Source organism: Mustela lutreola, chromosome X (assembly GCF_030435805.1).
Source record: "Mustela lutreola isolate mMusLut2 chromosome X, mMusLut2.pri, whole genome shotgun sequence".
Lineage (NCBI taxonomy): Eukaryota > Metazoa > Chordata > Mammalia > Carnivora > Mustelidae > Mustela > Mustela lutreola.
In genome coordinates, this window is record NC_081308.1 from 21,554,267 (window position 1) to 21,626,355 (window position 72,089).

At 38.7% G+C, this 72,089-nt stretch overlaps 3 protein-coding genes and 1 non-coding gene across 4 annotated transcripts; all 4 read left to right on the plus strand.

The window, feature by feature from the left end:
• The first annotated feature begins 9,225 nt into the window (after positions 1–9,225).
• LOC131822283 (U6 spliceosomal RNA) lies at positions 9,226–9,328 on the plus strand. Its single transcript, XR_009350163.1, has one exon. It is a non-coding gene; the product is annotated as a U6 spliceosomal RNA (small nuclear RNA).
• A 2,659-nt stretch (positions 9,329–11,987) lies between these two features.
• On the plus strand, positions 11,988–14,462 carry LOC131821631 (melanoma-associated antigen B17-like). The gene is made up of 2 exons (XM_059157852.1): positions 11,988–12,066; positions 12,686–14,462. Exon 2 carries the CDS (start codon positions 12,723–12,725, stop codon positions 13,716–13,718), a length of 996 nt encoding a protein of 331 aa, XP_059013835.1. The 5' UTR covers positions 11,988–12,066; positions 12,686–12,722; the 3' UTR covers positions 13,719–14,462.
• Positions 14,463–17,392: 2,930 nt separating this feature from the next.
• On the plus strand, positions 17,393–19,541 carry LOC131821628 (melanoma-associated antigen B5-like). Its single transcript, XM_059157850.1, has 2 exons — positions 17,393–17,527; positions 18,187–19,541. Exon 2 carries the CDS (start codon positions 18,397–18,399, stop codon positions 19,420–19,422), a length of 1,026 nt encoding a protein of 341 aa, XP_059013833.1. The 5' UTR covers positions 17,393–17,527; positions 18,187–18,396; the 3' UTR covers positions 19,423–19,541.
• A 3,005-nt stretch (positions 19,542–22,546) lies between these two features.
• Positions 22,547–26,026, plus strand: LOC131821627 (melanoma-associated antigen B5-like). The gene is made up of 2 exons (XM_059157849.1): positions 22,547–22,628; positions 24,756–26,026. The coding sequence occupies exon 2, from the start codon at positions 24,807–24,809 to the stop codon at positions 25,887–25,889; it is 1,083 nt and encodes a 360-aa protein (XP_059013832.1). The 5' UTR covers positions 22,547–22,628; positions 24,756–24,806; the 3' UTR covers positions 25,890–26,026.
• Positions 26,027–72,089: the final 46,063 nt, after the last annotated feature.

Sequence of the window (72,089 nt, forward strand, 5' to 3'; positions counted from 1 at the left end):
CAAGTAAAAATAATTGCTATGCCAAAGAGGAGAGAGAAAGGAATCATAAAGTGCTCAATTATAGCCAGAGAAGGGAGCAAAAGGGTGAAAGATAAAAAAGAATCAAAGAACAAGAGCGGCAAATAACAGGGACAAAATGTAATGGTAAGTATAAATCCAACTATAGCAAGAATTACTTTAAAAGTCAGTGGTTTGAATACACTACTTGAAAGAATACAAAATCTCAGAGGGGATAAAAAAACAAGACCATATAATACACTGTCTACAAGAAATCCACCTTAAATGTAAAGACACCGATAGATTAAAGAACCCAAAGAGATGGAAAAAGACATACCGCTCTAATACAAATGAAAGGAAAGCTGGACTAGCCGGTTTTCTTTCAGACAAAGCAGAATTCAGATCAAAGAAAATTATCAGAGAGAACGTGAGGTATTACATAATCACAAAGGGGTCAATTCTCCAAGATAGATTACTGTTTTTAATGGGTATGCACCAAAAAACACAGTGTCGACACACATGAGGGAAACACGGATGAGACAAATACACAATTATAATGAAAAAGACTTCAGCACACCTCTCTAAATTATTGACAAATTAGCCAGAAAATTATTAATGGTATAATTAAACTGGATAGCACCATCAGTGAAGAAGGTCAACATGACATTTTTAGAAAACATAATGACAGGAGAAAACACATTTTTTTTCCAAGTTCACATAGAACATACATCAAGAAGAACCACATTCTGTGCCATAAAACACCGTCTGATTTAAAGAACAGAAAACATACACGCATACTCTAGGGCCACAGTGGAATTCAACTAGAAATAAACAGAAAAAATAGCATAAAGATTTCAAATACGTGGAGATTAAACAACATACTTCTACATAAGAAGACGTTTATTACTACATTGCATTTGGAAATTATAAATTAAAAGAAAGATATACCACTACACCCCTGTTGGGATGGCTCAAATCTAAAACTCCGACAAACCCAAACACTGGAAAGGATGCAGAGCAATGGGACCTCTCAGTGCTGGTGGGAAGGCAAAATATATAGCCACGTGGAAAACCATTTTAACAGAACCTTACAGAAGTAAACCTACTCCTACAACCCAGAAAATGTACTCTTTAGTGTGTACTCACATGAGCTGAAACATTATGTTCAGACAAAAACCTGTACACAGAAGTTTACAGCAGCATTATTTATAAATGCCAAAGAATGAATGCAACCAAGATCTCCTTCAACAGCTGAGTAGAGAAACTGTGGTACATCCAGACAATGGAACATAATTCAATTATATAAAAAATGAAGTTTCAAGCTATGAAAAGACCTGGAAGAACACTAAATGCGTACTGCTAATTTAAAGCAGCATATATGAAAAGATTATATACCCTCTCTTTTTTTTTAAACTGTTCCTCATTTTCTTTTTAAATTTAATTTTATTTTTTCAGTGTTCCAAGATTCACTGTTTATGCCTCACACCCAGTGCTCCATGCAATCCGTGCCCTCCATAATACCCACCACCAGGCTCACCCATCCCCCTACTTCCTTCCCCTCCGAAACTCTCAGTTTGTTTCTCAAAGTCCACAGTCTCTCAAGGTTCCTCTACCCCTCCCGGTTTCCCCCAATTCACTTTCTGATGGAGGCATAATACTCCATAGTGTATATGGACCACATCTTCCTTATCCATTCATCCACTGAAGGGCATCTTGGTTCTTTCCACAGTTTGGCAATTGTGGACATTACTGCTCTGAACATTGGGGTACAGATGGCCCTTCTTTTCACTACATCTGTATCTTTGGGGTAAATACTCAGTAGGGCAATTGCAGGGTCATAGGGTAGCTCTATTTGTAATTTCTTAAGGAATCTCCACACTGTTTTCCAAAGTGGCTGCACCAACTTGCATTACATTTGCTCTTATTTTAAATATGTGCCATTCTGGAAAAATGTAAAACTCCAGAGACAGGAGAAAAGATTAGGAATTCAGGGGGATGGAGGGAGGGTGCCTCCATGGAGCACAGGGGATTTTTCATGCAGCAGAACCACTTTCTGTAATACTATAATGATAGATACATGTCATTATACATTAGTCGAAACCCATTGAATGTACAATGCAAAGAATGAACCCTAATGTATGCTATCTACTTTAGTTACTAATAATATACTAATAAGCCAATATTGGCTTATTAGTTGTAACGAACACAATAAATGAATGCAAGATAAGATGTAAATAATAGCAGAAACTGTGTGTAAGGGGATGAAAGGGTGTATGGGAACTCACTGTACTTTCTGCCCAATTTTTCTATAGATCTGAAAGAGCATAAAAAAATAAAGTTTCTGAATAAATAAATAACCCCTTAGAGCTATATATTTAGAGTAGTTTTTGTTTTCCTGAATTATCTGAATGTTGCAGTTGGCCAATTATTTTTATTGACTTTCTCAGGTGAAACCTCACTTTCTCTTCTGGGAAAAAAAAAAAGGCAACTCTCTTACTAGTGGTTAAGTTTGCTCAAATTTCTTCTATCATTAATAAGTAAAATGAAAACAAAGCAAAATACCCCCATGAACTCTGGAACTTGAAACCTCCTCTAAACAACTCTATTTCGGTCTAGTACTTCTATGCATAAACACACACACAGATGTTCAAAAAATCATAAAAGCATTGAGAGATACACTCAACTTGTAAAAACTGAGCACCACACATTCTATTGCTCAAACAGCCCAAGGGGGTACGTACAGGGATATTTACTACATTAATCAGATTTATTACAAACATGTTTAAAACATCCAAACAATTCAAGAAGCTAGAGAAAGAACAGCGTATTAAAGACAAAGAAGCAAAGGAAGGAAACAATACAGATGAATGCAAAAGTGGTCAATTAAAAGACAGTAGAGCCAGCTAAAAAAAGCCCGTTCTTTAAAAGGATTTATATCACAATTTTTATAAGTATTATAAGCACAAATGAAAGAAGCACTTATACATGATAATAGGTAAATAAAACTGGACAAAATTTAGGTGGAGTAGACACGACAATGATAAAATAACACTGTAGGTATTACCAATATCTCAAGATGAGTGATGGGCAATGAAGAAGTTTTACCTAACAAAGAATTTCAGATACAAAACTCAGGAATTGGGCGCCTGGGTGGCTCAGTGGGTTGGGCCGCTGCCTTTGGCTCAGGTCGTGATCTCGGGGTCCTGGGATTGAGTCCCGCATCGGGCTCTCTGCTCGGCAGGGAGCCTGCTTCCTCCTCTCTCTCTCTGCCTACCTCTCTGCCTACTTGTGATCTCTCTCTGTCAAATAAAGAAATAAAATCTTTAAAAAAAAAAAACCAAAAAACTCAGGAATTTTGGAATTAGAAAATGACCATCCTGCTGCCTCTAATGGACTCAATGGATAAAGATGACTGCCAACATTACCACAAAGGAGGGCGCCTGGGTGGCTCAGTGGGTTAAGCTGCTGCCTTCGGCTCAGGTCATGATCTCAGGGTCCTGGGATCGAGTCCCGCATCAGGTTCTCTGCTCAGCAGGGAGCCTGCTTCCTCCTCTCTCTCTCTCTCTGCCTGCCTCTCTGCCTACTTGTGATCTCTCTCTGTCAAATAAACAAATAAAAAATCTTAAAAAAGAAAAATTACCACAAAGGAGACAACAGACATCATGAACATCCTAATAGAAGAGCACATTTTTACCCCTGTTGTGCATTTGCAAACACCTAAACCTTAATAGGAACAGGATTCTACCCATGAAAATTGAGGATTGCTATTGACTAAAATCACGTAACTGAATTCATCATTCTAGTCTCCATACTCTTGTATACATTTGAGAATTTTTATAATACAAGGGCTCTATTTAAATATCCTGCCTTTTTTTTTTTTTTTTTTTTTTTTTTTTTTTAAAGATTTTTATTTATTCTTCAGAGAGAGAGGGAGAGAGAGCGAGCACAGGCAGACAGAATGGCAGGCAGAGGCTGAGGGAGAAGCAGGCTCCCTGCTGAGCAAGGAGCCCGATGTGGGACTCGATCCCAGGACGCTGGGATCATGACCTGAGCTGAAGGCAGCTGCTTAACCAACTGAGCCACCCAGGCGTCCCATATCCTGCCTTTAATATGAAATGTGATGTGGGGAGCCTGGGTGGCATGGTCAGTTAAGTGTCTGACTCTCGGTTTCGACTCAGGTCATTATCTCAGTGTCATGAGACTGAGCCCCGCATTGGGCTCCCCACTCAGTGCGGAGTCTGCTTGAAATTCTCTTTCCGGGGCACCTGGGTGGCTCAGTGGGTTAAAGCCTCTGCCTTCGGCTCAGGTCATGATCCCAGGGTCCTGGCATGGAGACCCACATCAGGCTCTCTGCTAGGCAGGGAGCCTGCTTCCTCCTCTCTCTCTGCCTGCCTCTCTGCCTACTTGTGATCTCTGTCTGTCAAATAAATAAATAAAAACTTAAAAAAAAAGAGAGATTCTCTTTCCCTCTCTCTCTTGCCCCTCTTTCTTATGTTCTCTCTCTTTCTCTCTCTCAAAATATACAAATAAATCTTGAAAAAAAAAAGTTATGTATAGGCAGATCTCATTTTATGGGAATTCTCAGATCATTATATTTTCTACTAAATGAAGGTTTGTGGCAACTCTGTGTAAAGCAAGACTATCAGTGACATTTTTTGTGTAAAGCAAGACTATCAGTGACATTTTTTTAATGCAATTTCCTCACTCAGTATTTCTTTTTTTTTTTTTTTTAAGATTTTATTTATTTGACACAGAGAAAGAGCAAGAGCACAAGAAGGCAGAGAGGCAGGCAGAGAGAGAGGGGGAAGCAGGCTCCCTGCTGAGCAGAGAGCCTGATGTGGGTCTCCATGCCAGGACCCTGAGATCATGACCTGAGCGGAAGGCAGAGGCTTAACCCACTGAGCCACCCAGGTGCCCCCTCACTTTGTATTTCTGTTATATTTTGATAATTCTCCCAATATTTCAAATTTTTCATTATTATTATATGTGTTATGGTTATATATGATCAATGATCTCTGCTATAACTACTGCAATTGTTTTGAAGTGCCAAGAATCACACCCAGAAGATGGCAAACTTAATCAATGCTTAGGTGTGCTCTGACTCTCCCACTGACCAGTCGTTCCCACTATGTCTCCCTTTCCTCTAGCTCGCCTATTCTGAAACACAACAATATTGAAATTAGGCCAATTAGTAATCTCACACTGGCTTCTTCGTGTTTAAGTGAAGGGAAGATTTCCATGTCCTTCCCTTTAAATTGAAAGCTCGCAATTATTAAGCATAGTGAGAAAAACACGTCAAAAGCCAAGACAGGCTGAAAGCTGAGGTTCTTGCACCAAACAGTCAAATAGTAAATGCAAAGGAAAAGTCCTTGAAGAAAATTAAAAGTACTACTACAATGAGCACACAAATGTGAGACATGGATAAAGTTTCAGTGGTCTGGGTAGAAGATCAAACCTGTCAGAATATACATCCCTAAGCCAAAACCTAATCCAGAGCAAGGCGCTAAATCTCTTAAATTCTGTGAAGTCTGAGAGAGGTGAGGAGGTCCACAAGAGAAAATCTGAACCTATCAGAACTTGCCTCATGAGGTTTAAGGCAAGTAATGCTAATGTAGAAGCTGCAGTAAGTTATTCCATAGATCTAGCTAAGATAGTTCGTGAAGGTGGCTATACTACACATACATTTTCAGCGTAGATGAAACATCCTTCTATTGGAAGAAGATGCCATCTACGCTTTTGTCGCTAGAGAGAGGAACTCAAAGCGTGGTTTCAAAGCTTAACTCTCTTCTTAGGGACTAATGCAGCTGGTTGAAACCAAAGCCCATTTCCCATTCCAAAAATCCTAGGACCCTCAAGAATTATGCTGAATGTATTCTGCCTGTGCTCTGTAAATGGAAAAACAAAGCCCGGGTGAGAGGACACCTGTTTATAACATAATTTACTAAACATTTTAAGCCCACTGTTGAGACCTACTGCTCAGAAAAAAGGTTCCTTTCCAAATATTATTGCTCAGTGACAGTGCACCTGGACCCCTGAGAGCTTTGATGGAGATGGACAATGAGATAAACATTGTTTTCATGCCTGCTAACATCCATTCTGCATTCTGTGGATAAAGGAGTTAATTTCAAATTTTAAGTCTCTGATTTAAGAAATACATGTCATAAGGCTATAACTATCATAGCTAATGGATCCTCTGATGGATCTAGGCAATGCCAACTGAAAACCTTCTGGAAGGAATTTGCCATTCTAGATGCAATTAGGGACATTTAAGATTCATGAAAAATAAAAATATCAATAATAATGGGGGTCTGGAAAAAGTTATTCCAATCTTCATGGATGACTTTGAGGGTTTCAAGATTTCAGGTAGAGGAAGCAATTGCAGATGTGGTAAAAACAGAAGAGGACTAGAATTAAGTGGAGCCTAAAGATACGACTGAATTGCTGTGATCTCATGATAAAGATTGAATGGATGAGGCTTTGCTTCCTAAAGCTGAGCAAATAAAGTGGACTCATGAGATGAAATCTACTGCTGGTGAAGATATTATCAGTGTCAATGCTACAAAGAAACTGTGTGAGAGAGTCAACTGATGTGGCAAACTTCGTTGTTGTCTTATTTTAAGATATTGCCATAGCCACCACAAACTTTAGAAGCCACAAGCCTGATCAGTCAGCAGTCATCAACATAGAGGCAAGACCTTCCATCAACAAAAAGATTATGACTTGCTGAAAGCCCAGATCATGGGTAGCAATTGTTAGTAATAAGGTACTTTATTATTACAGTATGTACTTTTTAATATTTTTTAAAGATTTATTTGAGAGAGAAAGTGCGTGCATACAGGGAAGGGGGCAGAAAGTCTTAAGTAGGCTCCATGCCCAGCACAAAGCCTGACGTGGGGCTCAAAATCAAACCTCTGAGATTGCAACCTGAGCAGAAACCAAGAGTCTGGTGCCCAACAAACTGAGTCACCCTGGTGCCCCGTATTACTATATGCACTTTTTTTTTTTTTCCCATTTCAGTTACTTATATGACAGAGAGAGAAATCACAAGTAGGCAGAAAGGCAGGCAGAGCGGCAGGCAGAGGGGGAGAGGGAAGCAGGATCCCTGCTGAGCAGAGAGCCTGATGAAGGGCTTGATCCTGGGACCCTGAGATCATGACCTGAGCCAAAGGCAGAGGCTTAACCCTCTGAGCCACCCAGGTGTATTGCACAGTGAAAAAATGACAATACAGTGTAAACATAACTTTTTTTTTTAAGATTTTTATTCATTTATTTGAGAGAGAGACAGTGAGAGAGAGCATGAGCAAGGAGAAAGTCAGAGGGAGAAGCAGAATCCCCGTGGAGCTGGGAGCCCGATGCGGGACTCGATCCCGGGACTCCGGGATCATGACCTGAGCCGAAGTCAGTCATCCAACCAACTGAGTCACCCAGGGATGAACTGGGAAAACAAGAAATTCAATGGACTCTCCTTGCCACAATATTTGCTTTATTCTAGCAATCTGGAACCAAAACCACACTATCTCCAAGGTATGCCTCTATACCACAGCTCATCATGTATCTCTCAGCTCAATGTCTCACCATAAAAAAGAAGCCAGTCAATTAATTTATCTAATAGGTATTCACTGAGCGCCGATCAAACTCAGGTTTTCTCCAGAAATTATTAAAAACCAATTTCCCCATTTTCCTCACTTCTAGTATAACTCGTATTCTTTGAAAGGTTTTTTTGTGTTTATGTCACTATCTTTGATGACTATTTAAAACTCACTCACCTTTGAGTATTTACTACAACTTCTTAAGTCCTAGAAGTTATAATTTCAATATGGAAATTGCCATCTTCTCACTTTATTTTTAAATGTACTTGTAGTATCCTTCATTCAAATTACATAAAAGTGACACATATTTTATACTCATACATCACAAATAAAAATGAGTTTAATGCATTTATAGCTGAAAAGCATTTAGAAATTTCACTTAGTTAATATATCCCACATAAACAGAACTGTATGAGCATGGGGTTTTCACTAAGCTATTTTTAAATTAAGGTATGCACAGTGTATTTTTTTTTTACACATAATGCTTTTGTACAAGTAATAGACTATAATACAGTGCGAATATAACTTTTAGATGCATTGGGAACCAAAAAATTCATGTGACGTGCTTTAATGCAATATGTACTAGCTTTATTATGGTAGTATGGAACTGAACCTGCAATATCTTTGAGATATGCCTGCAAAATGGCACATTTTTTCAAAATACTGTGAAATTAAATAAAGGAAAACTCACCTACAATGGAGGCAGAAGGCCAGAAAAAGGAGCTCTCATAATTTACCACTTGTCTTCAACTGTAGACAAGTAGAAAAGTATTCCCAATAGGACGAAGCTCATAATACTTCACTACAAGAGCAGGAGGAAAAGAAGATTTTTTTCCTTGCCCAGGAACAGCCTAACCAGTGAGAGACTCTCACAACTTAGCCAATGAAAAGCCATTTCAAACTCCAAGTTTACTCCAGTGGACTTTAAAAGAGCTCCCCCAACTCTTCCTTCCAGCTATAAAAGACTATTCCTCTCCATTGTTCTTGGACTTCACTATGATTGTGCCTAGTCTCCAAGTCCCAAACTGAAATTCTCTGCTATTTCCAGATAAACCCATCTTACTGGTAAAATAACTGGATGCTTAGTTTTAAGGTTAAAGTAATATAAATAAGGAACTAAGCCCACAGAGAGACAGAAATCTTCAATCAACAAAATTAGAAATTGAAACAGCAGTTTAACCCAGGCAACATCAAAAGACTCCAGGGCCATCCAGGCCTTTGGGCTTCTTACACAAAATGATAAAGGAAAAAGTAATCACCACCTCATGTAAACTTTTTTAAATTATACAAAAACTCAGGAGTATTCAACCATTAAAAAATAGGCTACCTCTTTTTGATACAAAGACCAGGTGAGAATTCCTCAATAAAATAACACTAAAGCCAAGCTCACTTCATAGAGAAAAATATCCTAAATAAATTCATAATATTTCCAATATAGCAGTGAATTAACATTAGAAAATGCATTCCAAATGGAAATCACTATCATAGCAAAAAAAAAAAAAAAAAAAAAAAAAAAAAGAGGGAAAAAGGATGGGACTGTGTGCAAGGGTAAAGAAAAAGCTTTTGACAAAATAAATAAATAACACTTGCTGATGATAATAAGTTTTGGCAAGCTTGCATTACAAAAGAATTTCCATGCTTGCTTTGGCACCAAATACAGTAACATTGGAACAATACAGAGAAGACTAGCATGGCCCCTGTGCAAGGATGACATGCAAATTTGTTAAGCATTCCATATTGGAAAAAAAAATAAAAAGAGAGAAAGAAAGAAAGATTGATTTCCATTTTCTAAAATCTATAATGAATATACTAAACAGGAACTACTGCAAATACATCTAATAGGTTTGACAAGAAAACAAAGACATATGATATCAAATCCACTGACTACAACTGGATGAAAATACATACACAGTACACAACTATTAGGCAAAACTATGAATACCAAAGTAAATAAAAGGAAGGAATAATGAAAAGAAAGAGGTAAAAATGGTGGCAACATGATATCTTAATTAAAAAGTTCCAAGTAATTGGTACAGAAATTATTAAGACACATAAACAACTTCAGAAAGATGTTGTATAAAAAAATCAACACAGCAAATTAAGGAATCTGATAAAACAAAATCACTAACAAATTAAAACATGTAATGGAAAATATATTACTGAAAACAATAATATCCAATATATACTTAATACAAAACCAAAAAGACATCTACAGTTTCTTTAGGAGATAACTACAAAAACATACTGATAGGCTAACACAAATCAAAACCACAATAAGATACCACCTTACATCAGTCAGAATGGATAAAATTAACAACACAGGAAACAACAGGTAGTGGTGAGGATGCAGAGAGAGGAGAACCCTCTTACACTGTTGGTGGGAATGCAAACAGATGCAAACACGCTGGAAAATAGTATGGCAGTTCCTCAAAGAGTTAAAAATAGAACTACCCTATAACCTGACCCTTATCCAAAGGATACAAGAATATTGATTTGAAGGGCCAGCAACATCCACAATAGCCAAAATATGGAAAGAGCCCAGATGTCCACCAACAGACAAATGGGTAAAGAAGTGGTGATATATATATATATGTATACATATACATATATATATATATATATACACACACAGTGGAATATTATTCAGGCATCAGAATGAAATCTTGCCACTTGCAATGACGTGACTGGAACTAGAGTGCATTATGCTAAGTGAAATATGTTAGAGAAACACAAATACCATATGATTTCACTCATATGTGGAATTCAAGAAACAAAACAGATGAACATAGGGGAAGGGAAGAAAAAATAAAAGAAGATGAAAATAGAGAGCGAGACAAACCATGAGAGGATCTTAATACAGGACGCAAACTGATGGTTGCTGGAGGGGAGGAAGGTGGGTAGGGGAATGGGCATTAAGAAGGTCACATGACATGGGGCACCTGGGTGGCTCAGTGGGTTAAGCCGCTGCCTTCCGCTCAGGTCATGATCTCAGGGTCCTGGGATCGAGTCCCGCATCGGGCACTCTGCTCAGCGGGGAGCCTGCTTCCTCCTCTCTCTCTCTCTGCCTGCCTCTATGCCTGCTTGTGATCTCTCTCTGCCGAATAAATAAATAAAATCTTTAAAAAAAAAAAAAAGTCACATGATGGAATGAGCACTGGGTGTTATATGCAACTGATGAATCACTAAACTCTACCTCTGACACTAATAATATATTGTACGTTAAACTGAATTTAAATGAAAAAAAATTTAAAAACTCACTGAAAGGGACACCTGGGTGCTACAGTCGGTTAAGCATCTGTCTTCGGCTCAGGTCAGGATCCCAGGATCTTGGGATCGAGGCCTTCATCGGGCTCCCTGCTCAGAGAGAAGACTGCTTCTCCCTCTCCCACTCGCCCTGCTTGTGTTCCTTCTCTTGCTGTGTCTCTGTCAAATAAATAAATAAAATCTTAAAAAAAAGTATGGGTTGTTTGTAGCAGTGTGACTCCGCAAGCTGTGCTAATAACCAATTGAAAATTTGCCATTGAAAGTGGACTGGGCTTTGTTAACATCTCAATAGAACAAAAGGTACAAGGTACAAACTAAAAGAGACTAGCAAGTATCACAATAATTATACACAAGGATGGAAATTCATTCCAGAACCTTGGAGCAATGAGAATGATGTCAACTAAAAGAAGCCCCAGGAAGGTGGTCAGGTTAAGGAGCACCCCACTTTCCCATGGGATTTCTAAGGGCCTTGATGGGGGTATGGGGAGGTATGAAGTGAGAAAAGGAAGGAACTCCAGACCTGCTAACTATCTGCAAGTTCCCTGAATGAAACCTGAAGGGCTCATCCACCCAGAAAAGGGATCCCACGGGATTCTTACCCTATGACAGCCACGTCTGGGAAGCCTCAGGCAGGAGCTGTGTGATGAGGTGTACCTTGAATTCCTATCAGAAGGCTCACAGATTTGAAGTCTTCACTGTGAAGAGTTGGCCTTAGGTCAGCTGATTGGAGGAGCCAAGGACCTTTTAGGAATGTAGTGAGACACTGAGCGAGTAATGAGGTATGCACCCCCCACATAAGTGGGGCCCAAGAGTCCCACATGTGGAGGGCTCCAACAACGCAGCTATGCTTAGGCACCCAAATACTTCCTAATGGAGGTAGGGAACAGAATGAGACCCTTCCTTGGTCTGAGAACAACAGGCTGAGAAGAGTCAGTGAAAGCCCCTGTGTGAGCACTGTAAGACTCCTCCCCCTACAATGCAGCACACCACACACTACCTCCATCACTTCTTACTCCGCCCACAGAGCCCCGCCCACAGAGCCCCACCCACAGAGCCCCGCCCACAGAGCCCCACCCACAGAGCCCCGCCCCCACCTCCCAGGGTCCTCCTCCGGGACCCAGACCCACATGACCGGAAGTGGACCTCCTGGCCCTCGAGAACTTCCTCCGGACCACGCCGTGGGTAGTGAGGCCTTGCCGGAAAGCTCCTGCCTAGGGTGAGCCCGAACTGGGGACCTGTATACTGTTAGGGGTCGAGGTGCGAGGAGTCCTGGGTTACAACTTTGGGGATACACCTTCGACAACCCCCCAGCCCCAAATCCCCCGGAAAGAGAGGCCCAATAGGCCCTGTCCCGCTCCGCCCCTGCTCTCGGGGCTCGGAGGCCCCAACATGGCGGTTAAGCCCCAGGTCCCTTCGCTTATCTCGCGGTGTCTGGGGGATTGCAGGCCTTGTCCCGGGACTGCCAGACTCTGGCTCAGCTCAGCACAGGCAGAGACCCTAAGGCCTACTGGCGAGAAAGAGACGGCCTTTTAGACGACTGAGGGGAATCCATACCCCAGAACAGAGGCCACGCGGAATCCCCAGTCCTGGCCTTGGCCTAAGAGGGTCCGGGCTGGTCAGGAACACTGCGGTCACCCTGGTAACGCCCAGGCAGGGCTGGCTGGCTGGGGCCCAAGGCTCACACCACCTTCCTCCTCAGGGCCCAGGCTGACCAGGGTAACGGGAGCCCTGTGGGGTCCTAGAGCAGTGCCCTGAGGGACCCTGCAGGGGCGGCCATGGGCAAAGTCAGGGTGGGATCTCTCCGCTGAAGGGGCCCCCCCATCCCTCCTCTCCAGGTGCCCTCGCTGCCTGCCAACCCTGACCAGTGTCGCCATGCCTCGGCGCCAGAAAAACAAGGCCCGTGTCCGGGAGAAACGCCACCAGGGCCGCGGTGAGGCTCAGGGTGTCGGGGGTGCTCCTGCTGCTGTAGTGGCAGCAGCAGAGGAGGAGCCCCCCCGCGCTCCCCCGGGCTCCCCAGAGGAGGCGGGTCCATCTTCACCATCCGAAGGTGGACCCGCCCCTGGGTCTCCTGGCGCAGGGTCCCCAGGCCTGCCAGGCAGCCAGGGCGCCGAGAACCCGGCCGCGGCCGCGGCCGCGGCTGCGGTCCCGGCCGCCCCTCTGGCCATTCGCAAAACACCCCTGATCCGCAAGGCTAGCATGCTGGTGCAGTTCCTGCTGGAGAAGCACAGCTCCGGGGAGCCCCTGATGCGCGCGGCGCTGCTGAAGATCATCGGCAGGAAATACCGCGAGCACTTCCCCGAGATCTTCAGGCTCACCTCCCAGCGCATGGAGCTGGTCTTCGGCCTGGAGGTCCGGGAGGCCGACGACCGCGGCCAGTCCTACACGCTGGTCAGCAAGCTGGCCCAACCGGGCGAGGGCACCCTGGGCGGCGGCAGCAAGGGGCTGCCCAAGTCCGGCCTCCTGATGGCGCTCCTGGGCGTGATCTTCATGAAGGGCAACCGCGCCAGCGAGGAGGAGGTCTGGGAGTTCCTCAACGTGCTGGGCGTGCAGGAGGGCAAGAGGCACCTGGTCTTCGGTGAGCCGCGCAAGCTCATCACCCGAGACCTGGTGCGCCAGGGCTACCTGGAGTACCGCCCCGTGCCCTCCAGCGACCCTCTGCGCCACGAGTTCCTGTGGGGCCCGAAGGCCCGCGCGGAGACCAGCAAGATGCAGGTGCTGCAGGTCCTGGCCAAGATCAACGACACGGTGCCCAGCTCTTACCCCCAGCTGTACGAGGAGGCTCTGCTAGACGAGGAGGAGCGCGTGGGGGCCAGACCCCAGGCCAGGGGGGCTGCCACGAAGGGGGCCCGTAGCAGGCGCCGCGTCTAGTCAGGCAGTCGGGGCGGCTGCTTTTCCCTGGGGTGGAAGAGGGCACCTTTCCAGTAGTGCAGAGCCCTAGGGATCGGAGGGAAAAAAAGCATAGATGTTCCTCCTGTTTGTTCTAAACTGTTAGCTTCTATAAGCATATATAGTTATACTTATTTAGGTGTTCTCAATTTTTTTTTCTTATAATAGTTCATTTAGCTCTAGAATATAAACTTAAGAATGGCATGGATCTCATTTATTGCTGTCTCACAAGGGAGAGTTATAGGTTTGGTATATGAAAAAGAAAGTCACAAACCATCTATACTATATGTATGATCCAAAAGCAGATAACAAGGGCATTGCTTTTTTTTTTTTTTCCTGTTGCACATAAGTAATCTGTAGGTCTATTTTTTCTTTAAGTGTTCAAATGTTCATTTTAATTGAATATTTTGCATCTGAATCTAAGTTTATTAATGCCATGGATAACACATGTATTACTATTCAGGTTTAAAAGTAAGATTTTTGTTTTTGTAAACAAGCTGAAAAACCTATAGTATTTTCTTTCTGCTACAGAGCAAGGTAACATGTTACTGGAATTGGGTTTTTCATGGGAATGTGAAAGAACATCATAAGAAAATACTTGGGATCAAAAATTGGTGACACATAAGTAACCATTCTCTTTGTCTTTACTTTTAAAGTTAAATAATATATACCTGGATATGCATAGCTAATTCAAAAAGTGTGAGAAATTAAATCAAATAAATTAAACTTCTGGCTCATTCCCTTTTTTCCTCTAGCATTAATTGATTACTTGCTCTTTGGAAAACTCCCTAAAAGCACCAGGATGGTTAAGAAAAATAAGACCGGCCCATGGCACATAGAATTGTAGACTTTAGGGGCACCTGGGTGGCTCAGTGGGTTAAGCCTCTGCCTTCGGCTTAGGTCATGATCTCAGGGTCCTGGAATCGAGCCCAGGGTCGGGCTCTCTGCTAGGCGGGGAGCCTGCTTCCCATTCTCTCTGTGCCTGCCTCTCTGCCTACCTGTGATCTCTCTCTCTCTCTCAAATAAATTTAAAAAAGAAAAAAAAAGAATTGTAGACTTTAGCAGTAGTCAGCATATAATGAGGAAGGTAGGATACATTCTAAGAAATAAATAAATGACAAGTAAAAAAAGAGGTGCACAAGGGGGGGGTCCTAGATGAGAACAGTATGGTGTAAATTACCTGATCAAGGCTGTGCTGGCCTGGGTAAAGTGCCAGTCCCTTGAGAGGAAGGTCTTTCTAAGCCAAGGTGTGCAGTGGGCTGGATGTGGCTGTGGGAACACCTGGCAGGACGGGACCAGGTCCTCAGTCAGTGACTAGGCCTAGAATGGAAAAGATTTTCACAGTTACTTTGGGATTGTGACAAAACCACTGACAGTCCCTGGCTGGGGCCTGAATGGAAGGGGTCCTGTATGCTTGCTCCAGTGCAGGTAAGCCAGTGCACAAATGTGTTCTAGGCATAGAGTGTCCAGAGGGTTTCTAAGTAATCAGAGTAATACTCCATTGAAGTGAGATTCCAGAAGCCCCTGGACTTTACCACTTATCACGGGGTAAGTAAAAGCTCTTACTCCATTAAAAGGGCATTTTAACTAAGTTTTTTTTAGTATAATTTGTCAAACCCTTAAGGGAGGGGCCAAATTTTAGTGGCGATAAAATGAATGAAAATAGGGGGTGGTTTGGATGGAAATGGACCCAGGAGGGAAGTTGTTGATCCTCGGCACAAATAGCAACTTATAGTTGCATCCACCTGGAGAAGACAACCCCAAACCCATATTAAAGAATAGATGTTTTGATGGGCAAATACTATTGAGTTTTATTTGTCCAGGAGCATTTTGTGGATTTAGATTTCTATATTGTTTAGAGTTGCATATTCTCTAATTCAAGCTGGAAATAAAATTCTGTGAGGAAACAATGTCACCATCTGGGGTCAAAATCATCTTAGTAATAACTGCCATTCATTAAAAGTACCAAACTTAGGGGCGCCTAGGTGACTGACTGTTGGCTAAGCGGCTGACTTCAGCTCAGGTTATGATCTCAGGGCCTTGGAATGAAGCCCTGAGTCCGGCTTCACACTCAGTGGGGAGTCTGCTTTTCCCTCTCCTTCTCCCTCTGACCTTCCCCCTGCTCATAATCTCTCTTTCAAATAAATAAAATCCTAAAAATAAATAAATAAAAATACTGAACTTTGCCCAACACTGTGCCAGGTGGGCAACACTGAGGTGGGTTAAACACATCCAATGTAGGTCTGTTGTCCTACCTGATAAACATTGGACTCACTTTTCAGCTGAAGAACTTAGAATATTCTCAAATTTAAGGCGGGAAAGTAACTCTGCTGGCCTAGACCCTGGCTCTGGATTCCTCTAGAGTCCACATTGCCACTCCTCCCAGGGTGAGGCACACCTGTGTCGCTTATTTCATTTTTTTTAGCTCAGTATTCAAAATGTATTTTAGGGGTTAAAAAGCACAACTTCATACCCAAAATACAGTTCTGGAATACACAGCCCAAGGAACAAGCAATAAAAATAGCAAAATCAGGGTGCAGTATGAATAAAGAAAGAGACAGTATTCAGTGACAATTACATTATCAACAAAGGAAATGTCAGTAAACCTCAAAAGATCAGGGACTCACAGTATCATGTGGCTGAGCCCCTTCATTGTGGAAAGTAAATGTTTTAGAAGTGAAATTATGGAAGGGGCTGAGACTGTGATGCGAAGAAGAGAGCAGCTTGCTTTCTGTGAGAGCACACCACCAACCGTGGGCCCCTACCTCTCCCAGCTTCTTCATCTCACATCACCCTGGGAATCAACCCATTCACTGCTAGCTTTGCAGTAGGGAGACTAAGCAAGTGTTTGGAAGGATGAGGTATTTCCCAGGAAGCCTTTCAAAGAAGAGACAGAGGTCAATACGAAAATTCTGAAGAATGAGGACTAAGGAGGCAAACACCCCACAATAACTAGAATCACGGGAAGACTGGCGGGTGACCCCCTTGGCAGAACCGCCAAGATAAGCATTCCCTCACTCATTTTGGAGTCCTCAGGGCCAAGAGAGCTTTGGTCCACATGGGTGATCTTAGGCTGAAAGAAAGTGGAAACCCAGGGCCTGCTAGGAGTCAAGGTAAGGATCCTAAGAGAAGACTAGCGGCAAACCCCCACCTGGGTCAGAGAGGGACCCCATGAAGCCTGAATCCTGATATCACACCTGGAAAGGAACAGGCAGGAGTAACTTGTGCAGGCCCTGTGTTTCCACTTTCTTTCAGCCTAAGATCACCCATGTAAACCAAAGCTCTTGTGGCCCTGAGAAACCCTAAACAAGTGAGGGCATGCTTATCTTGGCAGCTCTGCCTTGGCCTCCTGGGTCTGAGAGGGGTCTCTGGCCTGTCTACCTATGATGCTAGTTACTATGGGGCTCCCATGGTTTAAGGTAAGAGACCTCAGGCAAGCAAAGGAAGGAGTCTCAGGTCCTACCAGTAATGAAAAGGAGGATTCTGAGTGAGAACTTAGGGAACCCTTTTCCCTGAGACCTGAGAGAATCACATAGAACCCTGCCTTTGCTAGAAGCCCTTGAATACCTGAGCATTGTTGACATAATGTGACATATTCACTTCCTCCTATGGTGTCATAAGGGGATGGGAGACTTAGTCTAAGGGGGTGTGGCTTAAGCAGCAACAGTGGAAAGATTTCATAGGCCAAAGTGAATACCCTGAGGACTCAAGGAGTCACACGCCCCTAACAGTAGGAGAACTTGAAAGCATTAGTTTCTTACAAGTGTCCAGCTTCAGGACACCAAAGACAGGTATGACCAGATAAAGAGATCCTCACTTTCTTCTAGGGGTCATAGGGTGGTAAAGACCTTGATATGAGGGGCAGGTCTAAGAGTAAGGGAGGGAGGAACTCCAGGCCATGAAAAGGGTCAGGGATCAATGCAAGGACCAAGGGAGTACCCACCACTGAACAGAGAGAGTGACCAAGAATCTGGCTGCACGCCTGGCTTCAGCCCTAAGAACTAGTGCCAGGTTATCAAGTCAAAAATCCCCCAACACTTATTTCTATCAGATTTACAAGGACTGAAATCCTTAGTTTGAAGGTACAGTTACCATTCAATGAAAGGGGTGGAGTTGCCAGGCCCTACACAGATCCAAAGTAAGGACCCTTAATGAGGATTGAGGACCACAAAGAGGCCAGGATAGAAAATTCCCCACTGAACATTCCCACCTAGACAGGAATTATAAGCTGGAGACCACTTTTACTTCCTTATTGTGGGTGCCAGGGATGCTTGTAATGTCAGCCTCAGGAGAAAAGAGGAAAAAACCCCATGACCTGCCACTAGTTGGATGCGTGTCTTCCGTAAGAGACTCCTAAACTACAAGACCGGCAGCCCCTCCTGTCACCCCAGCATGCCTGAGGCAGGTCTGACAGGAAGCAGCATAAACCTCACTCTACTTTCCTTCACAGGTTTCCCAACGGACTGGCTGATTTGGGAACGGGAGCCCTGTGGGTTTTTAGAGAAGTGCCCTCGAGGAAAACCACAAATGTAACCACCAGCCAAGGTGGTGTATTCATGCTGAAGGTGGGCACATCCCGTTAAACTGTCTTCCTTCAGTGGGCCCTCATTGCCTGCTCTCCCACTCACACTCCTGACCACTGTCTGTGATCATACTCATTATGCCTCGGAGTCAGAAGAGTAAGCACCGCACTCGTGAGAAACGCCACCAGTCTCACAGTAACTCCCAGAATCACAAGGGAGCTCAGGCCCCTGTAGCAATGGAAGAGGCCCCCACCTCCTCTTCTCCTGTTTTGGAGGGTAATGCCCAAAATCTATCAGCTACAGAGTCAACTAGCACTTCCCAGGAGTCTTGGGGTGGCCCATCTACCACCATTACCTCTTCAGATATTTCTGGTACAAGATCTGATGAGCGTGAGGACAGACAAGATAAGGAGCACCTATGTTTCCCTAAGGTCTCATTTTCTACTAAGAGCTCATGCATTGATATTCTAACTATGAAGGTGGGTTTGCTGGAACAGTTTCTTCTGTACAAATATAAAATGAAACAGCCCATTGTGAAGGAAGACATGATGAAGGTTATTGGCCAAAATTACAAAAACCAATATCCTGAGATCCTTAAGAGAGCCTCTGAACGCATTGAGGTTGTCTTTGCAGTTGAATTGAAAGAAGTTGATTCAACCAGACACTCCTATGACCTGGTCAGCAAAGTGAAACTCCCTAACAATGGGAGGGTGCGTGCTGGCAGGGGGTTACCCAAGACCGGTCTCCTGATGACAGTCCTGGGTGTGATCTTCATGAAGGGCAACTGTGCTGCTGAGGAAGACATCTGGAAATTCCTGGGTATGATGCGAGTATTTGCTGGGAGGAAGCATTTCATCTATGGTGAGCCCAGAAAGCTCATTACCAAAGACTTGGTGAGACTACAGTACCTGGAGTACCGCCAAGTACTGAACAGTGAACCTCCACGCTACGAGTTCCTGTGGGGTCCAAAAGCTCAAGCTGAAACCAGCAAGATGAAAGTCCTGGAATATTTGGCCAAGGTCAATGATACAGTTCCCAATGTCTTCTCATTAAGATATGAAGAAGCTTTGAGAGATGAAGAAGCAAGAGCCCGAGCCAGACCTACCACAACAGCCAGTGTGCATTACAGGGGCACATCCAGCAGTTTCTCCCACTCCTATTAAAATCTGAGGTTTCAAAAAAAATCATCTAAATAAGAAATTATGACATCATCGTAGGGGTTTTCAGGGAAATGTGGAAGAATCCCACAGTAAATTTACTGTGATAAAGGAATATAAAAAATGATAAAACATCAACTTTGGTGCTCTTTATGCCTTCAGTCTTTTGTTTCATAAAATTAAAGGATCTACACTTCAATATCCTTAGTTTCATAAAGAATTTAGGGGACATTACTTCACAACAAGTCAGACCTCATATTCTCTTATTCCCCAAATGTCTACTAGTGACCTGCTTTCTGGAAGGTGCAATGCTAGGAATGGGAATGCGAACATAAAGACCTAGCCTTTCCCACAGAACTTTAGAAACTAGTAGCTATGATGGTAAGAAAGATACTGAGATACCCTCTGTGTCTTATGAAGTTAAAAAAAAGAAAAACAGGATGAGAAGGGAGGTGTCCTAGGGCAGATGAGTGTGTATATTCCCTGAAACAAGGCAGTTTAAGTTTGGGGATCTTGCAGGTCAATCTATGTGATATAATTTAAAATTAATCTACATGATGGACTAGACTGAGGGTATGGGAATGGTGATCAGAGGCTATACCGTAAGATGATGCATCTCAGAGATGAGAGGAAAAAAAAAATCTCTAAACGGAAAACTACACTGTGCTGTAAGGTCTGAAATTAAGGTTCAATATTATGGGTTTCTTGACATTTAGTGAAACCAACAGGGCCTCAAATTGCCTAAATGAAAGCTCCCCTCCAGACTGTACACTTGAAGATAAGATCCACTATCAAACAACCATCTTCATCAAGGGGACAAGGGGCATACCTTGCTTATTCCTAAGTAGCAGATCTCTGTTCCCTTCCAGCTTGCAGAATTATTCAAAGAAGCTGATTACATGGTACCATGGGAAATAAGGTTACCTCAACCTCTTGACACCAAACATTGCCTCCCACAGATGTACTCATTCATTGTATACTTCAGTGACCCTCACATTTTACTATGTAGCACATTGTGCCCTTCTCCCCTAGCCAAGTGAATACACATGATTAATAACCAGTTGTCTGTCTCATCTCTGCAGTGTCGGGTGGTGCATGTTTGAAGTCCACATAACCATAGAGTGGAAGTTCCTTCCTCACCTCATGGGGTAAAAAGGAGGCCATTAAAACAAACTCTGATAAATTACTTTGGCATTGTAGATAATCCAAAAAGAAATGTCTACCTGGGGCAGTGTATTAACCTGTTAGGAAAGCCCTAAGACAATAACACACGCTGGGTGGTTTAAAATCAAATTTATTTTCTCATAGTTCTGAAGGCTGAAGTCCAATGTCAAGGAGCTGGCAAGATTGGTTTCCTCTAAGGCTCCTCTCCTTGGTTCCCATATGGCCACCCACTTTATTTGGTTGTCCTTTTGTGTGTAAGAATCTCTGATGTCTCTTTTGGGCCCTAGTCTTTTTTTAAATAAGGACACTAATCAGAGTGGGTTATGGCCCAACCTAATGGCCTAATTTTAATTTTACCATCTCTTTTATGACTTCATTTCCAACTATAGTCACATTCTGAGGTATGCGGCCAGTGGGGGGGGGGGGTGTCATGGCATCAACATACACTTTTTGGAGACACAATTCAGCTCCAAAAGAAAAACAAGAATCAAAGGTATCTTTGTTACTATCTCAATAAAGAAGAATATACTGCACAAATAGGTGTTCTAAATACAATGACTCCAGGGTGTTTCAAGAGAAAAGGATGAACTCCCTTGAGGTGACACCCCCAGAAGGCACTGTATTGACATTTATTTGCTTTGAACTGGTGAAGTCAGAGTCCACTGTATTAAAAGAGCATTTTAATTAGATTATCTTGGTTATATTTTTGCAAATTCTAAGAGAAGGTTAGATTTGGTGGGGAGGAAACAAAGGAAAATAGAGGTGATTTGAATGGAAGGACAATTGGGAAGAATGTAAAGAGTAGGCCCCTGACAAAATGCAAGGAGTTTTAAGTTGTATCCAGGTGGGGAAAGAAAAGCCACACACCAAAATTCAATAATAAACACTCTAATAGGGAAGAGATACTTAATTTTACTTGCTAAAAGTGAATTTTTGGATGATTTGATGTTCTTTTGTCTTTTGCCAGTCATCTTGAAAGATGCTTTATAAACAGTACCTACATTCCTACAGTCTTTCAATATAGTTTACCAAACTCAGCTGGCACATGAAGAACTGCAAATATTCTCATATCCACAAGGTGTTAAGTGTCAGAACTAGATTATACCACTAGTGTGAATTCATCCAGGGCATACAGTGGGTTACCACTCCCATCCTGAAGCAGACCTTATGAAACTTTATTCACTTTTCTTGTCACTACTTCGAAATATACCTCAGGGGGGAAAAAAGGAATATATGGCCAGAGCAGTAAGAATACCAAAATAAATGAGAAGTACAAATAATGAAAGGAAGGATATAATATCTCCAAACAATGCATAGTGTTGCTTAACTTCAAAAAATGGCAGTCTCATGAAACTGTCTGGCTTAGCCTGGTTCCTATGGCAAGCATTTTAGAACAGAAGCTACCTAAGAGTACAAGTTTGGGTAGTAGAGAGAAGGAATGGATCAGTGTAGTTTTTCACTCTGATATTTTGCTGCCCAAGCTAAGTCTCTTAATTGTTTTTCACCTTCCCCATCTCCTATCAGTCTTGGGACACAGACTCATCCTCTTTAAGATTTGCAAGAAGGTGATCACTTAAAAGTTTGCAGGGATGTGGCATTGCTCTGAAAGCCTTTCATTAAAGAGACCGGAGCCAACATGAGGACTGTATGAACAAAGGCGGACGAAAGCAACATGCAGTCAGGTAGGCAGTCATACAGTGACCTCCCCTCCCCTGCTCTTACTTACATCTACGCTGTCAGACTGATGTCTCTGTAAGTAAGGTATCAAGGATGTGAGGGCCATGTAAGGGTGGTGTTGGAGAGAAGGGCCAGGGTCCTAGATGACTGTAACTGACAATCCTGTATGACACTAAGGGTGTTCTCCACCCCAGAACAGAGGGGGCACCAGAGATCCCGCCCCCTGCTGCCAGCCTTGAAAGACCATGTCGTTGGTGACAGGAAGAACAGCCTCCACTTCCTCTTGGGGCGCCTAAGGAAGGTACGAGACTTTGCAGTCGGCGGCCGCCTTAGGGCAGACAAGGGAGGAATCCTCCCGAACCAAGCACAAGGTGAGGAGCCTGATTAAGGAATAAGAGAACCCCCTCACCCCTCAACGGGCCTCCTTCCGAGGCCCCGCCGCCACCGCCACTTTTGGTCCTAGCCGCCCCCCCCCCCCACCCCGCCTACCCGTCACGCCTGCGCCTCCTTATCCCCCCCCCCCCCCCCCGCACGAGTGCGCACACGTGGCAGAGCGGTCAAGTCAGGCTGAGGTTGATTTTTCAAAGGTTGCAAGGTGAGGGCTTTGGTGGGAGGCACTAGTTCAGTAGAGGGAGGAGAAGACCCTAACAAGAATCAAGGTTAGGAAACTTAGGTAGAAATTCTGACCAGAGCCATGCTAGCGGCTCCCGGGGAAAATAAGCATGGCGGTCGGTCAGGTGGGCCTGAGTTTTCCCTCCATATTTGAAGGACCAGAACACTGAAGGTATTGATCTCAGGGGAAGTGTACCATGCCCTGAAGGAAATCAAGGATGTGGAAATCCGAGTTAGGACTGCAGGGACCAATAATTCTAGAACAATAAGGTGGCATAGAACTCACTGCGGCCATCAATCCTGGGGAGCCCCGGGGCAGGGCTGTTGGGCTTCTTGGGGATGAAAGAGCCTTGGTCTGAGGGCCAGGGCCCTAAGTTAGCAAATGAAAGTATTCAGCTGGGAATCAGGGCAAGGACTCTGTGAGAACTAAAGGAATCTGTCCTGATGACATATTGACTGACATTCATTTTTTTCCTATGGTGTCACGTGAGAGTTGTGGGGGAGGAGAGTGTGTGCTGGCGGGGGGGGGGGGGGCAGGTGAGAGATTTGGTTTAAAAGGGATTGTTTGGGGCACCTGGGTGGCTCAGTGGGTTAAAGCCTCTGCCTTTGGCTCAGGTCATGATCCCAGGGTCCTGGGATCGAGCCCCGCACCAGGCTCTCTGCTCAGCAGTGAGCCTGCCTCCCTCTCTCTTTTTCTGCCTGCCTCTCTGTCTACTTGTGATCTCTCTCTGTCAAATAAATAAATAAAATCTTTAAAAAAATAAATAAATAAAAGGGATTGTTTGCCCTCTGCAGTAGGAGGATTTCTAGATCTTTCTAAGAGTTAATGTGAGGACCAAGACGTCTGAATAGAACAACCACAGTGAGAGTACAAGAGAAACCATCCCCAGTTCTTAGCCTTGGAAAACAATGGGCAGGGACGACAATTCCCATATTCTTACAGGTGGTGTAAGGAGATATTGGCAGGGAGAGAAGATTTCCAGACTATGCTAGGAGCCAAAGAAAAGCTGGAAATGACCACTGGTCATTTGGAAAGATAACAAAAATGATAAAAAATCAGATCCCTAACTTTGCATTCAGAACTTGAGTTCTTTTTTTTTTTTTAAAGGTTTTATTTATTTGAAAGAGATCACAAGTAGGCAGAGAGAGAGGGGAAAGCAGGCTCCCTACCGAGCTGAGAGCCCGATGCCAGGCTCGATCCCAGGATGCTGAGATCATTACCTAAGGCAAAGGCAGAGGCTTAACCCACTGAGCCACCCAGGCACCCAGAACTCGAGTTCTGAGACTCACTCTCACTTATTTATTATCAAATCTGAGAGAGAAGAGATCTTTAATGTGAGGGTACAACCACAAGTGGGCAGAAGGGAGGTGTGTCAGGCACTACCTGGAGGCCATGAGTACCCTGAATGAGAAATAAGTACCAAAACAGCCCAGGAAGGAGAGGGCTCCACACAGCTCTCAGTTGGGGACCCCCGATAGGGATTGGGAATAAGAAGCTGCTAGTTTACTTCTTCCTCTGGGGTCTCTGGCTTTTGTTTGAGATATCGACTTCACAGCAGTACAATAGAGGAGGCCAAGGACCTGTGGAGAGTTGACAAGATGATCTTGAAATTGAACTGAGAAACCCTGGCAGCCCAGAATAGAGGTTCCCCACTGGCAGCCTCTGATGTCACTCCAGTACACCCCAGGCAGGGCTGGCAGATAGCAGTCTAAGGTTCCCTTTAATTTCCTCTGTAGGGTTCTTAAGGGACAGGCTGACTAGAACAGGAACCTTGTGGGTTCCTAGAGTAGTACCCTCAAGTAAACCTGCAGAGGCAGCCTTGGTTAAAGCCAAGGTGGAATCTTCTACTGAAGGTGCTCACATCATCTCATTCTCTCTCCTTCAGGGGTCTACGTCCCCTGATCTCTTGCCTGCTGTCTGTGACTCTAGTGTCATCATGCCTCGGAGACAGAAGAGTAAGCTCCAGGCTTCTGAGAAACGAGGCCGGGCTCGAGCTGAGGCTCAGGGTGAGGGTGCTCAGGCCACAGTAGCCGTGGAAGAGGAGTCCACTTCCTTCTCTCCTCCTCAGAGTGAAGATACTACCCAGAGTCTGCCTCCTGCTGTGTCAAGTAGCACTTTTCAGGGGCGTCAAAGAGCACAAGCCATCACCATTACTTCTACAGCCAATATGTGCACTAGATCTGATGAAGATTCCAACAGCCAAGATGAGGATAGAGCAAGCCCCTTTGAGGTCCCATACTACACTGAGAGTGCAGGTGAAGATTCTTTAATCAGGAAGCCTGGCTTGCTGGAGCAGTTCCTTCTGTACAAGTATAAAATGAAACAACCCATTTTGAAGGAAGACATGCTGAAGATTATTGGCCAAAATTACGAAGACCAATTCCCTGAGATCCTCAAGAGAGCCTCTGAGCGCATTGAGATTGTCTTTGCAGTTGATCTGAAGGAAATCGACTCAACCAAACAATCCTACGACCTCATCAGCAAGCTCAAGCTCCCCAACAATGGGAGGGTGCGAGCTGGCAGGGGGCTACCCAAGACCGGTCTCCTGATGAATATCCTGGGAATGATCTTCATGAAGGGCAACTGCGCTGCTGAGGAAGACATCTGGAAATTCCTGGGTATGATGCGAGTATATGCTGGGAGGAAGCACTTCATCTATGGAGAGCCCAGAAAGCTCATCACCAAAGATCTGGTGCGGCTGGAGTATCTAGAATACCGCCAGGTGGCCAACAGTGATCCTCCACGCTACGAGTTCCTGTGGGGTCCGAAAGCCCAAGCTGAAACCAGCAAGATGAAAGTCCTGGAATTTCTGGCAAAAGTTAATGATACCATCCCCAGCGCTTTCCCATCCTATTATGAAGAAGCTCTGAAAGATGAGGAAAAGAAAGTCCAAACCAGAGCCATGGTCACGGCTGGCACTATTGCCAAAGTCCTTGTACCTTCCAGGCCCATGCCCCAGAATATCTTCCCACCCTTAGTGAAATCTGAGGTCTGTTATCCTCAAGATAAGAAAACATAAATTCACAATAGGGATTATATTATTAGCAATGTGAAAGAATCCCATAGTATAGTAGTAAGCATAATGGAATAGAAAAAAAAATTAAACATGGTTATTCGAGTTTTTACTTGTTCCCTTTAGTCTTTAGTGTTACAAAATTAAAGGATTTACCCTTCAGTTTTGTTAGTTTTTTCAAGAAAGAAATTAAATCTTATGAAATTATACTTTGTGTTTATTGGCTCTTCTGTTCGTCACACAGTGGGTATCTGCTCACGGGAAAGCTTAGTGTTAGGAGTGCGGACGCGAGTATAAAGGAAACCCAGCCTCTACTCACAGAATTTTAAAGACTTTGAGCTTCATTCATACAAGTAAGCTGATGAAATATCCTCGGTGGCCCACAGACTTATCTGTCAAAGGAATGGGTGAGGAGGAGGGTAATCATTGTGAGAATAATTAAGTGGAAATTTCCTGAGCAATGCGGTTTGGAACTTTAGGAACTTGCCAGCCCTCGGTGGGATCTAATTTTCATTTCTGGTGTGTGGTGGACTAGCTGAGGTTGTGGAATTGGTGGGTAGAGGCCAGACTCCTCAGTGCTACACTTGAGAATTGCGGGACACTAACCCTGTGTTAGTCTGCTCTGGCTGCTATAACAACATACCAAGGACTGGGTGACTTAAACAACAGACATTTTGACCGTGATGGAGGCTGGGAAGTTCACAATCCAGGTGCCAGCAGATTCAATTTCTGGTGAGAGCCCTCTTCCTACATTATAAATTGCTAACTTCTCCATGTGTCTTCACATGGCAGAGAGAGAAAGTTCTGGTTTCTCTTATTCTTAGGAGAACACTAATTACATCATGGGTGTGCTATCCTCATGAACTCATTTAAACCAAATTATCTCCCAAAGTGTCCACCTTCAATTATCTTCAAATTAGGTGTTAGGGCTTCAATATATGAATTTTGATGTGGCGGGGGGGGGGGGGTGTGGGACGGGGCACAAACATTCAGGCTATAACAGAAAACTGGTGCTACCAGTTTACTTTGGGATTATGGGTAAACCTAAGAGAAGTCGCCATTTGGGACAGGAAAGGAAGGTGTCATTTGTTCTTATTTCAGTGCAGATGAATACAGCAGGCGAAGTAGGTAATCTATGCACAACATCCTCATGAAGTTTCTCAGAAATAAGGGTGAGAGTGGTGCCTGGGTGGCTCAGTGGGTTAAGGCCTCTGCCTTCGGCTCAGGTCATGATCCCAGGGTCCTGGGATTGAGCCCTGCATTGGGATCTCTGCTCAGCAGGGAGGCTGCTCCCCCACCCCCCCTCTGCCTGCCTCTCTGCCTACTTGTGATCTCTGTCTGTCAAATAAATAAATTAAAAAAAAAAAAAAAAAAAGAAAAAGAAAGAAGGGTGAGAGCCCCTTCAGGTGGAATACCACTGTGCTGGCACTGCTTGCCCTGTGTTGGGAGAGCCAGAGCCTGCTCCCTTAAAAGGGCATTTTAATTAGATTATCTTGAATATAATTTGGCAAACTCTGAGCAAGGGCTAGCTCTTGTTAAGGGTGTAATGAATGTTAACAGAGGTCATTTGGGAGGACACTTAGAAGGGATGGGAGGGCCTGTACCTTAAGACCAACTGTAGGAACCTGAGTTGCATCCAACTGAGAAAGACAACTCCATGCCTAAATTAAATGACAGATGATCTAATGGGGAAAATGTAGTTACTTTTACTAGCTAGGGCAAATTTTTGATTGCCTGTGTTCTTTGAGAATACTGTATATTCTCTGATACTTTCTGGATTAAAAAAGAAAATAACAGTGCCTTCTTAGCACAGTGGGCAGCGCGTCAGTCTCATAAAAAAAATAACAAGAGGGGTGGGTGGTATAATTGGGATCAAAATAATATTAATTTCCATTTTTAAAGTACTGGGTAATATTTGCTAGTCATCTTGTCATGTGGTTACGTGTATATATTCCAAATGAAAGAGTTTACCAAACTCACTTGGGTGATGCAGAACTTGCAATTTTCTCAAGTTTACAAGAATGGACCGTACCAGAGCTGGGACTAGACACCTGGCTTAAATTTGCCTAAAGGCCACATGGTTCTACTTCTCCTAATGCAAGGCAGACCTTATATACTCACTAAACCAAAATTTTTCTCAGGTACTACAAAGGCATTTGAAATCAAAGTACTGAAAGCAGGCCTACTGAAGGGAAAGTAAACATAAAAACAAATCATAATTTGGAGATTATCCTTCATTTCCTTTTTCTAGGATCCTACTGAAAGCTAACTCTGCCCCAGACCTGGTATTTTGTCCAGTTCCAGCAACTTCAGTCATTACAGCACCCTTCACCTGGGACTTCCCAGTGTGCCCTCCTTCCAACTCTGGAACCTGACCTTCTGACCAGTTCTTCACTGTGGCCTCCTCTGATGGCTGCTCGCTGTTCTTAATGGAGCAGAACACCTGTATTAACTGCTCGTGCCCTAACTTAGAGCATTCCAACTCCCTGGCGGTCACTTGCTTCACCATATCATCTTTATATGGTGTTTATGTGGTAATACGGAGATCTTCATTTCTTTCTCTCTCTCAACACACCTGAAATTGCCTTCTCCAAATGGTAAACCTTTTAATAGATGGTTTAAATAGCTTCTGCAAATAAATTTATGAATAATTTTCTTCACACATTTATTAACGTGTATCAAGTTTACAAGTAAGTTTTTGTATTTTGTAAATCAAATTGGAAGACCTTCCCAATTATTCTGAATTCAGAACAGGACAACAGGGCATCAGAATAGGTGCTACTTTGGGAATATAAAATAACTTCATAGGAAAATTATCTGGATCAATAAAAAGAGCAAAATAAAGTAAAAGATTATCAATTCCTGTCTTCCTTATCTTGTCTAGCCTGTTGTTCAGTAAAACTTAATGACACATACCTAAATTTGCTTACTTAAGAATTTATAAGAAATTAAATCTAAAATAAATTGGAAAATATGCTCAACTATTCTCTTAATATTAATCAGGCATCTTCTCTCAGAAATACACTCTGCCATTGCTGGAGATGCTAGGATTTTGGGAGTAGGGTGGGGAGGATGTCTAGGAGCAATAATCTTATAAGGATGATAGTAAGGTATTATAGTAAACTAGAAGGACAATTAAAAAGAGAGTGAAAAGGGGCACCTGGATGGCTCAGTTGGTTAATCCTCTGATTTTTGATTTCAGCTGGGGTTGTGATCTCTCTCAGTGCTGTGGGATTAAGCCCTGCATTAGTCTCCTCGCTCAGCACGGAGTCCCCTTCTCTCCCTCTCCCTTTTCCTGTGCTCTTCCCCATACTTAACGCATTTCTCTCTCTCTCTCTCTCTCAAATAAATAAATACTTAAATTAAGGGGGGGGGGTGTTGGAGTCCAGATGAGCACAGTGAGGTGGCAGGTAGGAGGAGATGTTATGTTTGGAAAACTGCACTTTTTCAGTGAGACTGAAGTTCAGGTTTAGCAATGTGAGCTAGGACTGTGGGAGTGGGCCAATTCTTCACATGAAGTGTTGAAAGACTGAGAGACAAACTTGGAGTGAAAATGGCTTTTGAATCCTGGATAAACTATGAAGAAACTTTCCATTAGCTGAGGTAAGGTAAGTGTTCTTGACTCCTTTTCACTGCATTGTAATACATTGTGTAAAGTCCTATATCTTATGCGCACAGCAAAACCTGCACAATTTTTGGTAAGTTATCTTATCATTTTACTTGATACAAGATACATTTAAAAAATTTCTCTTGCATTTTCTTTTTACACTCGTGTAATTTATTAGTGTTTTATTTAACCTTCATGCTTTGGAGATTTTCCAGTCATCATTTTGTTAGTGATTTCAAGCTTAATTCCATTATTATCTGAAATAGAAACTACTATTTGTTAGATGCGCTTTATGGCCCAGAATGTGGTTTATCTTGGTGAGTGTCCCATGCAAGCTTGACAAGAATGTGTATTCTGCAGTCGGATGAAGTAGTCTATAGATGTTAATCGTATCCAATTGACTTATGATGTTAATGAGTTCAACTATGTCCTTATTGATCTTCTGCCTGCTGGATCTTTTCATTTCTGATACATAAAGTTGCAGAAGTCTTCAACTATTCTCACAGATTCATCTACTTTTTCTTACAATTTTTGCCTCATACATTTTGATATTCTATTCTTAGGCACATAGCCATTAAGATACTGTTACGTAATCTTGGAGAACTGACACTTTATTATGTAATGCCCTTCTCTAGCCCTGATAACTTTCCTTGATCTGAGCTTTGCTCTGTGTGAAATTAATACACCTACTCCCATTTTCCTTTGGTTAATAATACCAAGGTATATCTTTCTTCATTCCTTAACTTTTAATCCATGTGTCTTTATATTTAAGGTGGGTTTGTTGTAAACAACATGCAATTGAGATTTGTTTCTTGATCATACAGATATTCAATCTTTTAACTGGTGTTTTCAAATTGTTGATATTCAGTTCAAAATTATTATTAATATCTACCATATTTGTTATTCTTTTCTATTTATTGACCCTTTTCTATTTTCCTATTTTTGACTTGTGCTCTTTTTCTGTCTTTTGCAATTTTTAAGGTTAATAAACTTGATTGGGGGAATCCTTACACAGGATAAATGTATACCAAGACATCACATTGCACACATTAAATAAACACAATGTGCATTTGTCAATCATATCTCAGTAAAACTGGAAAAAATCAGACATTTTTTATGATGCCATTTCTCTCCTTTCTTAACATATTAATTCTCAATTTTAAAACATCTTTTCAGGGGTCACCCTAGTGTTGACAATATATATTTATAAGGAATCCAAGCTCACGTTGAAATAAAACTGTATATGGGGTGCCTGAGGGGCTTAGTCAGTTAAGTGGCTACTTTTGGCTCAGGTCATGATCTCAGGGTCCAGGCCTCGAGCCCCACATCAGGCTCCCTGTTCGGTGGAGAGCCTGCTTCTCCCTCTCCCTCTGCCTGCTTCTCCCTTTCCCTCAGCCTGCTGCTCCCCTACTTACTCTATCTTTCTGTCAAATAAATAAATAAGATCTTAAAAAAAAAAGAAAGAACACTGTATAACTTTTATTATTATGTTCAGTTAGCCAACATATAGTACATTAGTTTTTGATGTACTGTATGACTTTGCAGATAGTTCAAGTAACTTATGTAATCACAAAGTATTCCTAATTCCTTCCTGCTATCCCTTATTTCTGTCATTCATTTCACTTGTGCATTAAATTATAATAATCAAATATACTACTGTTATTATTTTTGAAGTAGAAAAATAAGTCTCATTTTACCTCCACTCATTTCTTCTCCAAGGCTCTTCCTCTTTTAATATAGATTCTATATCTTCTTTCTTTTCTTTCCTTTAACAAACTTCTTTTATCATTTTTTTCCACACAGTTCTAGTGGCAACAAATTCCCTCAACGCTTGACTATCTGAGGCAGCATTTCTCCTTCAGGATACAAACTTATAAATTGGTGGATTTCTTCTCTTGATACTTGAAATATCTCACTACATTCTTTACCTGTTTGTATGATTTCTGAGAAGCAATCAGATGTAATTCTCATCTTTGAGGTATGTTGCTTTTCCTCTGGTTTCTTTGAAAATTTTTATTTTTTTCTTTTCTGCATTTCAAATATAATATGCTACAATGTGTGGGTTTCTACAATCAAGAAATTCCCCAATTTAACTCAATAATGACCCTATCTACCTAGAGAATGCATCAGATTTCAGGCCACACAAGACTGCCCCCACATCAGATACCCATCATCAGTCCCAGGATGCTAGTTTTACTTGTGACCTACAGGTTACAAAGTTCAAAGGTGACTCTCAGTCCCTACATCCATTAAACAGGACAGGATGGCTATATGAGATTGAAGTCATTTATTTTCATCCTCCCATATGGAAGGCTAGAAGTCTCCAGTTGAATATTTCCTTTCTCCCAAGTCAGCTGAGCTCTGATACAACTCCAATAGTTTCAACTCTGACAATAAGAGTTTTTCCTGAGGACAGGCCTTTCTGAGAATGGAATGCTCTGGCATATCTCAAATGATTATTTTTCTCTCCCCTTCTAGAAGCCAAAGAAGACTTTCCATATTCATTGTGAAAATCTGTAGAGCTCCTGAAGGTACTACTCACAAATGTGCAGAGTTTTAAACTCTCAGTCTTTTCTATGAAGAGCCTCTAGCTATTTATCAATTACATTTCATATTTTCCTACACTGGTACTAGTTTCCTTGGAGGTTTCTCCTCTGCTAAGTTCTGGTTCCCTGTACTCCCTTTAATTGGAGGGACAGTAGTTTGCCATGTGATCTCACTTCTCTAGTAGATATAAGATTTGTTGATTTTTCAGTTCCCTCACCTTTTTACCTGATGTTAGCATGGAATGATGACTTCCAAGCTCCTTATGTGATAGACAAGAAACTGGAACTCCTTTATTTCTTCAATTATTCTTTCTGTCCCCTTCTCTCCAATGTCTTTGAGACTCCCATTATATGTATGCTTTTATAATTAATGGTGTACCACAAGTCTCTTAGGTACTGTTCATTTTTCTTAATTATTTTTTCTTTTAGTTTCTCAGAGCAGATAATCTCAAATGACCTATCTTCAAGTTTATTAAGTCATACCTTTGTCTTCTCAGATCTCCTGTTGAATCCCTACAATGTGTTTTTCATTTTTGTTATTCTTTGAAACTCAAGAATTTTTATATGGTTCTTTTAAATAATTTCTATATCTTGATTGATATCCCTTACTTGGTGATACTTCATTTTCATAGATTCCTTTAGTTCATTGTAGATGGTTTCCTTTATTTCTTTGATAATATTTAAAATAGCTGAATTAAGGTCTTTGTCTAGTAAGTCCAGCCTTTGGGTTTCCTCTTATAATGATTCAATTGATGTCATTTTCCCCCTTACTTTATTATTTTATTGCACGCTTCATGATTTTTTTTTTTGAAGTTTAGACATTTTGAATATTATAATGTGTCAGCTTTGGAATGAGATTCTTCCCCATTCCTGGTTTATTTTTTTTTTTTTCTTCTTATTGTAGATTCTGTTTCTTTGCTTCATGAATTTTGTAAACTAACTTTTTAAGATCTGTGGCTTTTGCCATGTGTGGCCAACGATATCTCTGTTCAATTCATTTCTATGCCATCTGGTAATTCGTCAAAAATTTCCTTAATGCCTGAAACCAAAATATAAATCACTTCTATTCTCTGCAAATGGGCTCTGTGTTTGTATGGGAGTATGCCTTCTGCAGTCAACTGGACAGCTTACAATTTTGCCTATACTTCTGCTTGCACAGAGCCTAAATGTGAGCCTGAAGGAAGAGATTTAGGGCCTTCAGTTTTATTTTTCAACAGAACCTTATTCTAGGAATTCAGAAAGTCATCTATAGTCCTATGAACATGTGATAGCTTTTCAAAACCTCTTTTCCCCAAAGTATCTCATTCCTCAAATTTTCTTTCCATGTTTTTTTATTTGTCTATTATTTGCCCCAACTGTTACCCATTGCCATAAGTATCAGCAGCTAATACATTGGTCTTTAAAAGTTTTTGACAGACATCCCCTAGAAAATAATTCCACCCTGGGAGAGTTCTGAGTTAGGAGAAATAAAAGGAGTCCTTTGAACTCATCCTTCAGAGAGACACAAATCAGGCCCAAACAACCATAATCCTCAAGAAAAAGTCCTTTTTGCCCTATCTGGCATGAGGGACCCATATCTCTGGAAAGCAAGCTCCCATCCTCAAGGCTATCACTGATTGGGGGATCCAGGTATGTGGTAAGTAAAATTTTCACAAAGATCTCTGAACAAGATTCAGCTACCTTTTCTTAAATGGTCCACATGGTTGCTGGAGATCTGTGATTAATTTCCAGAGTTCTAATAAAGTTGATTCTGACAGTTTCTACCAGTTTATTAGATTTTTTTTGTTGCAGAATAGACTTTTGGAGTTCTCTACTCCACCACTCATGGATTTAACTCCACCTCCTCCACCCACCCACCCCCGCTTTTTCTAGAAGAAACAGCCTTAACTTCTACGGTTGTGAATTGTTTGATAATATGTTTGTGACTTTCCTCCACATACTTGAAATAGGAATGGTTAAAAGCTTATTATATATTGCTGGCCAAAGGGGAAAAAAAATGGCTAAATATCATTAGGTATATATTGAGATTTTAAACAACTTAAAAGTAAAGGCTTTTATGATGGATTTCTGGTTTTCCAATATTCTTTCTAGTCTCACTGAATTAACCCTTCAAAAGGGAAAAATTGTTTACAAACATTTTTTTCAAGAATAATGTTTATAACACATAGCATTTCTAAGTATTTTTTATAAGATCATAAATTCTTTACTGTGACTTATTTTTGTCATCATTTTTTTAACATTGCTGAGTTAGTGAGGCAAATTTTTTCCAATAAAGACACAATAAATGCACAGCTAAGTGGTTTGCAAAATGTCACACAGAAGTAGTAATGACATTAATATTATAAATTTTATTCATAATTACATGGCCTAAAAAATCATGATCTCACTCATTTTCCTCAAAAATCTATAGATAGAGCTATAGTGTGACCACAGATAGGCTATGCAACAAAAGAAACCTCTGCACAATGTAACTTATATATAATTATTAGAAAATACAACACTTTAAAATACTGATTTCCAAAAAACTACTTTGGTACGTTAAAGTTTATGCATGCATACCAGATAATATAAGAGCAATGCCCATTCTTACAAAGAATTCATATAATGAATACTGATAGGAATCCCTTGAGAATTAATATGTATAATTGCTTTCACTTCATGAAAAGCAGTTTGTGAAAACTGAAATTTAAAGCACACTGCTAAAATACTGCATGGGTCCTAGCCACCTGCTCTCTATGAAGACAATACTGCTCTTAAAACAGTATTTAGAATTTTTAAAGTTTGTCATATAAGTATTATTGGAATAGTTCACATTATAATAAGGTCATTATTTTAAATTGAATGTCACTAGTTCATGATATGGTCCAGTGAAGTATAAAATTTCTCCAAGAGAAAAAGTGTTTTTGGACAAATGCATGATACTGAAACTAAAATGTCCTCCTTTGCCTGTCATTCATGTGATCATACTTATTAAGTAGGCTTTCAGGCCCTCAAAATACTTTTTTTAGCTTTTGCAAATGGGGTATTATATATTTGGTAAACAAGACTTAATCTCTTTTTGATTTGTAGTTTGTCTAGCATAAATTCTTATATGTCGTGAGTGGGAATTCTTTAAATAATTGTAGCAAACTAAGAATAAGTAAATTCCTTAATTAAATAAAATCTTTAAAATAATATGCCACATTATTCCTTACAAAGTATAAGTACTCCATTACATAGGCCGTGCATTACACAAGATATTTTTATCAGACCATACCAAACATAGAGTACAAATATTATTTATGTAGATTATGATTATATTTAATTGTAATTCAGCTAAAACCTATCTGATTTTTCAGCCTAAAAATTTTAAAAAGCATTAAATGGCTAAAATAATGAAGGAAAGGATGCCTTATGATCTTTTATTTTGTATTGACTTTGCTGTGATATTTTGAAAACAATAGAAATACCACAAATTATTTAAAATAATTTAATGAAATTCCCATTAACAGTGGTCCTAATAGACTTCAAAGTGTTGATGCTTAATGTGACCAACTAAAGGATATTAAATGATATAAATTCCCCTTGGAAGGATACCTCTGGGTATTCAGTACAGTATCAAGCATACTATCAATATTAAATGTTTGAAAATAGGCACATCAATTGATAAATTGGATGACACATTCAATTATAGTTGGTATTACTGTACTGAATCACATTCTATTGGAAATAAGTGGGATTTGTGTTAATTCTTTTAACCAGAATATCAACTTAACCATCACATCCCATTATCCTTACAAGACAGGTAATAGGAAAAATACTACCCAGAGCAAATGACTAAAATACCTTTGAACTTTCACAATAGATACCCATAGAATGTGAGAAGTTAAAGGGACCATAAAGGTACTAGAAAGTGTTTACATTTAAAATCGCCTCTTTGACTTGATGTATTCTGTAAAATAAAGCTATATGGGTAATGACAAAAACCCATTCAATAGACTAAAGAAACAAATAGTTTAGAAATTACAGCTCTGGACTGTGAAGTCAGTGTTCAGGAAACAAAATTGATGTTAAAAAAGCTTTCAAAGAAAGACAAAAGTAATGACTATTTATATCAAGTCCACTTAATGCTTTTGAGTATCTAGTTCTAAAATGCCAGAGAAGTTTCTGCTGATGGACATTACTTTCCTACCCTCTTTTAAAGTGAAGGGGAGTTGAATTTGCCATAACAAAACTTGTCTCTTTGTCAAGAAGATTATTTTTAGCAGATTACTCTTTATGAAATACAGAGAAAGAAGAAGCTCTGAGAACCAATCTAAGGTTACCCTTTCTGTAATAGATATTTACAAAGGAAATCTCAATTTGTAAGGATGTCTCCCTTTCTGTACCTGGAAGAGACAGATGACAGATGAGTCAAAATCTCTAGAAACTCTTTATCAACTGGAGAAAGTGAAGATGTAAATTGGCCTAAAATCAATAACCTTTATTACTGTTCTTTTCTTTGTAACCTCCCATTATAGGCTTCCCCTCCTCCACTCTTCACAACATGTTCTTTTGTTTTTAGCAGGAGATGTTATTTAAGGTGGTGATCTGAGAGCCATTTTGAAGAGTCAACTCAGTTTTCATGGGTATCTCCTATGTATACACGAAGTAAACATGTTGTTAAACTTATTAAAGTATTAAATTATTAAAATTAATTTTCTCTTGCTAATCTATTTTTTCTTCTGCTAATATTTACTTGGTTTCTCAGCTAAGAACATAGAAAGACAGAGGGAAAGTCACTTTTCCTCTCCTGAAAAAGTATATTTATTAAAACACAGATTTCATCACATACCTCATTTTGCTCATTTTGTTTTACTGTTTTGCAAGCATTATTACTGTTTTGGAAATACTATTTAATTTTTAATTATTCTATAAATTGCTAAGCAGCTCAATAGACATCCGTGAAATCTAAAATAATAAATCATGTGGGAAACAAAGGCAGAAGAAAAAAATTGTTAAATTTCCTTACAACCTAGAGCCCACTGACAACTCCTTGAAACACGCAGAGTGACAATTCTTCAGGGACTCAATTGTCTTGATGTTAATGATGAGGGAGCAGGAGGCTGGCTGAAGACAAAGCAAAAGCTGGCACCTTGCACCCCCTCTCCACCCGCTCCCCTTGCTAATGTGTGTGACATTCCTCAGGCACCTCTGGCTGCCCTAAAAGAAAAACATATAGTTAACTTGCAGAGATCACAGTCCTGCAAGACAGGAGTCTCCCTTGGTTTACCAATGTCCTAGAGATTTACAACAAAGAAGCTATCTAATAATAGCACAACTTCCAGAGGCAAATAACTCAGTTCCTCAAGCCCTAAATAAAGTTAAATTTCTTCTAAGCCCAACTCTCACTAACAAGGACACTTGATAGGAGAAATGTGAAACTTTATCTCTAGATCTCCAAGATAGTGTCGAGAATCATTCCCAAGCATATGGCCCACTGATAGACATCTAAAGGGTCTCACAAGAAGATTTTTACTACTAGTAATGAATAACCTTTCTCCCAACAATAGCTAGCCCCTGAAGGTCCTGGAGACCTTGCTTCCAAAATTCCTTAGAGACAAACATCACCCTCTTTGTCCTCACCTACCCAACTCCTGTGTATATAATTAGCCACTCCTCAGGATAACGGCACAGCAGCATCTCTGTCTGCTCACGGGTCCTGTCCCCGTGCTCTAATAAACCACCTTTTTGCACCAAAGACGTCTTAAGAATTCTTTCTTAGCCGTCGGCTCTGAACCTCACCCCACCGAACCTCACCTAGGTTCAAGAACTTCATCATTAATACTTTGCTAAGGGCAAAAGGCAATCCTAGCCTGAGCTTCTGCTTACCCCAGGATCCTCTAAGTCTACTTTAGTGTATAAATGGGTGGGACTGGAAAAGATTATGCTGCGTGAAATAAGTCAAGCAGAGAAAATCAAGTATTATATGGTTTCACTTTCTTGTGGAGCATAAGGAATAACACAAGAGGACATTGGGAGATGGAGAGGAGAAGGGAGTTGGGGGAAATTGGAGGGGGAGACAAACCATGAGAGACTGTGGACTCTGAGAAATAAACTGAGGGTTTTGGAGGGGAGGGGGCGAGGGTATGGGTGAGCCTGGTGGTGGGTATTAAGCAGGGCATGTATTGCATGGAACACTGGGTGTGGTGCATAAACAATGAATGCTGGAACACTGAAAAGAAAAGAAATAAAATAAAATAAAATAAAATAAAATAAAATGGAAAAAAAATTTCCTTTAGAAATTTCCTTTATCTCCAACCCCCGCAAGATTCATTTTGGCAATCATCACCCAAGCATACGGCCCACTGATATACATCTGAAGTATCTCATGACTAAGGTTTTATTGGATGGTAATAAATGACCTTTTCCCAACAATAGCTACGTCCCCTTGAGGTCCTGAAGACCTTGTTTTCCAAAATTCCTCAGACACTTATGCTATCCTTAAACCCCCTCCCAACTCATAAGTATATAACCACTACCCCTCACGACCGCACTGCAGCTCTTCCTGTCCACAGGTCCTGTCCCCGAGCTTTAATAAAAATCACCTTTTAGCCCCAAAGATGTCTCAAGAATTCTTCCTTGGCCACTGGCTTCGAACCCTAAAGTCTTTCCTGTGTCACTAAATACATTAAAATCAAAAAAAAAAAGTGCAAAAAACAGGCATACAAACTGCTTTGTCCAATCTGGCAATTGAAAGACTGTAAGTGGATGAATGCTATCAAAATTCGAAGATACTTTTTTTAAACCACCAAAATGAAGAGAACAAGAGGAAAGTATGAATCCTCATCTTTTGCTTATTTCCAAGATAACCATGCTAATAGATTATTTAAAAAGGGAACTAACAGCAGCAGCTATATAAAGACACAATTGAAATGTGAAATCAAGAGAATCACCATTAATCAGCATATGAAGAAGACCCATTACAAACATACTCCCACAGAGCAGACACAAAGAGTGACCAAATACTTTGTAATTCATGTTTAAGAAAATATAAACAAACATTCAAATGTCTGACTGATGGCCCAGGACAGAAATACAATAAAGTAGGGAAGAAGAGACAAGAAAATGATTAAGATGAAAATTAAGATGGCAAAGCTGAGGAACATCATTAGTATGAAACAAACCATCATAGAAAGGAAGATGTACTTTAGAATGGACCCAAGGGGTGCAGAACAAGTATCCCCAAAATGTGCCACTTTGGCACATGGACCATTTTAAGCTGAAGGCAATCAAGACCCAGCTGACTCAAGAAAAACTTCTACCTCTCCCTTAAGCTACCTAAAAGAATTTATTTTTTGTTTAATATTTTTTCTCAAGTAAGCTCCATGCCCAGTGGCTTGAACTCATGGCCCTGAAATTAAAGAGTTACATGCTCTACTGACTGAACCAGCCAGATGCCCCATACCTAAAAGAATTCAGACAGCAATTCTGGCCCAGAAAGCAGATATTACCAAGAGGTAATCTGAATGACCTATCTAGAGGGCAGAACAACCTTCTAATTACCAAACTCTTTTTTTTCCTTTTTCTTTCAGTAATCATCTTATGAATGATCTTACTACCCCTTAAAGCCCCAGACCTCAATTGCCTGACTAGTCCTTACCATATATTTATGTGGCCCCCATGGGTATGGAATTATAATCGCTTTTCTACTGTTAACCTGTCTTATGTTATTTGATTATTAGACCAGCCAAAGAACCTAGAAGGATAGAATAATTTTTTTTTCCTTCCCAACAAACCCAATAGATAGTTTAGGAAGAACAATAAGGAATATTGAGGTTATTAATGATAAAGGAGAACATTATAAAACTGAAGCGTATGTTAACTTAAACCATGTCCAAAAGGGACAGTGACAAGTCCAATTCTGGCAGTGAGTGGTTTCAAATAACCAATGATGCTGTAGAGACCACTTTTATTATTATTATTTTTAAGAGGTCACAAGTAGGCAGAGAGGCAGGCAGAGGAGGAGGGGAGAGGGAAGCAGGCTCCCTGCTGAGCAGAGAGCCCAATGCAGGGCTCCATCCCAGGACCCTGAGATCATGACCTGAGCTTAACCTGAGCTTAACCCACAGAAGCTTAACCCACAGAGCCATCTAGGCGCCCCTGTAGAGGCCACTTTTAGGTAGCAGGTTTGAACAATGGAGAACTGAGAAAGATGAAAGGGCCCAGAGCCACCACCAAGATGCAAGAAAACAGGCTCAATAGGTGACTCACCTCAAAATATCCATAGGTCCTTGCTGACCAATTGGCTACTAACAACCTGGCACAGGTACCAAAAAAGGAAAATTCCATATGTTCCCATATCTCCTCACTCTTAACTAGAGTCCCCCAACACCGCTGCCTCCTGGTAAAGTCTCTCCTTTGCTATCCTGCCCACTGCTTCCTTGTAGTATGTTCAGTAAACTTCTATCTCTTCTGTTTTGCCTTGGGTCAATGTTTTCACTGCGTGTGCCACCAGCCTCTACCAGATCTGGTTGCCTCATAGGTGCAATACAGTATTGAAATATGAAAACTGGGGGCGCCTGGGTGGCTCAGTGGGTTAAGCCTCTGCCTTCGGCTCAGGTCATGATCCCAGGGGCCTGGGATCGAGACCCGCATCGGGCTCTCTGCTCAGCAGGGAGCCTGCTTCTCCTCATCTCTCTCTCTGTCTGTCTCTCTGCCTATTTGTGATCTCTCTCTCTGTCAAATAAATAAATAAAATATTTTTTAAAAAAAAGAAATATGAAAACTGGTATTTTTGAAGGTTATTATATATATACACCTAAGAACCAAGCAGAATGAGCTTATAAGAATTGGTTAGGAGAACAAAAAAAAGAATTGACTTACTTGTGGTTTTGATATTCAATTATCTTTGTACTTTTATATTTTTAATTTTATTAAATATATGGAAAAGAGTGATTTTTAAATATATGATTAAAATGGATATAGATATCTTATTTCTGGTATAGCCTTTTTTTTCTTTTAACATTTAGTTTTTGTTTGGCCTGCCTCTTCTCCCTCCCCTCAAATCCATAAATGCCACATTTTCTGTCTTCAAGATGACCAATAAAACATAATAAATAAACTTACATATGCAGTATAAATAGGAGTACATATCTATGTATATAAGGATAATGTTTATTTTTATTACTACTGATTTTATAACCATCTCATTAAACTGTACACATATGTCTGCATCGTGATATCTCAATACCTCATGAAAAACATCCAACTCGGTTCGCAAAGTTTTAATTCAGTATTTCAAATAGCAATATAGTAACCGAGAATATGGATATGCTGCAATAGAGCCTGACATTTCATGATGGAGATGCACATTGTTTTCAAGTTGTTTTTTATTTGTTTTTAATGAATACTGCAGCAACTTTCACATGCATGTGACCTCATGCACTTTTATTTCTACGGGGATCCCACGAATGGCTATATGTATTTTTAATTTTAATGTATGTTGTCAAGTTACTTTTAGAAAGCTTTCAGTGCATCAGAATTTCACTAGCAGTTATGACAGTAGCTGTTTCCTCATTTACCATCAACAACAGAGGTTGTAGCTCTTTTTAGTTTTAACCATTTTAAGAGATAGAATGGTATTGCATTGTTACTCTGGCATTTCCCTCATTGCTGGTGAATTTGAGCCTCTTTACATATGTCTATTGTCTCTTTGGATTTGCAATTCTGTGAATGATTTTTTTCTACTGGATTGCATGTAACACTTTTACATTTGTCATTTTATATACCATCTGTCCAATATTTTGTTGATTTTTAAAATTCCCTTGTGTATTTTTATAAGTATTCTAAAAGAAAAGTTGTATCATTGCTATCAATTAAAATAGTTATGTTAAGGGGCACCTGGGTGGCTCAGAGGTTAGCATCTGCTTTTGTCTCAGGTCATGATCTCCAGGTCCTGAGGTCTAGCCCCAGCTCAGCGGGGAGTCTGCTTCTCCCTTTCCCTCTGCCTCCCTCCCTCTCTCTAAAATGAATAAACAAAATCTTAAAAAAAAAAGTCATGTTCAATGTGTGCTAAATCCACATAAATGAATGAATGAATGAATAGACGAATGAATAAATAAATAAATTAATAAATGTACTGGGAGAGGGGGCAGAGCAGAAAACCCAGCTATTTTCCTCTTAAAATTATAGCTTCTCCCATTGGTGTAGTTTTGAATATACCAGTCTATATGAATCCAGAAAGTTGATTTGACTTAATAAAGCAGTAACAGGCAGATTTTATTACCAATTAATCTACTGTTGAATGACTTTTCAAAATATATAGTCAATAAGCAAACATATGCAATAGTATGCAGCTAGGATGCAAAGGGAAATTACTCAAATAAGAGGATGATAGCTCTCAGGAAAAAGGAGAAGGAAGAAAAGCATGGAAGGCATGTGTTTTGTTTTATAGAACCAACAATTCCACCCAAGGAGACACCCAATAAGGTGTTTCACCTGATAACCCCTTGCTAGGTGTGTCTGGCCTGACAGCTTCTTACATGAACCAGTCTGGGCTGGTTCTGAGCTGAGGACAGGTGCAGAAGGCACCTGAGGTGAACAGAAGTTACTTTTAACTCATTCTAATCCTAAAATTTCCTCTCAGGGGTAGGGATTTCTGCCGTCTTTGGAACAGAGGTTATATGCACTAAGGTGTTGACATGCTAGGCATGTGCAACTGAACAAAAAAAGTGCCTTTGTATGCTTCCTGCCCCTACCCTGTAATACACTGAATCAATACTTCCTGCCCAAACTCCATGTGGAGAAAATGCTTTTAGTGCCATCTCCCTGTCTCCTTATTAGAGTAAGTAATCAACAATTCTTTGCTTTCAACACTTCCTTGGGAAGTATTCAATTTGATGCATCCCAAGCAGCGAACCTCTTGAGTTCGGTTACACTTAGTCTTTGCTAGTCACTGTTCTAGGCATTCTGCTAATTTACTCATCATACCAACTCTATGAGGCCAGATATTATGTACTGTATAAGATACAAAAATTTCACAGACTTTTAGGAGATCACTCTACTGACCATGTATCTTTGAGAGAATTGTTATAAGATAAAAAACAATATAGAAAAAAAATTCCTAGGGACAGTATTCCATTTCTCTCCTGATTATGTGGAATGATTGGGAGTGATAGGTATTTATTTGCTACAAAGCATTGTTATTACATGCTGTCATTTTCTTTTTAGTCCCTTATGTCAAGGGAATGTACAATGGATTTTCCACATCTCCAGTGGGAATGCTAGAGCCTCAAATCTGATGATTGGATATTTCTTTAGTGTCTTTTATACCCTTATCTCTGGTACAATAGAAATCAGGATGACACCAGTAAATACTTCACCAGGAAACTTTCTTCTTTGGACTAGATTTCTAACTCAATAACAATGTCATCAAAGATCAAATAAAATTTGATTCCACCTTTTTGTCACCTTTTCTTTTTCCTTTGCCTAAGCCTTCAGAAAAGACCAATATATATATTTTTTAATTTCTTTGGTTATATTAAGCTTGTAGACAAACTATTTGAACTTCTGTATGATTTCTATATAAATATAGATTTAGCTATATAAATTCCACAACTATAAATCTTGAAAGAGGGGCATGTGGATGGCTCAGTTTGTTACTTGTCCAACTCTTGGTGTTGGTTCAGGTCATGATCTCATGGGTGGTGAGCTGGACCACCACACCATGCTCCAAGATCAGTGGGGAGTCGGCTTGAGGACTCTCTCCCTCTGCTTCTCCCCCCAGACACATACTATCTCTTTCAAAAATAAACAAATAAATCTTAAAAAGAAATCTGGAAGGAAATGATCAAATTCTTCTCACCCCCAGATAGGGAAATTGACTGTTCATATCAAGAAAAATGTTTATCTGTCTCTCTTTCTGCTATTTCCTTTAACATCTTCAAAGATAATGTCAATTAATCTGAAATACTATTATCTTGAAAGCCAAGAAGATGTCTTTGTCTCACTTAACTATTAAAGTCAAATATCAGTATAAATTGTTACTATTCTTGCTTGCCCTTATATTTCATTTTTTATATAATTAATAAATATATTTTATTATTACTTTTCTTTTAACACTATTGTTAAAAGTCAAATAAGCTTAATTTTAATGTTTGATGTTTTTGGTGTATACCACCAAAGCCTGTATCCAAAAATATAACTACTAGCCCAAATGATCATATTCAAGGATGATATAAAATTTATTTTTCATGTCAAACACTTACAAATATTCAGTAAGAATAATCTAGATCTGTTCCCTTAAACATTTTTCAAAACATTTTTCATTGATTCCTTAGTTCTGATTTATATATGATTTCATAAATCTTCATATACCAGGGACCAAGCACAAATTATGATTAGTGTTTACATTTTCATCCTGCATATTTTTAAAATTTTGCAACCTGAAGCCAATTCATCAAATATATTTGCTTACAATATGCACAATGTATTTTGGCTTCATTCCAATAAACTTCTTCCCATCAAAGTGTCTGCTTGCTTGTCACTGTCAGCCAGTTGTAGTCTCTGTAGATCAGGTTTTGTTTGACATAGTTCCACTTTTAGTTTAGGTTACATTCTAATTCTGAAGTGTGAATGGTACCTTCTGTTCTTTTACATCCTCCCTCCTATAAATGTTAAAATTATTATGTTTCAAATAAAAGAACAAAATCTGTTTTTTACCAATAAATCCATGAAGTTGCCAGATGGCTTTACCAGCATCTTCAGTCCACTCAATTTGATGACTTATATTTAAAAGCATAAACATCAATTGTATCTCCTGTCATGAAAATATTAGGGATGGCCTACCCTCATCAGCACTGATCTATGCATATTAGATTCTCAGAAGACTCTGATTTCATAATCAGCACCTGCTTTGTGTTCCACAGGAATCCCAATCATGTAAGCTTCCAAATGAAAAGAGGCACATTATATATATTTTTAAAATAAAAGTGTTAAAAAAAATTTCAGAATTAAGTTGATAATAATTTTAATATTCTTAGTGTTTTTCATATGACCAATTAAGTTAGATCATATTTACTAATCAGAAAAAAGCTCAATTCTCATAAATCAAATATTATAATAACTTCTTAAGTTCACCATTGTGCACAGCTGATAACTTGCATTTTTGATATTATATTTGACTCTAGTTGGACATTTTCATTGCTTTAAAAATTACCCTATTTTGGGGCACCAGGGTGGCTCAGTGGGTTAAGCCTCGGCCTTTGGCTCAGGTCATGATCTCAGGGTCCTGGGATCGAGCCCCACATTGGGCTCTCTGCTCTGCAGGGAGCGTGCTTCCCTTCCTCTCTCTCTGCCTGCCTCTCTGCCTACTTGTGATCTCTGTCAAATAAATAAATAAAATCTTTTTAAAAAAATTACTCTATTTTCTTCTTCTGTATTGTAATTTGCAAATGCACATATAGTTATGCTACCTTTAAATTAAAACTATTTCATTAATTGGTAGATAAAATTTAACAGAATTAAACATAGAGTTGAAAAAGGAATGGTGAGATAAAATAATCCAGAGTAAACCACCACAAAAGGAAAAACAAAACCCACTAGAAGAAGAAATGTAGACCAGCACTACCTATCAGGGCATAAATCCATTAGCATATAAGACAGAAGAAAAGTACAAAATTGAAAACAAGAAGGGATGAATTGAAACAGGTAGTTTTGGACAAAAGAGAGTGAATAATCACTCTACAAATTCACAATGTCTTTGGAGAGAAAAAAAAATACCAGAAGAACTGGAGCAGAGGTGAATATATATATATATATATATATATATATATATATATATGAGAAAAAAAATCTTCCTGAGTAGATAGAGAACTCCAACTTTCAGATCAAACAGTTAAGGAAAATTTCATTAAAGAGACACAATCAGAAGTTACAGTAAGCCAACAGGTACATGAAAAGGTGCTCAGTGTCAGTAATCATCACGGAAATGTAAATCAAAACTGCAATATCACCACACTCTTCTTAGAATAGCTATTATCAAAATGAAGTAGTAAGTGTTGACAAGGCTGTGGAGAAAATGGAACCCTCATGCAATGCTGGTGGGAATGTAAACTGGTACGGACACTATGGAAAACAGTATGGAGTTTCCACAAAAAATTAAAATAGAACTACCAGAAGGTCCAACAATTCCACTTCTGGGTATTTACTGAATGGAAATTGAAACACTAGCTTTAAAAGATTGGTGCACCCCCATGTTAATTATAGCATTACTTATAATAGCAAAGATATGGAAGCAACCTTGGTATCTATCAATGGATGAATGGATAAAGCAAATATATAAGTAATATTTATTATATACTATTTATCATTTAAGTATTGGTAAATATTATTTGTTATATATTAGTAAATGTTATTTGTTATATATGATTTATGTATATATAAGTAAATATATAATATATTGTATATAATATATAGATAAATATAAATATATATTGTTATATATGCTATATATGATATATATGTGTGTGTGTGTGTGTATATATATATAATGGAATATTATACACACATAGTAAAGAAGGAAATCTTGCTATTTCTGACAACGTGGATGGAACCTGAGGGCATTATGTTAAGTAAAATAAATCAGATGGAGAAAGACAAATACTGGATGATACAACTTATAGGGGGAATCTGAAAATTTATAAAAAAACAAAAACAAAATTAAAACCTAAACTTATAGAGAACAGACTAGTGGTTGCCAGAGGTGGGAGGGGGAAGGGTGGGAGAAATGTGTAAAGATGGTCAAAACATGAAATTTGAGTTATAAAATAAGTAAGTCATTGGGATTTAATATACATTGAAGTGAGTATCATTTTTTAAAGATTTATTTATTTATTTATTTGAAAGAGAGAGAGAGCGCTAGCATGCAAGAAGGGGGAAGGGGCCAACCAGAGAGGAAGAGACAGAATCTCAAGCAGACTCTGCCCTAAACACAGAGCCCTATGCAGGGCTCTATATCACAACCCTGAGATCATGATGTGAGCTGAAACCAAGAGTCACAAACTCACAAAGCTGAGCTACTCAGGTGCCCCAAGGTGATTATAATTAATGAAACTATACGGTATATCTGAAAATTGCCTCATCTTAAAAGTTCTCATAAGAAAAAAACAATGTGTATGTAATACATGGTGATGGATGTTAATGAGACTTAAGGTGATCATTCACAATATATACACATATTGAATCATTACACCGTAAAGCCACAGCTAATAGAATGTTCTATATCAAGTCTAACTCTATGAAAAATAGATGTAATCACAGACGACCAGTTAAATATCTAAAAATAAAGGTGAAGGAAAATTCTCCATTCATCAATCCAAACTGTAGTTCGGAAAAAAAAGGCAACTTTCTTTTTAAACACACCCTGCCAATGCTTCTTAGGCACATACTGAATCAAGAAGTAAATGGAAAAACATTATTCCTAACCCATTCAGCAATGACAAGCACCCAATTAAGTAACACTTCCTAGTATTCTGTAATGCTAACAAGACTGCAGGACATGTAGGGTCATAAAGGTGAAGAGTAACCAGTAAGTAACTAAGCCAAAAGTTAAACTGAAGCTTTTATATGCTTTACTCTTGTCAACTCTACCTCACATTCTCCATTTAAGACTATTTATAATGATGCAGGAAAATAGCTCTACATATCCATGGAAAGGTATGTATGTATATAAAAGTAATATGTATGTATATGTTTAGAGGTAAATACGTACATATTAAAGTCTGTATGCTTTGCACAGGTACATAAATCTATATGCATATATATGTATATATGTATACATTTGTTCCCACATGAGTGTGTATGGACAAGAATGAAAAAAAACACACTAATTATGAAGAATATGTAAACATGTATGGATATGTTTACACACAATCATACACAAAAATAATGAATAAAAATGTTAGTGATGTTCACCAAATGGTTATATTAGGACAACATAAAAAATGCGGTTTTGACTATTTCCTATTTTACCAACAATGAATTTGCATTACTTATAAAATAAAAAGATCACTAAATATAAAAAAATCATTAAACATTCAATTAAGCTTAACAATTTAATTAACAATTAAAATCTTAACAACTGTTGTTTAAATAATTAAGCAGGAACACATTCTTTAGGCCTCATGTGTATAGGATAAATACAAATAAACTTGTTAAGTATCCATAAGCTTACCCATTTCTGGCTTTTGAGAATTACTAGCATTAAAAAAGGAATAGATTGCCATCACATCACAAAGAGCAGTGTAATTTTTAGTTCTGTGTAGATTACTTAGGTCATTTTATATGGCTAGAAACAATATTGCTCTAAGTATTGGAAGTCTTAGATTTTTGTCTTGGTTTGATGCTAACTCAAACTGGGCACGTTACTGGAGAAAAAAAAAAAAAACTTCATGTGTGAGAAGCATTAACTGAGAATTTGTTAATCACTCCTGTATCAACCAAGTATGCATTAGATACTGGTTTACATATGTACAGAAGGAAATGTGTATGCTAGCTGAAATGTATAACACCGGCTAAGTGATAATACCCTGTAAAGAATAACATTATAAAATAGATCCCTCAAACTTTGAACTGGCATATTACTATGCTCTAATATCCACTCTCTCAGTAATAAAATGTTCACTTCCACTTGAAAAGAATGGAGAAATAAACATTTTCGAACGTTTAAAGAGGACAGAAATGATTTAATGCTGTGCAGATTGGAGAGTCAATTTCTAAAACCATTTTGGGGAGCAATTAATAATATATATTAAAATAAGAAGGCACATATTTTATGATCCAACAATTCCACTACTAAGTATTTACACTAGAGATATTCATACATGTCCCTTCAGAGGCATGCACAAAAATGTTTATTTGCATTGATATCTGTCATTAAAACAAATCGAATAAAAGCTGAAAGTCCATCAAGGACGGACAAAAACCACAGTATTCCATAGAATACTCGGCAGCCCTTAAAATGCCTGTGAGTGATGTATGTGTATTGATTTGTAAATATATTAATCAAGGTAACTTACTGAGAAATAAGAAAAGCAAGTGCAAAATGATCACATACAGGCTATATTTAAAAACACCAAATGACCTATGGTAAAGACAGGTTAAACTATACATCATGGGAAATGTCTGGCTGATACGTTTTAACCTAGGAAAGGGAAGGGGCTTGCTAGTGATATTCAAGGAAGATTTGGTCTGTAATGGTGATTTTTGAAAATGAGAATATATTCATGTCTTATAATTGGCTTTTGATAAAATTTAAATAAAATAATAGAAATATGTTCCATTCATATAATGTTGTGACCTAAATGTTTCCCTCCAAAATTCATGTTATAATCCTAATGCCCAGTGTGATGATATTAGGTGAGGCCTTTGGGAGGTGATTAGGTTATGAGGATTCTAAATGAGATTAATGCCTTTATAAAGGAGGTGGAAGACTGGTCTATTGCCCCTTCCAGCGCATGAGAACTTAATGAGAAGTCTGTGATCTATAAGAGAGCTCAGATGTGAGGAACATGGTGGCAACCTGATCTCAGACCCACCAACCCCTAGAAATGTAAAGAATACACTTTTGTTATTTATAAGCCTCCCAGTTACTGGTATTTTACTTAAGCAGTCTTTTTTTTTTTTTTTAAGATTTTATTTATGTATTTGACAGAGGTCACAAGTAGGCAGAGAGACAGGCAGAGAGAGAGAGGGGGAAGCAGGCTCCCCGCTGAGCAAATAGCCCAATCTGGAGCTCCATCCCAGGACCCTGGGATCGTGACCTGAGCCACCCAGGTGCCCCATATTTAAGCAGTCTTAATGGACTAAGACATATATCCACTGATTTATACAAACATAATGCTTACTATGCTTTAAATATAATATAAATATAAGGGCTCATATTAATATGAAAAAAGTACAGTGTTCTAAGATCTTGGGGGGGGTTAGATTTATTTACTTATTAAGTGGATTATAATAGTCAGTTACACAGGAAAGTTTCAAATAGCTGATTTCAGACATTTTTATGTAAAAAAGATGACCTATTGAATCAGAGCCAAAAAAGGTAAAAATGTAAAGTGTGGTTGGCAACATGCTTGACTTCCCTGAAGTTCATGAAGGGGAGCAGAATATGCAACCCCACAACATACTTCTTAGTTTTTCAGGATTGGTTAGAGCAGATTATTTTAAAGATGCATCAGGCATAGGTAAAGCTCTGAAATTGAGTAGAAGTTATGCTTTTATAAAAGACATTTACAGGGGTGCCTGAGTGGCTCAGGTGATTAAATTTGGCTCTCAGTATATGTTAGATACTGGTTTATATACGTACAGAATGAAATGTGTATGCTAGTTTCTGAACAGAGGAAGAAGAAAATCTTAGGGCTTCTCTCCCTCCCCCCCATCCCTTCCTTACTGTAAAAGTTAAGGAACTGTTGTAGAGGGAAAAAGGCACCTGGGGCAGGTATGAGGATAATAAATGTCAAGTACCGTGTAGTGGGTAAATCTATGTTATTGGAAACCCTAGGCAGGAATTGTCACTAGCTAGACCCAAGACTTGACCATTACTGCTCGAATTTGTCACATGATTTCACTTAAGCTCTTTATTCCAGTTTATTTCTTAACTCAGGCAAAAGACGCACAGGCATAGTATCCCATGATGGAAACCAAACTAGCCCTCTAGCAGTAATGATTACCTAGAGGAAGAGCTCTTACCACCCAGAGGACCCAGACCAGTTTGATCTTATCCCCTGATTCACGCCTGTGCAGATGGTCCACGGAGTCAACCATGGAGTGAGGAAGTTTCTTTTACTTATTGTAGTACTAAAATCTCTGCCTAAGGAGGAGCACAAGCCTCATTTACGTAATGTACAATGTATGTATAGGTATTTAATCCCAAGGTACATGTACACCCTTAGGTCTACCTCTACACAGGATAACAAGGTTCCCTCCCCCCCACCACTTTTTAAAGATTTTATTTATTTATTTGACACAGAGAGAGAGATCACAAGTAGGCAGAGAGGCAGACAGGGGGTGGGTGGGTAGGCGGGGAAGCAGGCTCCCCGCTGAGCGGAGAGCCCAATGAGGGACTCCATCCCAGGACCCTGAGACCATGACCTGAGCCAAAGGCAGAGGCTTAACCCACTGAGCCACGCAGGTGCCCCAAGTCTCCCCTTTCTAAACAGTCACCATAACCCTAAATACATGGGTATTCATTCTGGATTGGGCAGTCACAACTTTCTCCTTATCTGAAGATCTCCTTATCTGTGGCAGATAAACTTTGTGCAACAACTCACCTGTTAATAGTCTCTATTTGTGACTCACCAAGGAGCAAACTCACATTAGCTAAGTTACAATTTGGTGACCCAGAGAGAACAGTTGTTCTTTTGAGATTCTTCCCTCCTCTTCCCTGGTTTCCAACAGCCAGAACTATGGGTAGGAAGAGCTTTCCCAGGCTATCCTGTTCAAGCTACTGGGACCAGGAATGGAGTCCTTTGAGGGGACTCTCCCTTCTTGGTGCTTCTGACCACTGGCCTGGCATTCTGTCCTAAACTCAGATCCAGTGATGACTCTGATTACTTTTACTCAGAAGGATTTCTGTTGGGGTAAGATACATCAGGTCCACACCACAACTTTTAGAGGTAAAACTAGAGCTGTCTCAAAAAGTCTGGGAAAACCAGTTTAACAGTCAGAATACTTGGGGAAATGACAGGGCCCTTCTGGTAAATACTCTAGAAGATTGAACTTTCTGATTAGACTCGAGGCTAGATTTCCCTGGATAAGAGAAGATCACAAAATCTGGCCATTAGAGACTTGGATGCTTCAGCCTGGCAAAACAAGACTAGATAAAAAGACTAGACTAGAGTCTGGGAGATTAAAAGAAACCTTCATCCAGCCTGTCTGTTGGGTAAGGCCTAGACGGTGGGAAAGAAATCTCTATCCCACCTGGATGTTTGGTCTGTTTGTTGTTTTCCCTGTTTAAATCTCCACCCTTGCTACTTGGCTTTGGTGCACCTTCTTCTTCCCTTGCAACCATGGACAAAGGAGGCAACAGCTCCTTAGGTCACTGGAAGCATACACCTGGAACAGGTAAAATTTCTATTTAGTAGGTTAGAAGAAAAGAGCTTATAAAAACCAAGGCATTCTAAAACCCAGAAATACAAAAACTAACACAAATGTTTTTCAAGTTCGCATAATCTGGAATGATGTTCAATAAATTAAAATACACATGTCTTTTGGTGTTATCGACATCAAATATAATAATCAACTTTTATTCTATCTGAATTTATTAAATTCATATTGTATCTATTGCATTATATCAGCAAAAATGACTTAAACTGTTGAGGTTGTCTGTTTCATGAAGTTTTCATGGGTAATTGTTAAGAATAAGCAGACTGAATACATAAAAAGTTTTGTAGGGGGACGCCTGGGTGGCTCAGTTGGTTAAGCGGCTGCCTTCGGCTCAGGTCATGATCCCAGCGTCATGGGATCGAGTCCCACATCGGGCTCCTTGCTCGGCAGGGAGCCTGCTTCTCCCTCTGCCTCTGGCCTGCCACTCTGTCTGCCTGTGCTTGCGCTCTGTATCTTTCTCTCTCTAACAAATAAATAAAAATCTTTAAAAAAAAAAAAAAGTTTTGTAGGTAAAACCTTTAAATAGACTTCAAATCTTTGCTAACCTAGAACTTTAAAGTTTTTCCAAGTTAAATGATAAATTGGGTTGAATTCATTGGGTATCTAAGTATCTTCAAATAAGAGAGAATACTAAAGCATTGATTACTGAATGTAGGTGTGTCTGCTTTTGGCTATGTTTGCATGGAAACTGAGGGTACTTGGGTCTATTAGTAAATAGGTTTTATGCTTTATTAATAGCTGTACTATGAAAAAAAACATGGCTCTAGAAGCTGTGAAATATATTCATAAATTTCCAATCTGAAGAAATCTGGCATAACACACAGTTCACAATTGATTAATATTTACTTTTCATAGGAGACAAAGTTTCCTAAAAGTAAAAGTTTTGATAAATGTAATTGAGATGGCAAGAAATATTAAGAGAAGCAACTCTGTATGCAAGTAAAGTAATACGTATTTTTGGTAAGAAAGTTATAAAGAATAAGAATACATTTTTGTTGAAGGAAAGGAAAGTAATTTTGTTGAAAATGAGACTGGTTATTAAAGAAGGCTTAAGACAAAATATAAAAAAAAGCAATAGCCAGGTTTATGAGGGAATCTTAAAAAAATTGTATGCATTGTCAAGAATGAATGAGTTTTAAAACTACAATGGTATTAGATGGAGATTTGGTTTTTCTCTATTGAAAAGACAAAGTTTTCTTGGATTACTGGTCTACTCTTCATAAGAAGTTGTAAACAAAGTTTTCCTTTATCTGCCCAGAAAAACAAAAATTCTATGCTTTGTCTTTATCAGGTCTTTGATTAGTTAAAAAAGTTAAAACATTTTAATACTAAAGAAGCTTAGTTTTGCTAACAAGTATTAAATCTTCTATAGAATCTCTTATTGCCAGTTTGGTAAAATGGACAATTAAATATTAAGTTTCATAATAATTCATTATCCTGGTTAGGCATGTCCTTTGAAACCTTCTGAGATTTTTAACAAAATTACCAAGATTCAAATTGTAAATGAAGTTGTTTTGACTAATTAGGTTTGTTTATTTGGTATGTTATGCTACATGGGAAATATTGTCAAAAAGTGATAATGAATCATCTTAGACTATATTATATGTAAAAATACTATAACTGTTATAGAAATTATATGAAATTCCTAAAGTTTTCATATGTCTTGGTATAGGGTCATCACTCAATATTCTAATTATTGAAATGTTGTATGTCATAGAAATATGCAGAATGCCTTGTCAACTGCATTATAATGAACTTTCATCAGCTCTTTTACCATGTCCATTTTTGAGTATTTTTGTTATTTATAGTTATTGTTATCATGACCTTGCAAAATATGCTTCATTTTCAAGGAGATTCATTAAAAGGACTTTTTTGACAAAACACAGGTTTTCTTATACCTTTAAGATTGTAAAACTAAACAGGTAAGAATTTCCAGCACTAACGGTGAAGCTGCAGTCAAACAGAACAAGAATTAATAACGTCGGACTGAATGAATTGAGGAAGTTGATTATAGTTTTATTAATCTTGTTTGAAATACTGGCTCTCTAATGTCCACTCTTCCAGATTTGAGGAATCGTTTTCTTTTAAAATATCTATGACTTAGAGAAAAACAGTAAAATATTTTTGTGAACAAACTGAAACATCTCATTTTCTCCTTACCTGAACCCTGCAGAATTCAGAAACCCTTCAATGAGTTTTCTTCCTCCTATGGCAATTATAACTATTTGCACAAGTTCAACGAGAATCTGCTCCCTTTGTAAGAGAACACCATTGGAAACATGATATTACCAAGGCTTTGAGTGGAATGACATATCTCAGAAAGCCATGCATAGACTCAGATATGATCCGACAGCTCTTAGGAACTAATTTTGACTTTATGGAGCTAATAAAGCCCCTTGAAAATGTTGGCCTGATACCATACTTACAGAGTTCCCAGGAGCCATACCAGCTAAATAAAGAAGGTCACTTCCTGGCAGGTGCAGGAAATGTCAGGATATTTTGGGAACCTTGAGGAGAGGAATTCACCTAAATTTGCAGGTATTGCAAGCAAATCAGAAGTCAAATATTTGGCTTAGCTTCTGGCCTTGAGAGCCTATTAAAAGTTCAATTTGAAATTCCTTATAAAACTTTCAGCAAAGCAAATTAAAAAAACTTAATGGTCAATCACTATTCTTGCTCAGCTTATGTAAATAATTAGGCGAACTTTATTAAAACCGGACTTGTTTTACAAATGATTTAGTCTCAATTTGGCTTTCTTTGAAGGAAATGTGGGTGATTTCAGAGAAAAATTATATTTCAGTAACACTTCTCTGTGGGTGCTAGATTCTGGTTCTGAGTTTCTTTGTTTTTTTGTGTCCTTATAAAACTGGTCTGCATCCTGAATTCATCTGGTTTCCTTAAATGTTTGGCTATGATCCACCAGACTAAGGTTTCCAATTTTCTTTCATTCTTTTGACTTGGAATCATTGAGAACTAAAAGTGCCTTTTACCCTACAGCCCTGAAAATTGAAGCTAGGGAGCTTGAAGCCTTATTTAGGAAGACCCCAGCCTTAGTACTATTTGATTTTGACAAGTTGTTTGATTTGTAAATACATGAAAGGCAAGGAATAGCTGTTATCTATGTTACCCCAAACACTGGGGCTCTTACAAAAAATGGTTGCTTATAATTCTAAACAGTTGGACATGGTGGCCAGGGGCTCCCTTGCCTAAGAGCAGCATCAGGCACATGCCTCTCGATAAAAGAAGCAGAAAAACTAACTAGGAGTCAGCCTATGACTGTTTGGACACTACGCCAGGTTTCTGTTTTACTGGAAACCTAGGGACATCTGTAGTTGCCACAAAACAGAATGTTACAACATCAGGCCATGCTGCTAGATAACCATCACCACCATCCCCATTACAGCTGCCATGCTACTCCCCTATCATCAAGTACTTGATCAAATTTATTCTAGCCACAAAGATCTCCAGAGCTAATCTTTGTCCAATGCAGAGGAAATCTGGTTTGTAGATGGCAGCAGTTTATGGAAAATGGACTAAAAGGGCAAGATATGCAGTAGTGTTCCTAAATGCTATTGTAAAGTCTAAAAACCAACCCCGGCATCTCAGTCTAAAAGACAGAAATAATTTCACTTAACCAGAGTATTAGAATCGAGTAAGGACAGGGCTTAACTATTTATACTCATTCTAAATACGCCTTCTTTGTAATTCATGCCCATGGAGCCATCTGGAGGGTTGGAGGCACTTCTAGAAAGTGAAAATGGAGAAACTGAATATGGCAAGGAAATCCACAGACAGCTAGTAGCCGTACATAAGCCTCAAGAATTGGCAACAGCTCCCTGTAGAGATCATCAAAAGGGAAATTCAGAAGTAACAGAATGAAATAATTTGGGTCATGCAGTTACAAAATGGTCTGCCAAGTCTGGGAAGATTGTGCAAGTGCCACTAATTGTCTCTCCAGGACTATAGGAGTTCACTCCCTCCTACTTCCAGGATGAGACAAAAAAACACAGTGGTCTCTGATAGTCACAGGACGAATGATAAATAACAACAGGATAATCTGGGTGCCTAAGTAGACTATTTGAGGAGTCCTTAAGACTACACAAGACTCATTATGTTAAAGAAGCTTTATACCTATGGTAAATAAAGATTATCAGCACCTGAATGATAAAGGGAATTATTGAGAAAACAACAAACTGGTGTGCCTGATGCCAGGCAAATAATGTACAAACCAGACCTGCAGGACCCCCTCTAGTTAGAGCAACTCAAATCGGGGATACAATGCTAGGGGAGGATTGACTGCTTTACTGAAATGCTGATAGCCCCTGGAGATTTGAAATTCCTTTCGGTGTTTGTAGATAGATTTATTGGATGGTTTGAGGCCTTTCCCTGTAGGACAGAAAGAGCTAATAGAGTAATAAAGGACTTTTATTAACAGATAATTCCTTGATTTGGATTACCAAGGTCAATCCAAAATGAGAATGGGTCAGTTTTTGTATCAAAAATTACTTCTGAGGTAACTAAGGCTTTAAATATTAAGTGGAGGTTACAAGCTGCCTGGAGATCTCAGGCTTCTGGGAAGACAGAATGTGCTAATGAAACCCTGAAAAAAGACCCTGGCCAAGTTGGGCCAGGGAACACAGGAAAACTGGTTAAGGTTACTACCAGTAGCTCTCCCAGAGTGAGAGCTGCCTCAAAGGGCAAACTAAAAGTTCATCCCATTTGGAATAACTTATGGGAAATGTTTCCAAAAGGCTCTGACTCCTTCTCACCTCCAGACTGGAGGTTTCTCTGGCCATTAGGCACATAATTAATCTTTGACAGGAGGTGGATACATTCAACATGTATGGAAATTTTTGCCTACCCCAGCCTACTCAAATTAAGTGTCACCCAAATGAACCTGGAGATGGGATATATCTCAAAATGTGGAAAAATGGGTCATCCTAGGACCAACTATATCCTATATGAACAGGGCCCTACCTAGTACTATAAAACATACACTCTTTCTTAAAATCAGAGTCGTACCTTGGATTCACTATACTAAAGTAAAAAGGCATCTGACCAGAGCCCTTGGAAAAAATACTACCAGCACTGGATGACAAGTATTCCCATGAGCCACTCACTGACCTGAGAGTTCTGTTCTGAAGATACCCTCAAGAGAAGTGGAGCCTCATTAAATAAGGGTTCTCAAACTTATATACTATAACAATCTCTATCTGTAGGATACTAGTTCTACTGTTCTGGTTTCTTTGGCCTTATTGTTTGCTGCCAGGCCCCTTAAATAGATGAAATCACTCTGTGACCATTCAATAAGGAATGCCACAGCTTACTGATAGTACACAGCAAAAGAGACAATGTTCTAGTCCCCTCTGCACAGGTCTGATTTTAAAATGAACACCTTCTTGATGTTAGTCCTAGAGATATTAATCCTAGAAATGCCAAAAGCTATAAACATACTTGAACATCCCTGGGAACTAAATTCTCTAGTAAATATCAGTAAGAATATAATGAAGTGAAATAAACTAAGACTTCTTTTAGTACTGTTTGGACCTTGCATGCATAACTGAAACAATTTCTGTCCAATTGCATATAGACCATAAAATAACAAATGGTAGTAATGTGAAGCTATGAATTGGGCTTAAACATGATGACCGAAACGTATCTAAAACAAGCTGAGGAAAATTCTGTTCCTCTATTAATCATGATGACTACATCCTTGTCTAGCAGTAGCTACAGAAGATGTACCCTTGTCCTATGCCCCTCAAGAATAAGGAACAGAATAAAACTAGAGGAAAGATTTGTCACCAGCTAGACCTCAGGACCTGACCTTCACCACTCACCTTGCTTGTTCTTACCACTTTTGTCCCACATTTTCCCTTAAGCTCTTTTTTCTAGTTTATCTTGTCTGAAACTACCCATTGAGCAATAACAACTGCCCAGAAAAAGAGTTCTGGTGGGCCCAGACCACACACACCAGATTGAGCTTAACCCAGAATCACAGCTTCACAGATGGATCATGGAGTAACCCATAGGGTAACCAACACTTAACTTTACCTCATTATACTAAAATCTCTGCCCAAGGTGGAACACAACCCTAATTGACATAATGTACAATACACGTATAGGTATATAATCTCAAGGCACATGTACGACCTTAGGTCCACCTCTACACAGGATGACAAGGCTCCCCTTTCTAATATCCACCCTGCCCCTAAAAAAGCAACCCACTCACTCTCACTCAGTGAGTCAAAACTTTGGAAGTTATTTCCCCTGGTCGTCTTGCTGTTGCAAATAAAGTATCCTTTGTTTGACAATACTTCCTGTTGCAGTTTCTATGTGTGACTCTCCAAGGAATGAACTCATGATAATTCAATTACAAAAAACCAGACAAATAGATAAACAGAATAGAATTAAATCCAGAAAGAGACCAACAGTCACCTGATTGATGACAAAGGTGATATTATTATGACTCGAGCCAAAAGCAGACACTTAACAACTGAGCCATCCAGGCGCCCCAGAAATACTTTACAAATATGACATAAAAATATCCAAGCATGAAAGGAGTTTTGATAAATTAAACTTAACCTTAAAATTAAGAATTTCTATTCATAAACAAAACAAAGAAGAAACATCACTGAGAAAGTTAAAAGGCAAGTGACTAAGCAGAAGGTATGTGCAGCATACATAAGAGATAGATTCATGTTCATAATTTATTTTTAAGACCCTACAAGGAAAAAAGAGACAATCCTTTAGAAAAATGGGCAAAGCTGGTGAACAGCCCACTCTAAGAAGATTTGTATGTTTAAAAAGAAACCCAAATCCACAGCAGATGTGTAAACAAAGAAATAATGAAAATAAATGAGATATATTACATAGTAAAATATATCCAATAAGATGTTATACATATTTTTGGTATTCATTTCTTCCCGAGAACCCTACATATAGTAATTACAGCAGACTATAATTAATTTCTTGAATGACGTAAAATTCTTTAAGTCAAAATCAAATAAATGTTCTAGGAGATGATTTGCAATTTTTTACAAACTCCTAATATTGCCATTACATAAAGAGTTTTTTTAATTATAAAGAAAAACAAAAAACTCACTGAAAAGATAAGAAAGAAATGTTGGCTCAATACAAATTTTTTTTTAAAGATTTTATTTATTTATTTGACAGAGAGAGATCACAAGCAGGCAGAGAGACAGGCAGAGGCTGGAGGGGGTTGGGAGCAGGCTCCCCATCGAGCAGGGAGCCCGATGCAGGACTCGATCCCAAGACCCTGGGATCCCGACTTGAGCTGAAGGCAGAGGCTTAACCCACTGAGCCACTCAGGCGCCCCCAATATAAATATTTTTAAAGGTAGTAAAATATGCTGGGCATGGAGCTGGATGTAGCATTCAATTTTAAGCCCCTGAGATCATGACCTGAGCTGAAATCAAGAGTTGGATGCTTAACTAACTGAGAGACCCTGATGCCCTATGTCAATTTCAATTTTAGACCAGCCAGAAGAATTGAAGGGAAGAATAAAACTTTTCCTCTCCAATATTATGATTTTGACAATGGAATCATAATATTTTCCATAGTTACAAATATTAAACTCGAAATGAAACAAAAATTCTAAAAATCTAACCCAAAGTAAACAAACATATCTAATTTTATATAGTCAGTGAGCTAGTCATAGGGAGAAATTAATTAATTCTATAAAAGAATATTTCACATGCATTCTTATTGGGTTATACTCAAAAGACAAAAGAAAACATGTAAAGCTTTTAAAGATTTAATGAATTTATTTATTGAGAAAGAGAACAAGCATGCATGAGCAGGGGGAGGGGTAGAGAGAAAGGGTGAGAGAATCTCAAGCAAACTCTGTGCTGAGCACAGAGCCTGACTCCGAGGTGAATCCCACCACACTGAGATCATGACCTGAGCCAAAGTCAAGATCTTGATGTTCAACCAACTGAGCCACTAGGTGCCCCCAAAGCAAGAAAAACTTTTAAATTTCATTTAGTCCTACTTTTCCCCCTAATAATTATTTACTTATTTGAGAGAGAGAGAGAGAGCATGCACAAGAGGGAAGGGGTGGGCAAAAGGAGAGGGAGAAGCACGCTCTTCACTGAGCAGGGAGCCCGAAGTAGGGCTTGGTCCCAGGACCCTGGGATCATGACCTAAGCAGAAGGCAGACGCTTAACCAACTGAGCCACCCAGATGCTCCTTGTCCTATTGTTGTTAGCAAAATATATTGATGATGTTATTGTTAAAAATATTATAGGCATACTGTACAAGAAAGGAGACACATAATTATGGCAATGCCATTAATAAAACTTTTGGACTGAGAATAAAGAGATGAAAGTATAAAAAAACTTCAAGTAAAATGAATGGAAACCTAAATTTGACTCAGAAAATCAGCATAAAAAAATAAGTGGGGGGCACCTGAATGGGGCAGTTGGTTAAGCTTTCAACTCTTCGTTTCAGCTCAGGTCATGATCTCAGGGTCATGGGATTGAGCCCTCTGTCAGGCTCCCTGCTCAGCATGATGTCAGCTTGGGATTCTCTCTCCCTCTCCCTCTGTCCCTCCTGCTTATGTTCCTGCTTATGCTTTCTCTTTCGATCTCTAAAAGAACACATAAATTAAAAAAAAAAAAAAAAAGAACAGAAAATCAGCATATATTCAAGATTTGTTTCTCTGTAAAAAATATATATTTATTAAATGCATTCACTGATAAAGCCTAGGACAAATATCAAACTAGTGACAATGATTACTACTGGGACCTAGACTGTGAGCTCCCAAAACCATTTTCCATTAAAGAGAATCAGAGATTTTCAGGGGAATTCTTGATTATAGGGAAAAAAGACAAAAATATATTCAAGATAATTCCAGGATATACTTTATGCCAGGAAGCAATGAAGATTTTAAAGACTAAGATGGTCAGGTAAAAAAGATATGAGTCAATATGGAAGTGTCTTCCACTAGTATAAGGCAGAGTATATTGATGATCAAGTGGAATACCTGCAAATATTTGAAGTATATAAAAATCCATTTATTCATAACATTACATATTATTCTATCTTATTGCTCTTCCTTGGGGTTTCTGGAGGACAGACTCATTTCTGTAAAAATTCTAGCTGGTGAAATAGAATTACACATTTTTCTTTGAGTTTCTTATATTAACTGTGCTTCATGGTAACCAAAGAGTAGATGAGAGAATGTTCTATTTAGAATAAATCTTAACAATAAATTATTAGAATATCAACATTTTCCAATCTCTGATGAGACACTGAACCCAGACAGCTATCATCAATGAATGGCAATGTGTTTTTGGACAAAGCTTGACAGGAAAATATTATAGTGCAATCATCAGCCTCATACCATGGGAAATGAATGGTAACATTAGATTCTCTCAAATTGGACAACTAGACTTTATGTGCCTCATGTTGTGATACAGTAAGGAATAGGTTGCAATGAAATGGAGATGTGCTTTTGCTAAAAACGAAATATGACTAAAATCAGGACTCTTGGGGTGCCTGAGTGGCTCAGATGGTTAAGCATCTGCCTTTGGCTTAGGTCATGATCCCAGGATCATGGGATCGAACCCCGCGTCAGGCTTCCTGCTCAGTGCAGAGCCTGCTTCTCCCTCTCCCTCTGCCATTCCCTTCACTGAGGATCTCTGGCTCTATCTCTCTCTCAAATAAATAAATAAAATCTTTAAAAAAATCAGGAATCTAACTACTGGTTTACTGAAAATATAGGAGAAACAGAAACAAGGTAAAAGACAACTGAAGTAGCAAAGAGGCAAATTATGAAATACAGAACATTCCATGAGACAAATGACATGTATCCTTTTACCAATAAATGGCACAAAAAAGCAGGAAAGACTGTAACTATATAATTCAGTTTTTAAGAATCAAAACAACCAAAGGCAATATATGGGCATTTGTGAATGTTGATTTTTAGAATTTCATGGTAAAAAGAGAACTTTGAGACCTTTGATGAAAATGAGATATAGACTGAATGTTACATGTTACAATTGTTGTTAATATTAATGGGTGCTAGTAGCATTTTTGTTATATTGGGATTCTTTTTTTAATACTACAGCAAACAAACAATGTATATGAGGGTGAAAAATACATGAAATAATGACATCAAGTTGATACTTTCTGAAACAGAGTGATGGATGCATGGGATTTCATTCTTTATAGGATTCTATCTGCCTTTGCATATATGTAAACATAACATTTCACACACATACACACACAAAAAATGTTTAAAAAGAAAAGAGGCATAAAGTGCATAGAAGTATCAAAGCTTGAGCCTGAATGACTGTGTCCAAGCCAATTCTGGCCTGCCAGTTACTAGCACTGCCATCTGTGTGAAAGATAAATGACTTAAGTGACTTAATAGAGGTTAAACAGATTTAACAGGTGCACATAAGAGACCACTAGGAGATCAGGTAACTCTTCAACCAAAGAAGGAACAGAATTTGATAGGATGGTGGAAGGTGGGTACATATCCTTCATGTTTTGATTTATAGAGCAGTTTTTTACTTGAACCAAATCAATGGCTCAGGACTGATCCAAATTTTATCTTTCTTCTTCCAGGTTATGATAGCCCCCAAGAATGTTCCAAGACTGTTTCCATAAGCCTTGTGGTTTACTGTCTAGTCAAATTTCAAAGACAGAAATGTAAAAAAAGAAAAAAAAACAAAGAAGAAAGGCAGAAGACAAAGGGAAGACCGAGGACCCTCTACATGTTTGTAGTAGCCCTTTTACATCTTGCACAACTACTAATTATGCCACAGTTTGCTCACCTGTAGAATATGGATAATAATAATACCTGTTTCCGAAGATGTTTGTGAGTACACTATGGGTGCATGTATATCAGCATCTTAAATGCTCCTTACCCACATGCCTGGCATTTAATAATCTCTTTGTTAATCATTGTTCTGCCTGGCTTCACTGATAACGTGTATAGACATTGCTAGAATTTTATTCTAACATCAAATAAATCAGAGTAGCTAAATGATCTTCATGGATGACATGTCATTTTCTCTCTTCCAAGTTGTGATCGCTCTTCCCATTTTTTGGAAGGTTTTGATTTGTTTTTAATTGTTTGCTTATACATCAAAAAACCATATTATGAGGAAAAATCATGGAAATGAAAATATGATGGACTTCTTAAAAACAAATATGGAAAACACCAGCATTTGGCAGTGCAGTGAAATGTAAATTAAATTCTTCATTTTATCAGTGGAGTAGAAAGTGCTGGATAAATGCAATCAGTGTGAATACAGCAGCCTCCACATCCAAAGTTAAGAGAGCTTAGTGAGGATAATTTGCAATGTTGGTAATTCAAACAGAAAGAGTGTTCTGTAATCAACAGCTAAATTTTTTCTCAATACTTATGGCTTATCTGGCCATGAGCTAAGTGATTTATATACATTTTCATATTTAATCCACATGTTAATCCCATAAAGCAGCTACTGTGTTAATCCCTGCTTTCCAAATGAACTCATAGTAACTCAAAGAGATTTAATGTCTAGGAAACAACCAAAACACCATCGGTAAAGAACTAAAGAACACAGCATATTCTAGCTCTGTCTGGAAAATAATTTCAGTGTGGTAAAGACATAGGAACTACCTGGGATCAAATAGAAAATAATCCTATTAAGATTTTTAAAGATATTGTTTTGAATTTTTTTTTTAATTTTTTATTTTTTATAAGCATATATTTTTATCCCCAGGGGTACAGGTCTTTTGAATTTTTTTTTAAAGATTTTATTTATTTATCTGACAGAGATCACAAGTAGGCAGAGAGGCAGGCAGAGAGAGAGGAAGGGAAGCAGGCTCCCCACTGAGCAGAGAGCCCGATGCAGGGCTCAATCCCAGGACCCTGAGATCATGACCTAAGCAGAGGCTTTAACCCACTGAGCCACCCAGGCACCCCTCATTTTGATTTTGTTAACAAAAACATCATGGTTCCTCAACTACAAAAGCAAGGAGCTTATAAAAACCATGTAATAGGGTGCCTGAGTGGCTTGGTTGGTTAAGCATTTGACTCTTGACTCAGCTCAGGTCATGACCTCAGGGTAGTGAGATCGAGCCCCAAGACAGGCTCTGCCATGGCTGTGGAGACTGCTTAACATTCTCTCGTTCCCTCTGCCCCCCAACACTCTGCTCACACGTTATCTCTTTCTAAAAACAACAACAAAAATTTGTAATATTGAAGGAAATTATAATCCCCACAACTCATTTTAGGTATAGAAAAATGACAGAAGAGAAAACTTGCAGAAGATGGAGCTGGGAGCCTCACTTACTTAAAAACAAGGAATTTTTAAGTAAAAAATTTTACTTAAAATTTTACTTAAATTTACTTAAAAAATTTTACTTAAAATTTTTCAAGTAAATTTAAGTAAAATTTTTTTCCATCAAAGAAGAAAATCAGCTGTAACTAGGCAACTCTCCTTATTACCAGGAAAAAGGCGAAATCACAATGCCTTCCAGTCAAGTCTAAATTATTGTTGTGAGCCAATACTGCTGGGTATCTCCTACTTTTTCCTTCCCTAAACTGCAATGCTTTGCTGTTATCCTGTTCCTGCATCCCCTTTGTATACTGGATGTTTAGGAGAGAGAGAGTTATAATAGTTTTCTATAGATGTTGTAACAAATTATCACAAATTCAGTAACTTAAGACAGCATAAATTTATCATTTTATAACACTTGGAAGTCCAATAAAGGTCTCACTGGTACAAAATGACATTGTTGTCAGTACTGTGTCCCTTTCTGGAGCCCATAGCTGAGAGTTCATTTCCTCACCTTTTCCTACAACTGGTGGTTGCCCATTTTCCTTGGCTCCTGTTTCCTTCCTCCATATTAAAAGGCACAGCAGCTGAATGAGTGACTAAGAAATTTGGGTTTTCCCTTTGGGTATGTTCTATGCATAAAATATTTGATGAACAGAAGAATGGGTTGTGGTAGAGTCTCACTAGATGCCCATGAAACCCAATGCTTCTTGGGCAAATAGCTAGAATACATTTCACATCTTCCTTGCATTTAGGCACATCCATATGAATGAGCTATTAAAAGTGAAAGGTGAGTGCAGGTAAAGTGTGTAGGTTCCAGTACTGGCTCTTAAGAAACTCCGTTCATCATCCTACACATGTATGCCCCCCTTGCCTCTAACTTGGGAAAGAAAAACAGTGGTTGAAAGTCACTATTCTAAAGGCCTGAGCCACAAACCAAAAAGACCATGGGAATCTAAATATCCCTTGAAAAACCACTCACAGGTTTCAAATACTCATATTGAACCTTACATGAATGATGAATAATCTTTTACAAGGTTGATCTTTGATTCTTACCTTTTACAGCTACTAACGATACTTTGACTTGAGTACATACAAGGTAACATTAATGGAATTGTTCTAATCAAAATGGCGTATTACTTTATAAGAATAAGCAATCGTGGAAGATTCTTTTTTTTTTTTTGAAGCTGTTGTTTTTAATCACTAACTTTTTAAACCACTGACCTCTTATCTTTATTACCTCATCTGTAAAATGAGTACCTGCCCTATTAAGTTAATATAACTCCCAGGAAAGAAATGTAAAGCCCTTAGTCTAATGTTGTAAGGCAATATCTCATAAAGGTCTATTATTTTAAAATTGAATTAAATTATAAATTTAAATATTGGTTATTTACACACTTATAAACATACATAAAAAGGAGTCCATTTCTTTTGTTCACTAGAAATAATCACCTAATAAGAAAGATTACAAGGTAAAAACTCAAGCAGAGCATGAAACAAGTGGCCATTTTCTCTCCCATATACCTCTGCTATTCAATTTCCTCTTCTCATTGGAAAAACACTTAGCTGAAGATTTCAGATGAAAAATTGTTTTAGGCACATAGAAGGAGCAGATTAAGAATATTACTTCTTCTCATATATATGTAATATCAGTGTCTCCCATATAAAGCAGCCAGTCAATAATTAATCTATCCAACAGGTATTCACTGAGCATCAACCAGGCTCTTAATTATGAATAGCAATTTCCTTCTCATTTTCCTTGCTTTTGGTATAAAAAACTTCCTGAAGTTTTTGTTGTTGTTGTTGCATGTCATTATGTATAATAGTGAAATATATAAAATGTACTCACCTGTGACAATTTAGTACAATGTCTTAAGTTCTAGCAATTTTCATTATAACTTAAATATAGACATTAGCATTTTCTCACATTAAATGTTTTTAAAGGTACCTAAAGTATGCTTCATTCAAATTATATAAAGGTAGCATATATTTTTTATTCATCCATCATGAATAAACAATAGTTTAATTCATATATAGCAGAAAAGGCATTTAGAAATTTTACTTAATTTAGCCCACTCAGACAGAACTACAAGAGCCTGAAGTTACCATTAAGCTAAAATAATTTGAAAAATAAAAATGTCAATCAACAGGTTTGTTTGAGCTATGAGATGCCAGAAAAATGATTGAGCTGGTTTTATTCTTTGAATTGACAGTATGGAGTTTTTACTATTGACTGAAACGAGCAGATGTTTTGGCATAATGTAGAGACAATTAAAGTATCCTGAACAGATGAAACTCCTATCTTATTCTCAAAGACATGTGAAAAGAATTTGACAACTTCATCTGGAAATAAATTATAATATTTAATGACTACCAACTCTTTGGAAAGCTTTCTTACATCTATTCTAAGACCTGTACTCTTTACTTGAAAATCTGAATTTTTTCTTATTCGGTTTCTAATAAAATTTTAGAGCAAGCCTTCTAGCCCTCATGTAAAATACTTCTGTGTGCCATTCCTCATACACCATTATAGCCTTTAGGCACTCCACGTGATTACAGTTATATATTGATTTCTTCGTTCATTTAACAAATATTTATCATCAGTTTACAAGACAGTGTACTAGGTGCTTTAAAAACCCATAAATGCCTTCAACATATTTAGTATAGAAAGAAACACACACATTTATAATGATAATTAATCATAGTTCTGTTGGTATTTATCATATTTCTTATTATTTGTGTGATATCCACTTTCTCTGCTGAGGTATGGACTCCATGAAAGTGAGGACTAAGTCTAACAGTTTTGTCACACAAAACAGTTATAGGATACATATTCATGAATGAATAAATAGTTTAATAAATATATTTGGCATAAACTATATTATATTTAACATTCTTAATTATATTGAACTGTGTTTTATATTTTGGATAAATGCTATCTAAATGTTTCCAAACTTTCTTTTATATCTAAGTCTTATGAAGAACCATGAGTACCAACTTTCAGCTTGTGAAAAGGCAGTGAATCTGTGGTATTGGGTTTATCCTCACTTGTCACATTACTGAAAATGTAGTTATATCTTAAGTTGAAGAGCAGTTAATTTAAAATATTCAAAAGACAACAGCTTGTTTTGGAATATTGGTAGTTTCAGTGACTCGTCCTATGTGGATCATTACTTTGAATCTCACAGTTATGTTCTTGTCATATAGTTAAAAACAAAGTTTTATGGTAACACCCTCTACCACAAATTCAGGAAAACAGAAATTTGATTTTCCTAGGATAAATTTTTAACAATTTATAACCCGATTTTAGGAAGAAGCTAAGTGATTTTATGTAAAAATCAACAGCGTAGCACTTTTCCTTGACATTCTTACACATCTTTATAGAATTTTAACTAGGATTTTTATTTCAGAAGTTATTTATTCCAGATGAGAAATCATAGACTGACCTGAGTGAATTCTTTGTTTGGCCTATTATTTTTAACACTTAAGACAAAGAATTATACTAATTTTAGATAATACTAAAGAAAACAATAACATTGCTCAAGCTGATATGTTGGTTGAACTATCCCTACAAAAGAGAATATATTAATGAGGCCTAGAAGGAAAGTGAAAGTTTAAGCTCAGTTCAATATTTACCTAATGCTATAGATTTGGTTCACTGGCAACTGAGGTATGTAGGTGAATAAGAAATGGTATCTATTTTCAAATAACTTTTAATCCCACAGCAAAAATGTGATGATTATAAAATGTAAATTCTTAATAATGTGGAAGGTGGCATATGTCCTAGAAAAACAAATAAGACTCTAAGGGAATTCCAAAGAGAATATGTAACTCCCAATTAGTCCTCTGGATGAGCAGAGGTATCTGAAATGAGTGAAAGAATCAACAGAGGGTATTAAACATTTCTTAAAATAGTGGCTCAGTTTGTTTTCAATCCTTTTGGGGAAGCTAAGACCTGTCTTAATGATGGGAAGACATGCAATTAAATTCAAATTCTATTTTGGAGTGGTATTGTAGGTTTCCATCCTTAGTACGTTAATATGGTAAAATCAGAAATACGGTCTCATACGTGAATCCAGCAACACAAAACAGAGGGCATATTAAGAATATGAGTCCAGGGGCACCTGCGTTGCTCAATGGGTTAAGCCTCTGCCTTTGGCTCAGGTCATGATCTCAGAGTCCTGGGATCGAGCCCCGCATCGGGCTCTCTGCTCAGTAGGGAGCCTGCTTCCTCCTCTCTCTCTGCCTGCCTCTCTGCCTGCTTGTGATCTCTCTCTGTCAAATAAATAAATTAAAAATAAAATAAAATAAAATAAATAAATAAATAAAATATTAAAAAAAAAAAAAAAAGAATATGAGTCCAGACACTGAATCATGTTTTGTTAACCTAGCCCAGTTTTCTTGAAGGGGAGACACTGATTTTCAATTCTGTTTAAAACAACCTTGTAATATCTTTAACATATTCAAAACACCCAAATCTAAAGGGCAGTGTTAAGATGTGATATCACAAAATAAACAGCATGTACTGATTCCACATCTATATCCATGACCATATTTCATTTAAGGAGCTATCAAAGATACAAATATATACTGTGTCTGAAAAACAAGGCTATTTTCCATACTAGCTGATAAATTCCTTTTTCCTGACTTTATTGAGGAGTAACTGAAAAATATCATTGTATATATTAAAATGTACAACATGAGCACTTGATATATGCATTGTGGAATGCTTACCAAGATCAAGACAATTAACAAATCCATAACTCTTTTTTGGGATAGGTGGTGACAGTGCTTAAGATTTACTCAGAGCAACTTCCAATTATACAATACCATATTATTAGCTATAGTACTTGTGCTTTACAGTAGATGCTCAGAATTTACTCTTCTTACAACTGGAAGTTTTTACACTTTGACCTACATCTCCCCACTTGCTCCTCTCCCCAGTCTCTGGCAACCACCATTCTATTCTTTATTGCTATGAAACAGGCTTTTTTATTTTTTCTAAGATTCCACATAAAAGTGATGCCACACAGCATTTATCTTTCTCTGTCTGGCTTATTTCACTATTTCACTTGCCATAATGGCTTCCGGTTTCACCTATGCTGTCACAAATAGCAGGACTTTCTTCTTTTTCATAAATGAATAAGATTCCCTTAACTATAACCCATTACCTTTATCCATCAGTCAAAGGTCATAAAGTTTGTTTCTACATCTTGACTACTGCGATTAATGCTACAATGAACAGGGGGATGCAGAGAACACGTAATGTAGAGGGAGAGGCTCATCAATTCACAGTACTGGGAAAACTGGATATCCACATGCAAAAAATTAAACCAGACTCCTATGTTATATTGCTTATAAAAATTAACTCAAAACGGATGAACAACTTAAATGTAAAACCTGAAACCATAAAAAGACCTTGAGGAAAACATAGGGAAAAAGCTCCTTGACAGTGGTCTTAGCAATGATTTCTTGGATAAGACACCAAAACAACAGACATAAAATGCTGGGACTATACCACACTAAAAAGCACCTGCAAATCAAACAATCAATAAAATGAAAAGGCAATCCACAATATGTGGAATTTAAGGAAAAAAACAGAACATCATAGGGGAAGGGAGGGAAAAATAAAACAAGATGAAACCAGAGAGGGAGACAAACCATAAGAAACTCCTAATCATAGGAAACAAATCGAGGGTTGCTGGAAGGGAGGGGGGTGGGGGATGGAATAACTGGGTGATGGACATTAAGGAGGGGAGGTGATGTAATGAGCACTGCATATTATGTTAGACTGATGAATCACTGAAGACTACTCTGATACTAATAATATACAACATGTTAATTAAATTAATTTAAATAAAATAAGCAAAAAAGAAAAGGTAATCTATAGAATGGGAGACAAACCATCTAGGGGATAAGGGGTTCATATTGAAAATATATAAAAAAAACTCATACCACTCAATAAGAAAAAAGTTAATAATTCAATTAAAATGGGCAAAAGAGAAAGAGATATTTTTCTAAAGAGCACATATGTTGGCTAATAAGTGCATGGAAAGATGCTCCAATATCATTAATCATTAGGGAAATGCAAATCAAAATCACAGTTAAATTATTTCTTACATTGGAAGGGTGACTAGCATAAAAAGCAAAACAAAATGAAAGATAACAATTGTTGGTAAGGATTTGGAGAAAAGGAAACCATTATACATTTTTTGTGGAAATGTGAATAGGTAACACAATTATGGAAAACGGTATGACTGTTTCTCAAAAAATTACAAATAGAACCATAACTATCCTATGACCCAGCAGTTGCTCTCCTGAGTAGATAGTCAAAGCAAATGAAATCAGCATCTTGAAGAGATATCTGCACCTCCATATTGATGATAACTTACTTTTTACAAGAGGGCTGACCAAATTTGATTTTCTCTGTCATGTTTGCTGAACTTTTTAACAGTGCAATAAAAAATAACTCAGCAAGGACGTGATAACTCTGGATAAAATCAATCATAATGCAGTTGCTTGAACATTTACGTTGTAAATAGATGTCTACCGAATTGTTCTGGTTCAGGCAGAAAAGGTGACCCAAGTCTAAAAGACAATGGTGTGCAAGAAAGAATTAAAATATACAAATTACAAGAAAATGTTAGATTAAGATGTACAGTAAGAGAGAAAAGGATGTCAAATAATTCAGGTACTGAGAACAAGCCCAGCTAATCTATTAGTTCAACAGGATCATCATACGGAGAAGCAATTTCACCTTAAAAATGGAGATGTTGTATGATGTTAATTGAATCTGACATGGAAGAACCTACTTACATCAGGACTAGAATATGAGGTAGATATTGCAATTAATCTAAGTGTGAATAGAAGTGCTTGTAAGAGGGTAAGGTTTATTTTGGAAGCTATGACACAGACTACTAATCTCAAGGTGCAGCTACATAATTTCCAGCCAAATATTTACACCTTTTCAATGGGGTGTTATGTTATCTTAAATTTTAAGTTTTTTCTTTTTCTTTTTTTCTTTTTTTTTAAACACTGTTGGATCAAGTCTTTCTCCTTATGATGGAGAATCTCAATTGAAGAGTGAGGTCACTTATCACCTCAACCACCAGAATATCACCATGAAAAAACAAGGTTATAATTACTATTTGTGGGGACTCTAATGAAAGGGTTCACAGTCAAACTTCCTGTTTTTGGACATGAAAGGAAAAAGCTGTTCAGGAAGCCAGTTTTTGTGTTGCTGGTATGTAAGAAGGAACCACATACACAAAAGTACTTTAGGCCGGGGATGCAAAAAGCCAGGCGAAGACCTCCACAAAGTTAAGGCAGTAATTAAATTCTAGGCCAAGTTTGAATCAGAAATGGCAGAGGCATCTTGGACATCACTGCTAAAGAGAATGACACAGAGAAGCCACCCAATATTTCTCTGGGGAAATTTAATTACCTGGGTCTAGCCTTTCCAAATTTTTTGTTATTATTGTTATCCTAAGTAACGAAATCTTACTTGTGGCGCAGGTAAAGGATTATAAGCATTCTCGTGCAAATCCTTGCTTTACGTTAGCAAATACGGGGAGAGGAACTGGAAGCATGAGAACAATGAGCACTATTACATATATGGGTATGTAGGTATACATAT

Bases quoted from the DNA above. Each gene is read 5' to 3' on its own strand.
- LOC131821631 (XM_059157852.1), top strand. From the start codon at position 12,723: ATGCCTCGGCGCCAGAAAAACAAGGCCCGTGTCCGGGAGAAACGCCAC.
- LOC131821628 (XM_059157850.1), top strand. From the start codon at position 18,397: ATGCCTCGGAGTCAGAAGAGTAAGCACCGCACTCGTGAGAAACGCCAC.
- LOC131821627 (XM_059157849.1), top strand. From the start codon at position 24,807: ATGCCTCGGAGACAGAAGAGTAAGCTCCAGGCTTCTGAGAAACGAGGC.